Raw genomic sequence first — 72,089 nt, forward strand, 5'->3', positions numbered from 1 at the left:
TACCCATCCAACCGTGATTCAGTTAAATTCTCAGTCAATTTCAACCATCTGATTAAGGTCAAGAATGAGTTTAGATTTTAGACAGACAGAATAAATACCAATCTGACGGTCAACGTTTCGGTCGATATTGAAAATTGTGGCCCACCAAGTAGTACGGGGTCAAGTCCCGGTAAACCTTCCTTCTGGAATTCCCGGTTTAACGTTAAAACCACTGCCAGCAAAGCAGTCTAGCACCCTAGCTTTTTTTTTTTTGGTAAATTCTGGCACTCTAGCAGAGCATAGAAGTAGTGGAGAACTCTGTAATAAGGCAACCATTCTCTAGTTTCTGCTTCAGTTCTCCAGTTGTTTAAAGCGATCTTCGATCGAAGTCTCTCACCTTCGTGTTCTTCTGCTTTCTCTCCTTCCTTGATCAGTAGCAGATCATAATTGATCGAAAATGCATTCGATGCACTTGCTCCTCGAAGAGCCTATTAGGATGGGTTCCATCCTTGAGCCATCCAAGACTGTAAGTGCTAAACTACTCTATTGTTTGTTTAGTTTTCTTCGTTTTTCTGCAACATCGATTTCCTATGAGTTTGTTTGTAGGAAGATTACTACTTTGCTCATGTTTGTTTGTTTTTTGGGTGGTATTTCGAGCTCTGGTTTGTTTCTGCTGGAGGTGGAACAAGAGTTGTTGCTTGATTAGGGTTTCGAGTTTTGCATGAAATTGATTTGGTACTTGTGGTTATGGATTCTGCAGACTTTCTTTCCTGCAATGACAAAAATTGTCGGCACACTGGGCCCGAAATCGAGATCCGTCGAGGTTATTTCTGGCTGTCTCAAGGCAGGGATGTCTGGTATGATTTGTTCAATATTTGGAATTGTGACTGTTATTTAGATAACTTCCAGTGCATGACTGTATTCTTCGTTTCCGTTCTTTGCATGGAAAAGAAAAGAGTAGCAAGTTTCTTTTGCTCCTCCATTAAAATGGCTGTTGGAGATTTTCGTCTAATTGAATTGCAAGCTTAGAGTTTGTGTTGTCTTGTTGAGAATTTGGTGAGTGTAATGCTTTGTATTTGTCTCGTTTGCAGTGGCACGTTTTGATTTTTCCTGGGGCGACTGTGATTATCATCAAGAGACTCTAGAATATTTGAAGGCGGCTGTCAAAAGCACTAAGAAGCTCTGCGCTGTAAGCTTCTTCTTCCAACGTTTAGTCTTCTGATTGTCAGCTTCCAGTTTACAGTTTATGTGAATACATCAAATACTTTTGGTTTGCGGAGTCTTAATTTTGTTGATTCGGGTTTACTACTTTGATTTCTTATTATGTATTCAGTAGTTCTACTAAAACAGGAAAAATATTTATCTCCATAAAGAAAAACTTATAATGGATCCCTCCACCCCTATTTCAGGTTATGCTGGACACTGTGGGACCAGAACTGCAGGTTGTAAATAACAGTGAACATTCCATTTCGCTTCAGGAAAATGGTTATGTTGTTCTAACACCAGATCAGAATAAGGAAGCCACTTCAGAGTTATTGCCAATCAATTTTTCTGGATTGTCAAAAGTAAGCATTGATATTCATGAACATGCTATTTTTACTTTTGTTGTTTTTGGGCTTTGAATGTATTTTATCAATATTTGAGGGTTCACGCAGTACAAATTTCATAAAGAATCAAGGATGGAAAAATATTAGGTCCATCACCAAATTCTCTCAGTTGTCCATTCTTTCATACTTTTCTTCTTCTTGTGATTATGTTATTTTTTCTTTAATATATATATATATATATATATATATATGATTCATCATGTGCTTTTTATTGAACATTTTAAAAGTCAAAGCCTACCTGTATGAGTATGATGCTTTAACGAATAATCTGCAATTTCTGGATTTGTTTTTTCAATTCCTGAACTTTGTATGATTTATTTTTGTTAATGTTGGTCTCTTGCCGAGAGTTTGCATTTCATAAGTATATTTTTGTTGGACCTTTGGAATGGAGTTGGGGTTTTTTTTTTTTTTAAATAACTCTCTCTAGGTGGTTCGCTATCATTGAACAGATGTGAGGCTTCTAATGGTGCTTCTTTCATCTGAAAAACCTCTTCAGATGGATCAAAATCATGAGAGATACAGAGCTTAAAAGATGCTTCTTTTTGGATTTCATTTTGCTATTCTATTTCTTAACCACTATAATATCTTTCATAACGTCAGTAGGAAAGAATAAATGGGCCTGGGAAGTGCATTTGGTCTTTGGAGCTTCTCAAGGGTTTTGATCTCAGCATCCGGATCAAGAAAGTAGTCATCTCAGCCATGATCTTCCATTTGTGGTCTAAGAGGAGCATGAGGGATTTTTCCCAAACTGTTATTGATTGCATGGACTCAAGTGAACTGTTGGGCTAATGGGGCATACATACAAACTTCACTTTTCCTTGTGTTAGATGGGTTTCATAGATCCCCTTCCCCAAGGGTTTGGCAAACATTTATGTCGATAGCTTGTTGATGAGTGGGGTGGCAGGCAATTGGTGCCTTGCTCCGAGTCACATGGGTGAAGTCTTTTATTTTCTGTGGCTGGTTACATGGCCCTTGAGTTTTTGATATTTTGAGGGGGCAGGGGCAGCAGGACACCTGCAGAGGAGCCTCCAGGAAGATCTGGGTTTCTTGGATTCCAAGGTGGTTATTGATGCAATATGGGATCCTGCTCTCCCCCTCTCATGGATTGCATGGTATGTTATTGGTGCAATCATGGATCTTAGGGCCCAGTTCGAGGAGACTTCTTTTGTTTTTTTTATGTATGCAAGGCCAGTTTTTGCGCCGACTGGCTCTCCCAAAGTCAGTTGAATCCTGCGGTATAGAGAACCTCTCTTTGGACCTTCGCCTTTTAGGTCAGAAGGCTGCCAGAGGGTGTAGGTACCTGTATGCATGAAGGAAGTTTTGGGGGGTATAGATTTTTGCCCCGTCTCTTGTTACAATAAAAATCAGCCTTCCCTCTCCAAAAGCAAAATCAAAAGCAAAAAAGTGTTCTCTTGTTAATCATAAAAACATTCTGCTGCAATGAGTTGCTGGATCTTTACATTCCTCTCTTTTGTGTAGTAGAACCCTAGTTTTCTAGAATTATTGATTCTTTATGTTTTCTGCTTTTCCTACCCTTCTGGACTATTACTTTCTTCCTTTTTCTTGTAAATCAAATGCTTCATGTAGAATATAATACAGCCATATTGTAGAATTCCTTCTCAATTTGCAGTCAAGCAAGTGATGCACTATTCAATATGCAGTGAAGTAGTTGATGCACTTTTCAAGTTGCAGTGAAGCAAGTGACGTGTTTTTTATTTTTTTGTAGCTTGGTAGCTTTTTAAATATGCTCCATTCAGTGTTTTTTTGATAGTTCTAGCTTGGTGTTATTGTAATCATGCTCTACTTATTATGATCTTCTGCATAAACTGAAGCAAATGTGTGGTTTTCAGGCAGTGAAGGAAGGAGATACCATTTTTATTGGCCAATACCTGTTCACTGGAAGTGAAACTACTTCTGTTTGGCTGGAGGTAAGGCAATGGTTGTAGAGAGTTGGATCAAATTTTTGAGTTTGTTAGTGAATGTATGACAGTACAATGAACTAGGTCATTTTAAGATGATTTCATTGGAGGAAAAAATGAAAAAGAAATTCAGTTATTTAGTGTTGTCAAATCAAAGCATGTGCATGGTTTGATGTATGCTAATATATTCCCCACGTCCTCCAAATAATTTGGATAATTGCTACTCGATTGACAGCCTGTCTGTCAATTGAACTTCAGGTGTAAAAGCAATATGGCCAGCTGAGTGATGGTTTAAGTAGGACTCATCTTTTACTTGGTTGGGCATTGTAATTATTTTGCAAGTTCCTTATGTATTTCTTTTCAACTACAGGTATCTGAGATTAAAGGGGACGATGTTGTCTGTATGATTAAAAATTCTGCTACTCTTGCTGGTTCCTTGTTCACTTTGCATGTTTCTCAAATCCGTATTGATCTACCTACCCTGACTGATCAGGATAAAGAAGTGAGTTTGTTTGCAACAGTTATTTTCTGTCTATGGTGCCTGGAGAATGCCTTTTTAACTTTTTTTTTTTTTTTTGACGGGTGGACATGGTCAGAAGTATCCATTAAATTTGGAATGTCAATTCCACATTCAACTGTTATTCTGTTACAGTGGGTCCCTAATCTTGTTACTTTTCAAGGGAGAAGGGTAAAAAAAATGGTTGAAATTTACATAACATAGTTTGGAATATGGACCTTTTTCCTATTGTAAAATTTTCACTATTTTTGATGAATGTCCTTCCAACTGCAAATCATGATATTGCAATAATTCTTTCAGGTTATAAGTACATGGGGTGTTCGTAACAGTATAGATTTTCTCTCCTTGTCATCTACTCGGCATGCAGAAGATGTTCGCCATGTAAGTACAGTTCTTGATAGTTATACTTAGTGCTCTATCACATTATCAGCAGTATTTTGAGCCTTATTTGAAAATTCTCCAAACTATTTTTTTAATAATTTGTGATCAATTTGCCTGTTTATGGTTGTGTTTCTTAATTTTATATAATTTAGTTTTATCTTTAGGGATTTTAATGCAGCCAAATTGCCACTAAGATCCTATTCTTTCAAACTTCTTATTATTACCTGTAACCGGCCTTGTATAATGTTATAATGCAGGCCCGTGAGTTCCTTTCCAAATTGGGTGATCTTAATCAGACCCATATCTTTGCAAAGATTGAAAACATAGAGGTAAGCTGCATACAAGATCAGTCGGCATGAAAAATTGTTGGTCAAGTTGATCTAGTTGTCAATTGTGTCTTAAAAGAATGAAAAAGTAGATCTGATTTTCAGTTGTGAATCCAGCTTGGTACCAGTACCGTTCAAGAATGTTAACTTGCAAGTTGCAATTTTCTTTTCTTGCAATTACTTGCAGGGCCTAACCCATTTTGATGAGATTCTACAAGAAGCAGATGGAATTATTCTTTCTCATGGGAATCTGGGCATTGATCTTCCTCCCGAGAAGGTCAGGTTTCTGAACTTGGACAGAGGAGCAATTTAAAATGTTTTGGATGACAACTTCAGTGGTTTTTTAGCACTCTTAGACACAGGTTTCTGCTTCATTTGCACCAAGTGAACAAATAAGCAAAATTGTAGAATGCCATTTATTTTATTTTATTTTATTTTGGGAAAAATGGCATTTGGGGTACCCAACGTTCAGTTAAACCTCACATAAGACACCCAACGCTTGTGAAATTATATTTGAGGTACCTATTTTTATATTTCCAACTATACCCCCAATCACCATCACCACCACTGCTGCAGCTGGCCACAACCACAACCATAACCACCACCCCCTCTGTTCCTCCCCAACCCCCCATCTGTCCCTCCCTCCCTCCCACCCTGGATCTACAATGATGACGAGTTGGCTATTGCCATCGTTGTAGATCTGTTGGGGACAACGAGAATTTCACCTTGTCGGAACCATCGGATCCTTGAATCACTGGCCTCATTCTTGTTCGTTTTGCCCTTCCTCATATGGGTCATTTGGTTGGAATGATTGGAATGTCTCCAGGCTAGTGGTATACAGTTTTTTACTCTTCCCTTTTGAAGGACATAACCAGCTGTCAGGAAATGGATGTACAGTGACCCAAATCACGGACACATTAGGGCAGTTCTGTAGTATTACCAGTTACCACCTGAAATGTGTCCACGACTAACCCGTCTCAGTCTTTGTTGAATACCAACACTGTTCCTACTTCATTTCACAGCACTAGAGATCTACTACTACTACTATCACCACAACATGGCTAACTCTTCTTTGATTTCTCTTGGTCCTTGCTTACTTGTCTTGTTTCATGGCTCCAAGGTTTAGATTGAACAGCAACCATGGCAAGGCCAACAGCAGCAGCGGCAGCAAAAAATGCCGGTTCAGAGAACAGAGTGAGTGTAGGATCGAGAACCTCAATTCTCTCAAACATACTTGAAGGATGGAGTCCAAGGCAAGTCTCTTTGAATACTGTGACTAGAACAATGAGCAATTAAGTGTGCCGGTGTCGCCGCTACGCGCTATTTTATCTGGCCTAGAGTCTGCCTCTTGCCTTCCTACTCAACATCTTCTGTGGCTTCAAGCCTTCAACAGGTAGATGTTGTTTGAGGTGTTTCGGAGTGGACAAGGAGATGGAAAGGAGGAAGCTATAAAGTGAAGATGACGATAGGGATATGCTTCTGACATAACCACCATTGGCCCTCCATCCCGATCTCCGTCCCTCTCCTGCCCTTACTTCCCAACCTTGTGGCCCTGGCCCCGGCCCCGGCTTCCCTCCCCTCCCCTCCCTTGCTTTCCTGGGCGACATGTCTCCCACATTCCAGGGGAACCTGCAACTGCCCCTCATCGCTCTCCAGCTCTCACTTTCCCCTCTCTACCTCCTTCCTCCCCTGCTCTCTCTCCCCCATTCACTTCCATCACTGGATAAGGCGGGTACATTTTTTTCGGTAGAAAGAAAAGGGTAAAATTGGGATCATAAAAAAATAAAGAACCTCAAACGTTATATTGGCTAAACATTAGGTACCATATCCTATTTATGAATGTGAGGTACCTCCAGTGATACAGTTCCAAACGTTGGGTACCCTAGGTTGAGTTTCACCAAATGTTGGGTACCTTAAGTGTCATTTACCCTTTTATTTCTAGTACTAATATTTTGTCTGGCTAGGGCCAAATCCATTTTTATCATGATGCCTTAAAGTTGGATCCTTCTCACCTAGACGGCACAATCATTCCTTTCCTGCCATACCAGTAAATGCACAAATACATTCACAGCTGTCTCTGGGCCATCTTAAAATGGCATATTTTTCAAGGGTAAATATGCACATTCCACATCAGACAACTTAAAATAGGATTCTTTCTGGGGACACTATATAATACACATATTATATCCTTGTTAAATTTCTGTAGTGAAAAAACATCGTTGCTCTCAGTTGAAGGAGAAATATTTTGGAGGATACTTGTACATGTGATATTGGTTGGTGGCAAGATTTATGCCTGATGGTGCTTTGGTGGACCTACATTAATTCATGAGAATGTCAACTGAATCCTTATTCCAACTTGTAGCATTGGCGGTGCAGTGTCTTAAAGGCATCTTATTCAGTGCATGAGGTTCCCGTCACTGTGGGGTCTGGGGAGGGTCATAGTGTACACAGTGTCTTAAAAGTTCTTATATTTTTGGTGACTTCAAGCCTGTCTATTGGTTTTTAATGTTCTTCATGGTTAAACTGTAAGGAGTTGTCTTAGAGGAATTCATTGCTTAGCCTGCTGATGAGCTTACAGAACTATGCCACTTACCATAACTGAACTAGCTTCTTAGTTGGCCTTAGAAATGAACTTGTTCCTGATGGAGTTTATGCTGGTGATATCTGAAACAAGGTCGACTGAAATTTATTCGTTAATCCGTGGTTCTATGTTGCTACCAATGATTATTCTTGTGCTGTCCTGTTCTGATAAATTTCCATTACATATTCTCACTCCATTGAACCTCATCTATGTGGTGCTAGTGAGCTTCTATACTCAGTAATACTCGTGCAAATCTAACTATACCATGCTGTTTATTGTCCTGAATTATCAGGTGTTTTTATTTCAAAAGGCTGCTGTTTACAAGTGCAACATGGCTGGAAAGCCTGCAGTGGTTACTCGTGTCGTGGACAGTATGACTGACAACCTGAGACCTACTCGTGCAGAGGCAACTGATGTTGCCAATGCTGTGTTAGACGGTATGTTGCCTTGACAAGTGCTGGAGATACTACTTCTCCATCCAAGCTGGTTGAGGTCCTCAATATCTTTGTGTTCTATCTCTTCATGTCTTATGAGTTTCTGTAGGACATTGTTTGACCAGTTCTATATGGCATTCTGCAATGTGGGGCCTAATTTATTTCCCTTCATTTTTTGATGGGTGCAGGGAGTGATTCAATTCTTTTAGGTGCTGAGACACTAAGAGGATTGTACCCTATTGAGACCATTTCCACTGTTGGTAAAATTTGTGCCGAGGTGAGCCCTCTTCCTCATCTGTGCATATTATTTAATTAGAATTACATGGTTCATGTTTTGCAGAGTCAGTCCAATTTGACATTAATTTCATGCTGGTACTTATTTTGTCACTTTCCGACCTGACATTGTTATGGGTCTTACATTTTCTTTTTCTGCTTGATGACATCAAAATCATATCGAATGCAACAGTTCCTATTGGTATCTTTTCAGCATCCATATAAAGCACTAAAGCAGCAAAGAGCTACAAGAATATATACATTCATCAAGTTTTTTTTTTTTGGATGAATAAATAATTTCATTGCCAAAGAGGAGAAGAAAATACAAGGGGGGGTTAAGAATACAAACCCAAAAGGAAACAAGCCTCAAAAAGGGTAAGGGGGAGCTAAACTAAGCCGATAAGCTACAATCCAAGACAAGACCGAAGGGAGACAAAACCACTAGGGGGAGGGGTGGGGGAGAGTGGTGGAGGGAAGGCCCTAGACAACAACAATGAGCTTGTTCCTTGGGGAGTTTCTGACCGGATGGGGGCAAATAGAGGACAGTTTGGAGCTAACATCAAAGTAGATGGCCTTCCAAATCTTATCGAAAGATCGATATTTGGAAGTCCATCTATGGAGATTCCTTTCCATCCAGATATGGTTGATGGTAGTACAAATGCAACCTTTCCTGCAGTGTCACAAATGGAAGTACCAGAAAAAGTCTCATCAAGTTAATTCCATTTTTTTCTTGGTGCGGTTGTGGGATGTTGAATTGATTCTGCCTTTTGTAATATTTCTGTACATATAGCTCAAATACTATATGTTCATAGTGGATATGTGGTGCTTCCAGTGCCGAGGCCTTCACCTAACATGAGATTCATTATACATCTCATTATGGAGCTAATTATCATATGAGCTCTATAAGGTGGTATTTATGTATAGGGGTGGTTACTCGTATCTCTTTGGGATTTCATATATCTATATCTATATATATATATATATATATAGCTATGTGTTGGTATTTATGTTAGGGGTGGTTACTAGTATCTCTTTGGGATTTCATATATATATATATGGCGAAAGGAATGCTGGCCACCCTCGCCCTCTATGCCGAGACAAAACTGGGTATTTTCATGCCCAGTTGTGTCAGGGCATGGGGAATGCTAGACGGGCAGCATTTTTTCTCCCATTATATATATATATATATATATATTTATATTTTTCCATCCCATATTTACACACATACACACACACACACACACACACATATATATATATATATATACAATATCTCATACGATCCTTGACCATTTGCTTAAAATGCTATATCTGCAGGCGGAGAAGGTTTTCAATCAAGATTTGTATTTTAAAAAGACTGTCAAATATGTTGGAGAACCGATGACCCATTTGGAATCAATTGCTTCCTCTGCGGTATTTTCTTTTGGGGCTTCTACTTTTAATCATCTGATATTATCAATATATAGGATCGATAGTTAGATCACTGCATCAGTCTTAAGTTTGTTTTTGGTCCAAATTGCATACGATATTTATTATTAGTAATCTTTTTCTTTTCAGAATTGTGTACAATTTTCATTCTCTATCTTGTGCTTTTATCTAGGTTCGTGCAGCAATTAAGGTGAAGGCTTCTGTAATTATTTGCTTCACTTCATCTGGAAGGGCTGCAAGGTAATTTCCCCCCCCCTTCTTTTTTTTTCTTTTTTTTTTCCCCCTCATAGCATGGCTTGTTGAAAACATGCACCCTTCTTCTTTGTGCTTCTCCGTGTGACTGGCTATGTTTGTATTTTGTTGACTGAATATATATTTCTGAATACGCATATTCTGTCCTTATTATTATGAGAAATCTTATTAAATTTTCCTGTGAATACAGATTAATTGCAAAGTATAGGCCAACAATGCCTGTTCTGTCAGTTGTTATTCCTCGACTCAAAACAGATCAACTCAAGTGGAGCTTCACTGGTGCTTTTCAGGTTTTCCACTGTTCTGCTTAATTTTTGGTTTCCCATAAGATTTAGCTTCTTTTCACTTTCTTGGATGCAAATTCCAATTTCTTACTTGTCACCGGGATTCTGGAATTTTCATTTGCTCCGGGCACAGAATGTCATCTCTCCTGTTTTTTTCCCCCTAATCTTACCCATTAGTGTAAGGGCATCCTGGTGCTTATATTTTCTAGCCACATTTATAATTTCTTGGACCTTTTCATATTGGTTTTCTTTTGTTACACAATTCTGTAAAATTCTCCAATCGTTGGTAGATTTGATGGTTTTCTAGAACTTTCAAAGAAGGAAATAAATGCTGCATATTGACCTAGACTGTTTTGCTCATGGACCCGGTTGAATTGTTTACTGTCCATATAATTAGATTATGGTAATTGGATCCCTTTTTCTGTGTTTGCTGGAAGGATTCTTTGTTCTTCTCACTTCTCGTTTCTAGTAATTTACTCTTATCCAATCTACATAGTCAACATATCCTTGTTATGGAATTTCAAAATGTGATTCTTTTGAAACAGATTCGTAATTGAAAATTCAAATTCTATAAACCAGAGAATTTGTGAAGTGGACTCATATTTCCCGTTTCCCCGACTATCTGGATTTACTGGATGGATGGGAGTCCAAATCATCTACATAGAAGGAGCAGCATGCCCTCGTTGGCTGGCCAACCATGCCACTGGAATCTTCATCTGTTCTCTCTCTTTCCGCCTGTGATTCTTTTGAGTGTTTATAACTAATTGTGACTACTTTTATCGATAAATATAATTAATGTCCAAAAATATTTCTATTTATTTATTTCAATCTTACATTGTAAGTAGAATTTAAACTAAAAGAGTATTTATTTTGATGGTGAATGGACAGAGGTCTTTTCCCCATGCTTGCAGATCCTCGACATCTGGTAAATCTTCCATTTTTATTTTGTATTGTTACATTTCATTTTATTGTGTCCAGTTGATGATTGAGATCTGGTTTTCATGAATTTGATTGTTCAGGCAGAATCAACCGGTGGCACAAATGAGTCGGTCCTTAAGGTTGCTCTTGATTATGGCAAGGCATCTGGTATAGTAAAGCCACATGATCGTGCTGTTGTTTTCCAAAAAGTTGGAGATTCATCTGTGGTGAAGATTATCGAGCTTGAAGATTAAAACCTGTTTCAATCTCCCTTCGTTCGAGTCTTTCACCTTAATATTTTCGTATCTCCTTTTTGTATGAGGGTGGTGGACCTCAAATTGTTGTGGTTTAATAACTCTGTAGGGTTTAGAAAAAAAAAAAGGAGAGATTTTAGGTGAATGTGTATTCCGAGAGTGTACACTGAGGCTGGAAGTTGTTATAGAACCATAAATTCAAGTTGTTGCGGTGATCCATGTTCAGTCAAAATGTACTCTGATATCACTTTGATTGAATGGATCCAAGTCTTCTAATGTGGATTTCCAGTCATTATATTTATAGATTGTAGCTTTAATGTGCTTTCTTCCACCAACCCACCAACCAACCCCCCCCCCCTCCTAATACTATTATAGTTTGTCGCTACGAGTCTATGGTTGATTTGTAGTGGTGTGCCATGTTGACAGTCCACACTTATTATAATTAGTCGTAATTCTGTCAATTTTTTTGCATAGATTCTTGCATTTGTTCTTTGCTTGGAAGTTCCATGTAGCAGATCCATCCTGTAATGGTTAAAAAAATATATTTCTTAATCTATTTTCTTAAATAGAGGGCTGATCTAACACATGCACTCTTTACCTGCTTATGCATTCATAGCATGAGACTACCACTCAAGCTGCGTTATATATTCACTGTCAATATATCGCAGGATTTATCATGAGGGCATCTCCATTTTGATTTTGTGGTTGTGGGTTTGATTTGGGAAATAGCCTCTTTGTGAAGCAGAGTAAGGTTGTGTACATTACGACTCTCTTAGACCTCGCGGTGGTGAGAGTCTTGTTCATTGGATGCGCATTTTTTCTTATATCATTATCTTGAGGGTAAAGGAAACTTGTCAGAGTTGTCAGATTGGCATAGGAAACACCTACACTGAGCTGGGTGTGAAAGGATTGTGCTGCCTCACCCTACTGTATGCTGAAGATGCTCTGTTGCCCTTCCATTGGCTTATGCATTTGGCGTGTTATATGCCATACTGGTAGGGTTCTTGCGCCTTAATGTTAAATAGACCACACTAGGTCTATTTGTTGTATATCTACATTTAAAGAAGAGTTGTTTGTCCAGAGTGCCAGCCTAATCTCTTTCCTCTCCCACCAAGAAGGTTTGTATATATATATATATATATATATGAGAGAGAGAGAGAGAGAGAGAGAGAGAGAGAGATGGGATTGCTGATGTAGGCTATGCTGTCGTACCGAGTTCTCCTTCTCAAATATATAACATGTTTTATCTATCTCCTAATTAACGAATTTATAAATGGGTGAAAATAAACTCCACTGTTGTGTGGTACCTTTTCCAAACTGTCTGAACTTCTGAATCCCTTGACTATGGGTAGGAAAAACTCACTCATCTTTTGGGGGAAGTTTTCTTGCACCACGCAGTGAAGGAACCGTGCTGCCATCAGTGGGTATACTTCTCGGCCTCCCTATTTAGGAAGTTGAACATACCTCCTAGTGTAGCGTGATATCCTTCCAATGTCATTCGACGGCCTTGGTCATATGACTCATATCTCATGGTCCAATCTTTATTGTTACTTGGGGGTGGCAAATCGGATATTGCTGAGTTGATTTTTGGACTTCTTGACTGGATTTTTTCTCATTGTTTTTCCTTCTTTAGAAAAATAAACAAATAAAGCTGAAGAGAATCATTAGATCCATTTTTGAATTCTGGAGAGATGGGAAGGGAAGTATCCAATTAATTGAGGCAAAAGTGAAACGTTACAGATGAATTGGCACAGCAGACTTAAAAGGCCCTGGAGAAATAGCTGGAAAAATCCATTGGGATGGTTGTTGGAATGGGACAGAGACGAAAGAAGCTGCAGGAGAAGCACCAATAACAGACTTCTCACATTCAATTTATGTTCTGGTGTTTGTTTTCGGCTTTTCAATTTTCAATGTATTAAGGTAGCTATATCAGTCGACACCCTGGGTGTAGCTCCGTCCAAAGAATGGCTTCAACTTTCAAAGTATTGGTATTGTATCTGATGAGGCTAAAAATGTCACTTTCCTCAGCGCGGCTGAAGCAAGTACGCAAACCTGAACAGGACTGAGCTGCTACTTCGGCCTTCATTCCGTGTCCACCTCGGCCACAATCAGGCCGAGCAAACACCTCGGCCACATCAAGCCGTGCTGCCCCCTAGGCCGCCATCAGACCGTGCTCAACCACGGTCTCCATCAGGCCGTGCTGCCACCTCGGCCCTTCATCTTGCCGTCCTCTACCTAAGACTCAGTCAGCCATGCTCCACCTCGGCCTCCGTCCCCCGCATTCACCTCGGCATCAATCAGGCCTCGCTCACCTCAGCCTCCATCAGGCCGCGCTATAACCTCGGTCTCAATCAAGCCGCGCTCAACCTCGGCCTTCATCAGGCCGCGCTACTCCTAGGCCTCAAGCAGACTGTGCAGCATCCTCGGACTCCATTAGGCAGTGCTACCACCTCGGCCCGACGTCAACAACAAGGTTTCCAAAAACGTGTTTTCGTCCACCCCTATATTCAAGGAACGTAATTCCTATTCCGGAGGACAAGACTCTATCCACCACACGTCATCATAGACGTCACACGGTTGGCCTTTCCGAGTTAAGAGGGGAATATTCCAGGAATATTCCAAGAATTAGAAAACCACTCCCCTTGAGGACTCCACGCCAAAACAGGACTCTTCACAATCATCTCCCACTCACCCTCCATCAGCAGCCTATAAATACCAAGGTAAGACTCCATCATAGGGGATCGATTACTCACTTCTCTTATTGGAAAAGCTCCCTTGAGCATCTGTTGTGAAAGATTAAACTTAGGCATCGGAGAGTCCCAGGTCGGGTCAGCCCGGCTCTCCCCTGTCATCTCTTCTGTGCTCGTCGGCCAAAACACCATGACTACAGGGAAGATTGTCCAGTCAGTTTTTTTTTTTCATCACCATCTGATGAGGCAAAATATGTCACAATCCTCAGCACGGCTGAAGTATGTACGCAAACCTGAAAAGGACTTAGTCGCTATTTCGGCCTCCGTCAGGCCGTGCTAACACCTCGGCCTCCTTCAGGCCGTGCTATCACCTCGGCCTCCATCTGGCCACGCTCCCAGTCGATATATAAAGCTGCGCTACACCTCGGTTTCCATCAGGCCATGATACTACCTCGGCCTCAACCATGCCGTGCTGTTACCCCGGCATTTATCAGGCCGCATTAGACCTCGGCTTCCATCGGGTCATGCTCCTACCTCGGCAAATATCATCCGCGCTATCACGTCGGCCTCCATCAGGCCGTGCGACTGCCTCGGCATCTATCATGACGTGATATGTCCTCGGTCTCAATTAGGCCGTGCTACTACCTCGGCATCAATCATGCCGTGCTATTACCTCGGCACCAATAAGGCCGTGCTTGACCTCGGCCTCCATCAGGCCGTGCTATTGCCTCGGCATCTATCATGAAAAGCTACTTCCTCGGCTTCCATCAGGTCGTGCTACTTCCGCGGCCTCAATCATGCCGTGCTACTAGCTCGACACACATCAGGCCGTTCTGTTACCTTGACCTCCATCAGGCCGTGCTACTGCCTCGCCATCTATCATGCCGTGCTACTACCTCGGCCTCCCATAATGCCGTGCTCCACCTCCAGTGACCTGGTAAAGCTCAGCTAGGTATCAAACGTAAAGCTCAGCTAGGTTTAAAAAGTGGAGCTCAGCTCTATATCAAAAGTGAAGCTCAGCTAGGCATAAAACTGCGGTCTCGCAGCACAGCCCTCGCACGAGCAATCCGTGCCGTGCTCTAATTCCTTGGCGAACCACCAATCCTCTTCAGGGAATTCAACTGTGGGGCCCGACCCGTACTCTTCGGGTTGATGACCTGCAAAATCATCTAAAAGAGGTGCACACGTGGGATGAGCTCACTAGCTCGATAAGTGAAAAGAAGGACCACACAGCAGTCCATACAAAAAATCACAACCATATGCACTATATGCTATGCAATTCATTTTAATTCACATCCACCTAAACAACATTACTAAGTCATTGGTTTAGTGCTACTACAACCACAGTGCGCGTATACTCCGGGTACGATCCGCGAACTCCATCCCACGATACGCCCATAGGGCTGTCGGAGTAGGCCCACCGTGAGTACTCGGAAAGGTAAAACATGCCAACCACCGGCTCTCAACATAAAGTAAATGACAGAAATAAAGGTGTTGACTCCAGTAATTTAAAAGCAGTATGATTGGCATTCTTGAATATACCAATGGGGTTGCGCAGAGTTTGCCTTCACTTATTAGGTCCGCTGCAGCTACTTTCCTGAGGGCCAAGTCACCAACTATGAATCCCCGTGGTTTGACCCTTCGGTTGTTATACTACCGGACTTTCTGCTTGTAGGTTTCATTTCGTACAAGTGCTTCTTCCTAAACTTTGTCTATGAAGTCGATGTTTGCTTGGAGCCCGGCTTCGTTCTGTGATGCTTCAAACACTGCTGATCGGAACGAGGCTTGGTTTACCTCCACAGTGGTTAATGCTTTAGTCCCATATGCCAATTGAAAAGTCTCTCCTGTGGTGGTCGGAGCTAAGGTGCGATACGCCCAAAGTACAGTGAGTAGCTGATCTGCCCAGTTCTTCTTCTCCCTGCCCAGCCTCTTCTTTATTCCATCTGGAAGTATGTGGTTGGTTTTTTCTTCCTGACAGTTTGATTGCGGGTGTGCTACAGCAGTGTTTCGGAAATCAATATTAAAGTTACTGTAAAAGAGATTGAATTTCTGATTGTCGAATTGTCGACCATTATCCGTGACTAACACCTTTGGGACACCATAGCAGAATATAACGTTGTCCCACACGATCTTATCTACTGCCTGCTCAGAGATTCTGGCTAGGGGACGTGCCTCCACCCATTTTGTCACACCCCGATCACACTAAACAGGGCCAATGACCAGGTTAACTTCGGTTAACCCAAACTTGCCAGGATCATCTGATACTGTATTCCACCACAGCACACACATAACTAATAAAAGCTAGCAGATCAGCGGAAGACTAGGTTTACCTGTGAATATTCCCATAATACTTGATACCCAAATTGTGATACAATAGTTATACACATGTGGGCTCGAAGGTATGATATTTACACAATAAAAGTACAATTCACATATCAAGTACATAAAGGAAACCATCAAAATAATCAGAGAACACAGATCGGCTCGGTTTCAAAGGATAGAGAGCAACTCGGCATCAAGGTTTGAGCCCAGCTGGGCATTACATGGTAGAGCTCAGCTCGGCCTCAAAAGTGGAGCCTTGGTGAAGGGGGTCGACATCCAGCTGACTGTGGATACCTTGGCCAGCATCTTGGGCATATCGACAGCTGGGCATTACATGGTAGAGCTCAGCTCGGCCTCCATCAGGAGCAAACCTCTGGGACCATTTATGAGATTGGAGACGCCGGACTTCATCTATGAGACCATCTGCGGCAGCAGTTCCCGTCCGGAGTCCGAGACATCCTTCTACCCCGAGGTTCACTTATTTGCCCGTCTGGTCTAGTTCAACCTACTCCCTAGAGGAGGTCATCGGAACCAGGTGGGTTTCATGGCGGCCTTCATCGCTTTCTGCATCTACACGGCCGCAGAGGGAGGTGTCGAGCACTTATGCCTCCCGTACATCATTCTCAAGACGATGGAGCACCACACTTCCCACCCTGAGAATGGGGGATTCCCCTATGGCAGGATCCTCACTAGGATCTTCGAGTTCTTCGGGGTGGACCTGAGCAGCAAGGAGGGGAAGACTCCGGCTGATAGGTTCGACAGGAGTAACCTCCTGAGGATGGGTCTCCATACCCTCATGGATACACCTCCGAGAGCAGGAGCTCAGAGAGGTAGGGGTAGGAGGGCTGCCCCTATGGAGGATGTCCTCATGGAGGAGGAGTCCAGCGAGGAGGATGAGGACTACATTCCTCAGGACAAGGAGGATGATCTTGTGGGTGATGACATCCCTGTGGAGGTGTCTCAGGAGTCGAGAGGCCCCGATCCTAGTTCCTCCAGAGTTGTAGCCTCACCGCATAGAGCCCCACCACCTGGGAGTGGTGCATACGACTTCGAGGGCATGATGTCCACCATACGGGCCTTGCAAGATGGCCAAGTTCAGCTACTGAGAAGGTTGTACGAGAGTGCCTCCAGGGAGGAACGCATCCTGGTGAGGCAGGCCACCTTAGAGAACTCCTTTTTCCGGCTGGGCCAGGACTTGAGCACCACGGCTAACGCCATGTCCGCAGATTTTGGCCAACTACGCAGGGCAGTACGGCTAGTGAACGCGAGGTTTGACTACTACGACCACCACCTCAACGTCAACTCTAGGCCTCCGGGGAACGTGGTGATCATTGATGATGACGACGATGGCCAGTGAGGGCTTAGCTTACCCACACCAGCTGTGTATCTATTTTCCCTTTTTGTGGACCTTGTTGTATATTTCATTTCTTCTTATTCCTTGTATTTGCACTGTAACTGAATTCATTTGTGGAATAATATATTTTGATAGCTATTTTTGTGGTGAAATCATATGTTGAACACCTGTGTAGTTTAGTTGTGGTGTATTTTGCTACTGTTGATCATTGTTATATCATATTATCTGTTGTTTATCAGGTGTTTGTGTGTAAATTTTTGGAAATCCCATTTTACGCCGTTATGCTGCCAAAATTTCGTCAAACTAGTACTCTGTAGGTTATAACATCAACTTATTTACCTTTTATCTACTCTCACGCATGCCATGAATGCAACATCTAATGCAATCCTTTTTAATACTTCATTCTTTGACTTTTACTCTTTAAAGCTTTTACATTAACCCAACCCCATTTCCCTATTATAGAATCTACGGGATTCTAATGGTATGCTGTGAGTGGAGCAGAGCATCATGCGCTCTGATACCACCGTTGTCACACCCCGTTCACACTGAACCGGGCCAGTGATCGGGTTAACTCCGGTTAACCCAAACCTGCCAGGATCATCTGATACTGTATTCCACCATAGCACACACACAATTAATAAAAGTTCATCAGATCAGCGGCAGACTATGTTTACCTGTGAATATTCCCATAATACTTGATACCCAAATTGTGATACAATAGTTATATACATGTTGGCCCAAATGTATGATATTTACAAAATAAAAGTACAATTCACATATCAAGTACATAAAGGAAACCATCAAGATAATAAGAGTACATAGATCGGCTCGGTATCAAAGAGTAAAGCTCAGCTCGGCATCAATCTTTGTGACCAGCTTGGAATGACCTAGTAGAGATCAGCTCGGCCTCAAGGTTTGAGACAGCACGGCATCAGAACTGCGGTCCCGCAGCACAACTCTCGCATGAGCAGTTAGTGTCGTGCTCTAATTCCTCAGGGGCCCACCAGTCCTCCTCGGAGAACTCGACTGTGGGACCCGCCCTGTGCTCTTTAGATGTATGACCTGCAAAATCATCTAAAAAGGGGGTGCACACGTGGGATGAGCTCACTAGCTTAGTAAGTGGTAAGATGGACCACACAGCAGTCCACACATCAAAACACATCATATGCACTACATGCCATGCTATACATTTTAAATCACATCCACCTAAGCAACATTACTAAGTCTTTGGTTTTAGTGCTACTACAACCACAGTGCGCGTATACTCCGGGTACGAGCGGCGAACTCCATCCCGCAATACGCCCATAGGGCTGTCAGAGAAAGCCCACCGTGAGTACTCGGAAAAGTAAAAACATGCCGACCACCGGCTCTTAACAGAAATGTAAATAACTGAAATTAAAGGTGTTGACTCCAGCAATTTAAAAGCAGTACGATTGGCCCTCTTGAATGTACCACCGGGGTTGCCGACTGTCCTATTGACCCGCCAGGCGTTATGTCTAACTACCACAGTGACCCGACAACCGCGACGACTGCTTCCCCCCAAATGGTAACCCAACAACTCAACCCCTGATTGGAAGGGTCGTAGCACGGGAAGGTGAAATCCTAATCCACATGCTCCTATATGACAATAGTACGATTGCATAGTGCCTCCGCGTCCCATACCACGGGCCACCAATGCACTCGTTTCCAAGCCGACTACGGCATCTAGTCTATCAATGCATCATGCACAATGATATCAACATTCAATCACATAAGCATCTCATCACTTGGCATTTGGAAAGTAAACATAGCACATATGCATAACAATGTGAGGATGACTAATCTACATAGCATATTCATGATGGCATGACTAGACTAGATACAAGTAAATGAATGCCAAACAATGCCTTGAAACAAGGCCAAACGTCCTCTCCCCACTTACCTGTAGTGTTCAAGGATTCCCGTTCGGTACGGGTGAGATCCGGTGTGAGAAGCGTAGGATATGGTGAACCTAACATAAGTGATCGGGGTTAGTACTTCACCATTTTGGAATCAAAATTAACTAGATCCGATGACAAAATCATGTTTAGAACGTTGAAAGAAGGTCGCACGTCCGATTTGGGTCCAATCGGACGTAAGAATCACATTCGGGGCCACACAGGTGGGTCAGACAGGTGGGGTGTCTGGCCCACCGGTTTGGACCAGCGGGTAGGCTGGCCGCCGGTTGGCCCATCGGTCTGGATCGCCGATTGGGCTAGGGGGGTCTGCTAAGATCGACAGGCAGGGTGGCCCGCCGGTTGTGCCCGAAGGCCCTGCCCTCTCAAGTGGGTGCTCACAGGCGGGCCAGATGGCCCACCGGTTCTACCCACCGGTCTTGGCGGGAAAACTGTTGTTTCTTCCCAACTTCCTCCATTCTTTGGGGTTTCACATGGGGCTTTCCCAACTCATTCTTCACACTTTCAATGTCTTATAGGAGGGTTCTAACCTAGATCTAGGTTAGATTCAAGTGATGGGCAACCGTCTTACCTTCTTTGCTCAAGAACACCTTCAAACCCTCAAAATCACTTCAAACCCACAATGCTTCTCCACCCTTGTCAATACCTCTTCAAATCCTTCAAGATCAACACATAAATCATCTATTAAACCTTAGATTCATCATTTCAAAGGGGATTTACAAGATCTCAAGAAACCCTACTCGAATCAAGGGTTTAAGCTTGGGTATGGTGAATGTTTAAAGAACCCAACTTTGCTTACCTCTAACTGTAGATCTAGTATTGAAGATCACTCTTTCGGCGCCGGAATGGGAAGATAAAGCTTCGGTGCCACTGAAATCCTTCTCTTCTCCCTCTTCCTTCTCTTCTCTTCCTCTTTCCTTTCCTTTCTCTCTCTTCTTCACTATCCTCACCAACTTACGAGTGTCATAAATGAAAAAGAAAAGAAAATCATAAATGCTATATATATATATATACTTCTTAAATAACTAAATAGTTCACATGGATGGGTCACTCAGGTGGGTGGGTGCGCCCACCTGTCCGCCCACCTGAGGGCCAAAACTAGGGATTTTGACAGAGTTCGGGCCTCGGCGCGAACCCCGCCCCCGGCATACGATATAATATATGTATACACCTTAATATATGGCTACAATACTTGCTTTATCCGTACATGGACTTATGATAAGTGCATGTATACGGCTTGGGTACTCCCGTCTCTTCTGGCACTGGCTCAGACTTGTCGAGCCAGTCGGTGTTTAAGGTCACCCTTGCCATCATAGTCCATAAAGAGCCCGCTCTAACTCTCTCCGGTTCGGGTCCTACATAGTTAAACCGGGTCAACTGAGTAATCAGACCGGGTTTAAGAAGTAGGGTATTACAGATACGATGGTACGTACTAGATCCGGTAGCAATGCCCGAGGTACCTCGCGTGGTCCTCGTCCGGTCGGTCGACCACCGAATCCCAGGAGGTCCCGCTCTTTGGGGCAAACCTCACCTCCACCACCTCTAGAGACCCTTGGTCAGGGTGGGGCACATGGGGACCCACCTATGACTACACTCCCGGACCCTCCACCGGTTATTACTCCGGGAGATGTTGCTACCATAATTCAGCAGTCACAATAGGCTTTTTAGCAACAAATGCTTCAGCGACAGCAAGCATTTATGACTGTTATTCAGCAACAATTGGACCTTTCTCAATCAGGTCAACCTCCCCGGATACTTACTCCATAGGACCCGGCCTGTGGGGTCTGGTACGGGGCCACAAGTGGGAGGTACACCTCCAAATCCACCATTTGGCATTCCTCCATATGAGGTACCCCCTCCATACCATTACTACCTGACTTATGCTCCCAATTACCTGCCGACGAATAATACGTCAAAGGTAGTGGAGTCATTCAAGAGGAACTTATCACTTGTATTCTCTAAGGTGGGGAGTGATCCTCTGGAACCAGACCAGTGGATCCAAGAATTGGAGAAAATATTTGAGGTGATTGAGTGCACGGATGCACAAAAACTCATTTGTGTGGGGTTACAACTCAAGAAGGAGGCCAACTCTTGGTGGAAAGCTTCTAAGCCCATATTGTTGGCTGCCCATCCAGAACCCACCTGGGAACAGTTCAAGGAGTTGTTCTTGGACAATCATTACCCACGCAGCTTCAGAGACTGCAAGGAGACTGAGTTTATGGCTCTAACTCAAGGAGGTAAGACTATCCTTAAGTACCAACAGCAATTTGAGAGCTTGTTCCATTTTGCCCCAAGGCATATGCGGACAGCTGAAGAGAAGGCTGCGAGATTTTTAAAGGGCCTAAAAGCATCCATTGGGTCTGTACTTGAGGTCTTGGATTTGACTGACTATGGCCAGATTGTGCAGAAGGCCAAGTCCATGGAGGATAAGCAAAAGGGAGAATAATCCCTCACCCCTGTACTGTGGAAGAGAACAAATCCATTTCTGGATATGGGTAACTCCTCCAAGGCATACCGCGGGTCGTCCAGTTCTGGGCCTATGTATAGGCAGCCCTATAGACCATCTGGCTACCCTCCTAGACCAGCTGATGGTTCGGGCTCCACATCCTTTCGCACGAACACTAGTGTGGCACCTACAGTTCCAAGGCCACCCCAACCTCCAGCTGCAATGGGTCAAGTGCAGAGGGGCCCCGCCTCAGTTCTGACATGTCAGATTCGTGGTTTTAACTGCCATTCATATGGGCACTATGCAAAAGACTGTCGGGTCAGACTAGCCTTGCCCTCCAGTCAGCCCTCGGCATACCGACCTCCCTTAACTCGGGGAAGTCAACCGCAGGGAAGGATGTATGCTCTATCCGCTGAGGAAGCTGAGGCCAGTACAGAAGTAGTAGCAGGTACATTTTAAATTAAGAATTTCCTTATGTTAAATATTGATGACCTGCTGAAATTATATGCATTGTTACACTAGGTGTCCTACCTATATCAGGCATACCAGCCTATGTTTTATTCGATTCAGGAGCTACTCATTCATTCGCATCTAAGAGATTTACTGAGAAACTAGGGATGCCACCCAGGATCCTAGATCGCAGAATGATTGTTAGTATGCCTACTGGGAAAGTTACTCAGTTAAAGGAGGTGTATGGGCCGTGCCTAGTGGAAATTAGTGGAAAGAACTTTGATGCACAACTCATTAAGTTCAATATGTAGAATTTTGATGTTATATTGGGTATGGATTGGTTGTCGGCTCATCGAGCTAATGTGATGTCTGCTGAAAAGCTGATTAGGGTGACAGATGACAAAGAGAAAGAATTGGTATATCGAGCAAATAAATTGAAACGGGCGAGAAAGGTCCTTGTCTCCGCCCTTCAAGCGGTAAAATTGTTGGAGAGTGGATGTCAGGGCTACTTAGCATCGATACTTGATGTTGATGTGAAGATTTCACCTCTAGAAGAGGTAAAGGTGGTTAAAGAGTTTCCCAACGTCTTTCCAGATGATCTGATGCATTTACCGCCTGATAGAGAGTTGGAGTTTGTCATAGATTTGACTCCTGGAGCAGCTCCAGTATCTAAGGCTCCATACAGGATGGCACTAACTGAATTAAAGGAGTTGCAGATGCAGTTGCAGGAACTATTGGAAAAGGGGTTTATTCGCCCAAGTGTTTTCACCTTGGGGTGCCCCAGTATTGTTTGTCAAGAAGAAAGATGGCAGCTTGCGTATGTGCATCGATTACCGGGAATTAAATAAGCTTAAGAACCGGTATCCCTTGCCGTGCATTGACGATTTATTTGACCAGTTGCAGGGTGCCAAAGTATTTTCCAAGATAGACCTTCGATCAGGCTATTATCAGTTCAAGATAAAGAGCAGTGACAGCATTTAGGACTCGGTATGGTCACTATGAGTTCCTAGTGTTATCTTTTGGGTTAACCAATGCACCGGCAGCATTCATAGATTTAATGAATCGTGTATTTCACGATGTACTCGATAATTGGGTAATTATATTTATTGATGACATCTTGATCAACTCCAAGATAGAAGAGGAGCACACCCAACATTTGAGAATGGTGTTACAGAGGTTGAGAGAACAACGATTGTTTGCCAAATACAGCAAATGTGAATTTTGGATTGAGCAAATTGGATTCCTGGGGCACGTAGTGTCTAAGGCCGGAATCGAGGTAGATCCTGATAAGGTGCAAGTAGTAGTAGAATGAGAAAGCCCCAAGAATGTCACTGAAATTAGAAGCTTCTTGGGTTTGGCTAGATATTACCGGCGCTTCATTGAGAATTTCGCCTGAATCTCAGCACCAATGACTAAATTAACCAAAAAGGGTGTGAAATTCGACTGGGTAGAGGAATGTGAAGAGTTTCCAGGAATTGAAGAAGAGGTTGGTGTTGGCCCCTGTGTTGACCATCCCTGAAGGCACAGGTGGAATGACAGTCTACACTGACGCTTCCAAAGTTGGTTTAGGTTGTGTTCTTATGCAACGCAGTAAGGTAATAGCGTATGCATCCCGACAACTAAAGGAGTATGAGAAGAACTACCCCACTCATGACTTAGAACTAGCCGCAGTTATTTTTGCCCTTAAGATTTGGCGACATTATTTGTATGGGGAGAAGTGTGAGATATACAGTGATCACAAAAGCCTTAAGTACTTCTTCACCCAGAAGGATTTGAACATGAGACAGAGGAGATGGCTTGAGCTCATGAAGGATTATGACTATGACATTCAGTATCATCTCGGCAAAGCTAATATAGTAGCAGATGCGTTGAGTCGGAAGGCACAGACTGTGTCACTCTCATGCTTAGCAGTCAGCCCACCACTTGTGCAGGAGGCGACACTAATGGATGAAGCTCTCTTATATGAAGGAGCAACCATAGAATTGGAACGTCAACCAGAAAACCTTAAATGGTTGACTGTATCCATGACGGCTCTACAGGTGCATCCGGCTATGAGGCAAGAGATAATAATGAAACAACCGTTGGATCCTGAATTGCAGCAGATCAGAGTTAAGGTTCAAGATCAAACAATGAACGACCCAGATTTTGTTTTAGCCGGTGATGGGGCATTGATGTTTCGAGGTAGATTGTGTGTACCCGATGATTTAGATATACAAGACAAGATAGTGCGAGAGGCACATAGCTCCGAGTACTCACTCCACCTGGGAAGTACAAAGATGTACAAAGACCTCAAACAAAATTACTGGTGGCCAAGCATGAAAGTCACAATAGCTCTGTATGTGGCGACTTGTCTCACATGCCAAAAAGTAAAAGCTGCGAGGCATCGACCATATGGTACTCTTCAGCCACTCCCAGTACCAGAATGGAAGTGGGAAAGGATTACAATGGACTTCGTCACCGAACTACCATGTACACCTAAGGGGATGGACGTGATATGGGTGATCATTGATCAGCTTACTAAGACTGCTCATTTCATTCCCATCAAGACTAAGTTCTCTATGGCCAAACTAGCATAACTTTACATGGACAACATAGTGCACTTACATGGAGTGCCAGTGAGCATTGTATCAGATAGGGACCCGAGGTTCACTTCCAGATTTTGGAAAAGCTTCCAGCATGCCTTGGGATCACAATTGAATTTGAGTACTGCTTTCCACCCACAGACTGATGGTCAGTCGGAGCGAACCATACAGATATTAGAGGACATGCTCAGGGCATGTACAATGGAAATGTGTGGTAGTTGGGAAGAATATATACCCCTTATGGAGTTTGCCTATAACAACAGTTACCAAGCTACAATTGGGATGGCTCCGTATGAGGCGTTATACGGCAGGAAGTGCAGAACTCCTTTGTATTGGGATGAGGTAGGTGAACATCAAATGTTAGGACCTGAGATGATACAGATGACTTGTGACAAAGTCGACGTTATTCAAGAACGAATTAAAGCAGCTTAGTCCTGTCAAAAGAGCTATGCGGACACCCGCAGAAAAGATATTGAATTTCAGCCAGGAGAAAAGGTATTTCTCAAGATCTCTCCTACTAAAGGGTTGCAAAAGTTTCACAGAAAGAGGAAGTTGAGCCCAAAATACATTGGACCATTTGAGATCTTAGCCCGGGTTTGTTCAGTAGCCTACATGCTTGCTCTGCCACCTTCACTTGGGGATGTTCATAATGTATTCCATGTATCCATGCTGAAGCGATACGTTCATGATCCCTCTCATGTATTACCCGTGGAGCCAGAATACCTTGAAGCTGATATGACCTATATAGAGCAGCCAGCTGAAATTTTGGACCGAAAGGTGAAGACCCTTCGCAACCGCTCCATTTCCTATGTAAAGGTGTGATGGGCTAATCATTCACTTAAAGAAGCATCTTGGGAGAAAGAGGATGAAATACAAGCCAAGTACCCTCAACTTTTTGATCAACCAGGAACGCAATTTCGATGACGAAATTTTTCAGAAGGGGGGGTAAATGTAATACCCTATTTCTTAAACCCGGTCTGATTACACGGTTGACCCGATTTAACCATGCAGGACCCAAACCGGAGAGAATTAGAGCGGGTTCCTTATGGACTATAATGGCAAGGGTGACCTTAAACACCGGCTGGCCCGACAAGTCCGAGCCAGTGCCAGAAGAGATGAGAATACCCAAGCCGCGTACATGCACCTATCATAAGGCCATGTATGGATAAAGCAGGTATGTAGCTGTATATTAAGGTGCATATGTATATTACATCGTATGCCAAGAGTGAGATTCGCGCCGAGGGCCGAATTTTGTCAAAATCCCAAGTTTTGGCCCTCAGGTGGGCGGACAGGTGAGTGCATCCACCCACCTGAGTGACCCACCCATGTGAATACTTAGTTATTTTAAGAAATATATATAGCATTTATTTTCTTTTTCTTCCTCATTTATGACACTCGAACGTTGGTGAGAGGAGTAAAGAGGAGAGAGAAAAAGAAAGGAAAGAAGAGGAGAAGAGAAGGAAGAGGAAGAAGAGATGGATGTCAACGGCGTCGAGGCTTGATCTTCCCATTCCGACACCGGAAGAGTGATCTTCAACACTAGATCTACATTTAGAGGTGAGCAAAGTTTGGGTTCCTTAAACCTTCACCATACCAAAGTAAAACCCTTGATTTGGGTAGGGTTTCTTGAGATCTTGTAAATCCCCCTTGAAATGATGAATCTAAGGTTTAATAGATGATTCATATGTTGATCTTGAAGGATTTGAAGAAGTATTTACAAGGTTGGAGAAGCATTGTGGATTTGAAGTGATTTTTGGGGTTTGAAGGTGTTCTTGAGCAAAGAAGGTAAGATGGTTTCCCATTCCTTAAATCTAACCTAGATTTAGGTTAGAGCCATCCTATAAGACCTTGAATGTGTGAAGAATGGGTTTGAAAAAGCCCCATTTGAATCCCCAAAGATTGGGGGAAGTTGGGAAGAAACAGTAGGTTTCCCGCTAAGACCGGTGGGCCAGACCGGTGGGCCATCTGGCCCGCCTATGGGCACCCGCCTGAGAGGGCAGGGCCCTTGGGCACAACCGACGGGCCAGACCGGTGGGCCAACCAGTGGGCCACCCTGCCCGTCGGTCCAGACCGGTGGGTCTGACTGGTGGGTCAGACAGGTGGGTTGTCCAACCCACCCGAGAGGCTCCGAATGTGATTTTTACGTCCGATTGGACCCAAATCGAACGTGTGACCTTCTGTTACGATTCTAAACATGATCGTGTCCTTGGATCGTGTTAATATTGATTCTAAAATGGTGAAATACTAATCCCGCTCACTCATGTTAGGTTCACCAAATCCTACGCTTCTCACACTGGATCTCACCCGTACCGAGCGGGAATCCTTGTACACTATAGGTAAGTGGGGAGAGGATGTTTGGCCTTGTTTTAAGGCATTGTTTGGCATTCATTTAATTTTATCTAGTCTAGTCATGCCATCATGAAAATGCTATGTAGATTAGTCATCCTCACATGGTTATGCATGGGTGTTGTGTTTATTTTCTAATTGCCAAGTGATAATATGCTTCTGTGATGAATGTTGACATCATTGTGCATGATGCATTAATAGACTAGATGCCATAGTCGGCTTGGAAATGAGTGCATTGGTGGCCCGTGGTATGGGACACGGTGGCACTATGCATCATACTATTGTCATATAGGAGCATGCGGTTTAGGATTATCACCTTTCCGTCCTACGACCCTTCCCAACAGGGGTTAAGGTGTTGGGTTACCATTTGGGGGAAAGCAGTGGTCGCGGTTGTCAGGTCACTGTGGCGGTTAGACATTACGCCCGGCTGGTCATTAGGACAGTCGGTAACCCCGATGGTATATTCAAGAGGGCCAAACGTACTACTTTTAAATTGTTGGAGTTAGCACCTTTAATTTCTGTCATTTATTTTATGTTGAGAGCCGGTGGTCGGTATGTTTTTATTTTTTCGAGTACTCACGGTGGGCCTTCTCCGACAGCCCTATGGGAGTATCGCGGGATGGAGTTCGCGGCTCGTACCCGGAGTATACACGCACTGTGGCAGTAGTAGCACTAAACCAAAGACTTAGTAATGTTGCTTAGGTGGATGTGATTTAAAATGTATTGCATAGCATGTAGTGCATATGATTGTGATTTGTTGTGTGGACTGCTGTGTGGTCCATCTTTTCACTTACTAAGCTAGTGAGCTCATCCCACGTGTGCACCTCTTTTATATGATTTTACAGGTCATCCATCTGAAGAGCACGGGGCGGGTCCCACAGTCGAGTTCCCTGAAGAGGACTGGTGGGCCTCTGAGGAGTTAGAGCACAGCACTGATTGCTCGTGCGAGAGTTGTGCTACGGGACCGCAGTTCTGATGCCGAGCTGAGCTCCACTTTTGATGCCGAGCCGAGCTCTACCTTGTGAAGCCGAGCTGGGCTCAACCTTTGATACCGAGCTGAGCTCTAGTTTCTGATACCGAGCCGAGCACTATACTCTGATTTTGATGATTTCTTTTATGTACTTGATATGTGAATTGTACTTTCTTTATGTAAATATCATGCTTTCGGGCCCACATGTATATAACTATTATATCACAATTCGGGTATCAAGTATTATGGGAATATTCACAGGTAAACCAAGTCTTCCGCTGATCTGATAAGCTTTTATTAGTTGTGTGTATGCTGTGGTGGAATACAGTATCAGATGATCCTGGCAGGTTTGGGTTAACCGGTGTTAACCCGGTCACTGGCTCGGTTCGGTGTGAACGGGGTGTGACACATAATGTATCGTCTACCCGAGATGCCTCCTAGGTGACAGACTTTCGAAGTCCGAGGGTCACTAAGGTCCGAGCCGAGGTTAGCTTCATCCCCCGATGGTCTGTCAAGGAGGATGCACTCTGTTCATCGGGCGGGTAGCCCGGGAGTTGGTCTAGAAGGGCAGCCTTCTCAGAGATGCTGTCGAAGCTCAATGCCAGGGGGTGATAGCTATGACAACTAGCGCCTGCATCTTTATGGTGGGGGTAAGCTTCGGCCCTTAGCCTCTTACTTAATATAATTGCATTGTTCTGACCATCAGTGTCTTGCGTAGGCTCAGAACCAAGTGGGTCAACTGGCGATCCAGACCGAGGCCCTGGCCCAAGACCTCGAGGCTTCCAAACGTGAGAAGTTCACCCTTGAGAATGAGAGTTCCGTTCTCCTCTAGAAGGTGGAGTACCTGGAGGTCGATCTTCTTCGCACTCACCAAGAATGCAATCGGAAGCTCATGGAGCTGAAGGTGTAGATGGCAGCGAGGGTCCAGGAGTTCGTGGTTCAAGGGGCCAATAGGTATAAGGCCTCTAAGGACTTTCAAGAGGAAGTTAAGTGTGCCGTTGCTTCAGGGTTCATGATGGGTGCCACCGAGGTCCAAGACTGTGTCGTCAAACATTACCCAGAGGTCTCTTTTGAGGATAGCTAGCTCATTTTTTAGGAGGAGGGTGTCAAGGCTGCCCCAACTGCTACTGAGGTGGCCGACGACAAGGGCGGTAGCGAGGAAGAAGAGGTTCATGTGCAATGCAAGGTGCCTCTAACTCTGGGCCACAATGGTTCCGATAGAGAGACTCTCCACCATGCTGACTTCCGTGTTCCTTTTGGCCTTCGGGCTCAGCTTCGTATTTTTAGACTTGTGTTTTTGTTTATGGCCTTTGGGCCTTTTCTAATGCAGTTTCAGCCTTCGGGCTTTTTTTTTTTTTTGATATAATTTCAACCTTCGGGCTTTCTTATGTAACTCCAGTATTCGGGCTCTTTGATGAATGGATGCCTTTCTCCTCCAGGTGCTTTTACTCACCTTGTATTATTATTATTTTTTATTCGGGTCCGCTAAAGGGTCTTTAGCCACTAGGTGGATGTGTGAAGGCTGGGAAATCTTAGGCCAGCACTTTTTCCTAAGTGTAATATGTGCTTCGGCCTGTCCTAGGTATGAGGCATGGCCCTATTGCGCCGGCCAGTCTCATGGCAGGAGCCTGGGAGGGAGCCCTTAAGTAGGATTTCACCATGTTGTGTTTCCTTTAGCTCCAGCCGAGGGAGCTTTCCTTATATGCGGAGATGGGAGGGCACTGTTGGTGACCTGTTCGGCCTTAACCGAGCTCTCAGCCGAGGTAATGACCTTCGGTCAAGTCTGCTCAGCCCACACTGGAGGTATGCACCTTCGGTTGGGTCCCTCGGCCTTTACCTGAACCCCCAACCATGGATTGGACCTTCGGTTAGGTCCGCTGGGCCTTGGCCTGAGCTCACAACCGAGGTATATTTCTTACTGAGACTTGTCCAAAATCAATTGTCATAAACCAACTTATATATTATTAGTAATAAAAATCCTCCGAAGCTCTCGGGGGTGGAAAGCTATAAACTGAAACTGCTTAAAGAAGTAACAAATTAAAAAAAAAAACTAAGTAAATGTGTACACTACGACTACTGATAAAATTTCCTCAGGTTCTTCGAGTTCCATGATCGGGGTACCCTTTCTCCCCCCATAGTCTCCAGGTGATATGACCCTGGTCGTATTATCTTGGTGACTCTGTAAGGTCCTTCCCAATTTGGAGCTAACTTTCTTTGATGCTTCGGGTCTGATATCTCCGCCCTTCTGAGGACGAGGTCACCCTTTCTGAACTCGTTTCTTTGGAATTTAGAATTGTAATGCCTCACAACCTTTCGCTGGTAGGTGGTGATCCTTTCTTGCGAGGCTTCTCGTACTTCATTCAGGAGGTCTAAATTAGCTTGAAGCCCTTTATCGTTTTCTTTTTCCTCGTAGTACTGAACTCGATGGGTCATGGCTCCTACCTCCACTAAGAGCACAGCTTCGGTGTCGTAAGTTAAATTGAAGGGTGTTTCTCCGGTGGCAGACCTTTCAGTCATGCGGTAAGCCCAAAGGATGCTTTGTAGCTCTTCTGCCCATAACCCCTTGGCATCATCCAGCCTTTTCTTTATTCCTTGAAGCAGGGTACAATTGATTACCTCCAATTCGTTGGTCGATGGGTAAACGATGAATGTTTTCCTGTGGTCGATGCCAAGGGCTTCACAAAATGAGTCAAAAATTGGGTTAACGAACTAAGTTCCATTGTCCGTTACCACCACCCGGGGGATCCCGAATTGATAGACCACCGCCCTCTCGAAGAAGTTCTTTGTATTCCTTTCAGATATTGTAGCCAGTACTTCGGCTTCTGCCCACTTCGTGAAGTAGTCTACCGCCACCACAACAAACTTTCTTTGCCTCGTGGCTAGGGGGAATGGGCCCAGGATGTCCATACCCCAAATGGCAAATAGTATCGGGCTTAACAGGGAGGAAAGCTTAGTAGCATGCTGCCTAGGGATGGGGGTGAACATTTGACACTTAACGCACTTTCTGACGAACTCCTCTGCATCTTTCCTCATGGTCAGCCAGAATAGGCCCTGCCTCAGTACTTTGTGGGCCAAGGCCCAGGCTCCCTGATGTTGGCCACATATCCCTTCGTGTACTTCTCGGAGTCATATTCGGCGTTGACAAGGTTCAGGCACTTAAGGTATGGTGTGGTGAACCCTATCTTGTACAGCATCTCGTCCTTCAATAGGAACCATGTTGACTGCATTCGTACCTTCCTCACCTCATCCCTGTCTTCGGGGAGCACTCCTTCCTTCAAGTACTTGATTATGGCATCCATCCAACTAGGGTCGTTCTCACCAATAGGTAACACCTCTTAGGCATTTTTAGTGCTTGGTTGTGGTAATACTTCAAAATACACCGATCGTCTGAGGTCCGTGAAGTTAGAGGTGGCCAACTGCGACAATGCACCTGCACTGGCATTCTTCGCCCGCGGCACCTACCTTACCTTGAACTCCTTGAAGGCTACCACTTTCTCTCACACCGCCTTCAAGTATTCGGCCATCCTTTGTTCCTTGGCTTCATAGTTTCCATTCACTTGTCACACCATGAGCTGCGAGTCACTGTGCACCACCACCTCTTGTACCATCAAAGCCCATGCTAGATTAATTCTGACTATCAGTGCTTCATACTTAGCTTCATTGTTAGAGGCACTGAAGTTGAACCGTAGGACATACTCAATCTTGAATCCTTCGGGGCTGACTAGTATGATCCCTGCACCGCTTCCCGTTTGGTTGGATGCACCATCCATATACAATGTCCAAGTCTTTCCTGCCCGAGCCTCGATAACCTCCTGGGGTTCATTTGGATGTCAAATTCTCCCAACTCTATCGCCCAGTTTACCAGGCGACCAGACGTATTCGGCCTCTGCAGTATATTCTTTAGGGGATTGGTCTGTGAGCACGCATACTGTGTGTGATTGAAATGAGGGCCTCAGGTTTCTTATCGCTATCACCAGTGTGTATGCCACCTTCTCCATCTTTATGTATCGTGTTTCTGCGTCCAAAAGGGTTCAGCTAATGTAATATATTAGCCGTTGTTGTCTTCCTTCTTCCTTTTTTAGTACCGCGCTTACCGCCACTGCCGATACAGCTAGGTATAACTGCAAGGAATCCCCAGTGTTTGCTTCGTCAGTAGCTGGGGCGTCACTAAGTACTCCTTTAACTATTCGAAGGACTTCTTGTATTCCTCCATCCATTCGAACTTTTTAGATCCCTTCAAGGCTTTGAAGAAAGGAAGACACTTGTCAGCTAACCAAGACATGAACCGTCCTAGGCCGACGACTCTGCCTGTCAACTCCTGGAATTGCTTCACATTCTGTGGTGACCTCATAACTCGAATTGCCTGTATTTTCATCGGGTTGACTTTGATCCCCCTCTGTGAGATGATGAAGCCAAGGAACTTTCTCGATGCTACTCCGAATGTGCACTTCGTTGGGTTCAGCTTCATGTCGTATTCCCTCAGTACTTGGAATGCCTTTTCTAAGTCTTGGATATGGTGTTCTGCCTTCAGGCTTTTCACAAGCATGTCATCCACGTACACCTCTATGGTCTTGCCGATCATCCCCTTGAAGATCTTATTCACTAACCTTTGGTAAGTGGCCCCTTTTTTCAGCCCGAAAGGCATTACTTCATAGCAGTACAGCCCCCCTCGGTTACGAAGGATGTCTTCGGGACATCAGCCTCGCACATCTTAATCTAATTGTACCCTGAGTACGTATCCATGAAGCTCAGTGCCTCATGTCCTGAAGTGGCATCGATGAGAAGGTCTATCTTCGACAGGGGGTAGCTGTCCTTTGGGTAGGCATTGTTTAAATCCGTGAAGTCGATGCAGATCCTCCACTTTTCGTTGACTTCGGGACCATAACCACGTTGGATATCCATTTGGGATATTAGATTTCACGGATGAACTTTGCCTTTAGCAACTTCTCTATCTCCTCATCTATCTTTTGCTACCTCTCGGGGGCGAAGGTCCTCTTCTTCTGCTGTACCGGCTTCTTAGTCAGGTCGACACTCAGACGATGCTCTATTACCTCTCGAGCTATTCCAGGTATGTTCGAGGCTAACCAGGAGAAGACATCAGAGTTGTCTCAGAGGAATGAGATGAGCTTTTCTCGTTGTTGCCTTGGCATTAAGGCCCCAACTTGGAATTGGCGAGTGTTATCCCCTTCTTCGACGTCAACTTGTATCAGCTCTTCCGTCGGTTCCCCCCTCTGATAACTGGTATCATCACAAAGATCTTCTATCGGGAGTGCCTTGCCTACCTTTTCTTTTTCTCATAAGGTGGTGGCGTAGCACTTTTGGGATGCCTCCTGATCACCTCGACACTCGTCGACTCTGTTTGAGGTGTGGTGTGGAGACAACGGCCTTTAGCAGGTTTAAGCCGACTCTCCCCAGTATGGCATTGTACGCCGAGGTGATGTCCACTACCAGGAAGTTGATCATGACTGTTACTTGGCAATCTCCAGTGTCGGCCCTTACTGGCAACTTGACCGACCCCTCTACTTTAATCGGGGCACCCGAGAACCCCTTTAATGGGTGTTCGACCTTCTTTAACTTTTCTTTGTCTAGGCTCATCTTCTGGAAAAGCTTCGAGGAACAAGATATCAGCTGAGCTGCCGTTTTCCACTAAGATCCTTTTTACTCTACAATCAGCTAGGTTCATGGTGACTACCAAGGCAACGTCATGAGGCACTGCACCCATTCCAGATCATCATCCGAGAAGGAGATAACCGTCCCTGTCTTTGCCTTCTTGTTTGATCATTCGGCCACGTGTACGCTTCTCGCATAGGCCTTCGCTTTCCTGGTCGAGATGGAACTTTCTCCAGTAGCCAAGCCTCCACTGATAGTTGTTATAACCCTGGTTTAGATTTTATAATCATCCTGGGGGTGGTGGTCAGCTTCCTCGGGTGTTCAGTCCCTTTGTCATTCCTGGTTGCCTCTACGGGTTGGCCCCCTTCTTTCACAGCAGCTTCTGTCGTCCCTTTGGCGGTTGTCCCTACGGTCATTGCCGTCTTGGGCATCTTCCTTCTCACGGTCTACAAATTGGCCCAGATATCCTCTTCGGATCATTCCTTCTATTTTCCACTTCAGGTGCTAACAATCTTCGGTGTTGTGGCCGTGGTCTCTGTGGAAGTAGCAATATTTGTCCATGTTACGCCTCTCGGGATGTCGTCCCATCTTCCCTAGCCACTTTATGGCCCTGGCATCCTGGGTGTCTTTTATCTACATTAGCACGTTCGTCCGTCTCCGGTTTAGGGGGGCATACCTTTCAAATTTCTTCGACGGACTGGGTGCTCGATCACATTCGGACTTTTGTCTTTTGCCTTTCGGAGGCTTATCATCACCTCTTGAGGTCCTTTTCCTCCCCGCCTTCCCTTTAGCTTCTTCGTCAACTTGGAGGGTTTCTTCCATCTAAATGTACTTATCACACTGAGCCCTTAACTCAGTTAGATTCCTCGGTGTATGCTTCACCAAAGACCTTTTTAGTCTTTATCCTTGACGTCTCCCAATAGGGTCGTGAACTCTTCTTTTGGTCCAGACCTCTGATCGTGATCTTCTCCTGCTGGAAGCGCTTCATGTAGTTTCACAGTGACTCTCATTCATGCTATTTGACATTGGTCAGGTTCAATGTGGTCTTCTGAAGGGGTTGGCTACTGGAGAATCCCTTCACGAAGAAGTAACTCAAATCACTGAAGCTGTGAATTGATTTCGTCGACAGGTGGTTATACCATAGCCTTACCACTCTTTTGAACATCAAAGGCAAGCCGCGACACATGATGTTTTTTAAGACTCGGTGGAGCAGCATCGTGACCTTGAAGCCTTCCAAATGGTCGACGGGGTCCCCAGACCCATCGTAGGTGTTGTATTTGGGTAGACAAAAATCGACCGGGAGCAGATCCCTCATGACCTCATCAGTTAGAGTCGTGTCATTAGTGAGGTTTGGGTCGCGAGTTCCTGTATGGTTTTCTACTACCTTCCGGATCTCGCCCTTCAGGTCTAGGATCATCTACTTCAACTCTGAGTCTTCATGTCCCTGACCATCTCCTTGGCACAGATCCTCATACCTAGCCCCTGTGGCGCTCCACGTCCTTTCTTTGGGTGTGGGGCTTTCCCTTGTTGCTTGATTTCGAGGATTCCAGCTGGACCTTATCGACCCTGAGCTACTTCGGTCCTCGTCTTAAACTCGTTCTGATTGGACATGGGAGCCTCGCACTGCCCCATCGATCTTCTGAGAGGCGGCCTTGGAGACCTCCTTCATTATCTCTGCCATTCGGCCATACTTCTCCTGAAGGGCATCGAATTGCTCCCTAGTCACATAATCCTGTGCCCTATGAGGGGGTGGAGGATTACTGTCTCTACACACCAAATGTCCGATTGAGCACTGGTCCCTCACAGACCCTTCTCGATCATTGTTTCCCCATTCTTCACCGATGTCCACCGAGGGAGGAGAGATTCTGAAGGTTCCCCCTCATTCATATTCATACTCGGTGCTGCTCTTGTGTTTCTTATGATTGTAGGTTTTCCCCACCATTACTCTGTCGTTCCCACAGATAGTGCCAATCTGTTACTGCCAAAAATCTGTATGAGGCTAAGCGTTGATCCTGCATAAGCACAGAAGGCAGAGGCCCAGAGGTGTCTCTGGGATTAGTCCTCTGACGCCCAAGTTAGAGACCGATAGAACAAATTTTTTCACAGGAGTAATGGTGTGAGCGAATCTACTTACCTCTTCTATCTTTTAGGGTTCCCTTTTATAGGATTACCCCTTTTCCGAGTCCTACTGGGATACGTCTTCCTTCCTTCATGGGGAATATTCTCTATCCGCGTATCCCCTCCTCCTCACTTAGTTAGAGTCCTCGCGACCTCTATCAGTTGAGGGGGACTCTAATCTCCCTCTCCTCCTGGTCTCCGGGGTTACATCATAGTGAATACCCCTCGGTTGGGCACTAAGTGTCCTTCCCTTGGATGACACGTGTTCTTGCTTCACTAAGTGACTAATTTGAGCGTATCAGTATACACCCCAGTTTGCTGTAACTGTTAGAACCTCCACTCTGATTCTCTCTAAAGAGACTTCCCTTTCGTCCCCTTTTGTCCTTCCAACAATTGCTTGAATCATCTCATCATTACTTTCCACTCTGATTTCTTATGAAATTTCATTTAATTCTAGGGATAGTTCAGATTTGAGGAGAAAAGTTGCAGGGAGAACTTAGGGTGACATGGGAGGGCAGGGAAGCAGGTTTTTTTACTGAGGGGGGGGAGGACTCGAATGGAGGGGAGAGGGATTGAACACAGGAAATGAGGTGAGATGTGCGTGATAGGGGATGGCAGAGGAGGTTGCAGGTGGAGATGGGCCTTCTGCAGAGGAAGAAGAAGGAAGAGGAGGAAAGAAGTAGGAGAAGGTATGGGTCCCACATATGTTATAAACAATAAAAGATTTAGAAGGCAGAAAAGGCAGAAAGAGAAGATAAATTGAATTGGGGGTATTTTAGGAATTTCGTATTTTTTTCTTAACCCATGTGAATAATAAGGCCCGTTTGTTTAGAGGGGTTTTGCTTGGGGTGGGATTGAAGGGTGGGATAGTTGTACAAACTATTCCACCCCAATGCGTTATTAGATCGCTTGGATAACTGGGGTAGGAATTTGGACAGACAAGGTAACTTTTCCTGTTGCCCACATGACCTACCATTTCTCCCACCTCGTTCCCTTGCAAGGTCAGTCCGATTTGGTAGGAATGGGAAGGGGAGTGCAACAATAATTAGGGGATTCTTGTCTCTATCCATCTCTCTCCTACTTCTTCTTCCTGTGAAAGACGATGAAACCAGTATGTACCAGTGACTCATTTGCTTCCTCCTCTTCCTCACCTTCAAACCTAGATTCAACGCACCTCCTTCGGCCACCACCTGTTTCGATGAAAATTTTGAGTGCCATCCGATTCCAGTCCCAGAAAAAGAACAAAACGATTTCTGCAACCAAAAACACCTCCATCCAATGATTTTGCCCCCAAATCTCTCTATTGCTTACCTGAACCTGAAGATAATCAAATCCAAAACTGTCCTCCCCAAATCTCTCTCTATTGCTTAACCTGAACATGAAGACAATCAAACCCCAAACTGTCCTAGGGTATGACATGGGGAGTCCCAGCTGACAGTTCGAGTTGCAAAATCGATTGTCTTCCACATGCCGAGCCGATCTCTAACCTCCTCCTTCTCTCTTCCTCACTGAAGAACACTTGAAGATGTCGATTGCAGAATCGATTGTCTTCCACATGCCAAGCCAATCTCTGACCTCCGCCTTCTCTCTACCTCATTGAAGAACACTTGAAGCTGTCGATAGCAGAATCATATGTCTTCTACATGCTGGGCCGATCCTTGACCTTTGCCTTCTCTACCTCACTGAGAATACTTGAAGTTGTCGATTGCAGAATTGATTAATTGATTGTCTTGCACATGTCAAGACAATCCCAACGGTTTCTCTCTCCCCTTTCCTCTCACTCGACTCCCCTCTCCGTCACTCCAAAATTCCCGAACCCTCCCACCCAATCAAACGAGATGGGTGGGATGCTACATTACTATCTACCTTCACTTTAGTACTTTACAATCCCTATCTCTCATCGCGTTACATTGTGGGTCCCATATGTCAGGTTATCCCGTCTTAACTCCCTTCTAAACAAACCGGGCCTAACTGAGAATTAAGTAAATCCTTTTAAAATGATAACTAATCAATGTAAAACAAATTTCTAACCCACCGACCATCATATCGATAAGGATCTTGCCATCTTGGTATCTGAGGCCCACCGAATTGATAATCCAAGTCCTGTCCTTCAACACCCCTACCACATCTACAGCTTCACTGCTATTTTAAGGTTAAGGATAAAAAATTAAGCTAGGTGGCCCGGCCCGCTCATTGTTCTAAAACTCTAGGTCTGTCAGTATAAGTCGGATTAAAATGGTATCGACTTTGACTTATCCGTAATCTTGATCTTTTCAAATCTCAATACACATGTATGATCAAAGGGTTAAACCATATCCGATACAATCCGATCTGGCCAATCTGGATCGGTATAGCCATGACGGATCCCGGGTTTTAGGACCTTGGGCCCACTTATTGAACGGTTTCCGTTTTCACATTTGATTGATTCACCACGTGTATAGTAATGGTAGAGAGAGGTTACATTTTATATAATATATATAATTTTTTTTTATCAGATCCGGAAGAAATCTTGAAATGTCCGATAGAAAAGTCAAATTATACCCGACAGATGTCTAACAGCTTCTTTAAGAAACTGCGTGCTACAGGGCAGCCCTCTTGTACTGCCAGCCTTTACAGTTTTGTTTCTGAAAATATTTATTAAAATAAATGGAAGAAAGAAAGGTTAGCATGTAAGGCTCATACAACCTTATTGGTCTTTTACCGAAAAAAAAAACCTTATTGGTGGAGTAAGTTTGGTCCAACCAAATTGATTCGAATCAAAATCGTTATGAGTGTATTAGATCCTGTTTCGAGTCCTGTAAATCATACTAAAACTGATAGGGAAAAAAAAAGAACGAAACATAAACCGATAAGAATTTGAAATCAAGCCGAATTTCATTAAAAAAACCAAAACCAACCAAAACTGGTCCAACCTATCGGTTGACAATTGGTTGCATTTTTGGTTAACTCATCATTCCCATGATTTGGATGGAATTTCAGTCAATGTTCCAGATTTTTAAATCAAACAGGACGTAATGGACTGTTTGGATATTTCATGTTAGTTGGAGTTAAACGTTAACAGGGACGCGTACCTGTAACTCCTAACCTCTTAACTTAAACCCTAGTAACCCAACCACTGACATTCAAAGGGAAGTAGTGAGAGATCAAAGTTTTGAAATCACATGCTGAGATATAACCGTTAGAATCACGCAGACCAACGTGACTTTTCATCATAAGATCCAACGGTATGTATTAACTAGCCGTTGTATTTGAAAAAAAAAAGGGCATCTACAGACATATATCCGCTATTTCCGTATCCCCTTCGATATTCTTTTCCTTTTTGATTTTCCATTTTTTTTCCTTCTTGAGCAAAACCAAGACCCAATAGATCAGAGAGAGAGAGAGAGAGAGAAGAGATTTTTAAGTAAGGTAGAGATACCTCCATTGGTTATTCAATGGAGTCGTCTTAGTAGTCCATCTCTGCTTCGGTTTAGAGTTGGGAATCCGGTGGATGATCGATTTCGAGACTGGAAGTTGGATTTGTTGGAGAAAACTCTTGGTAGAAGAGTCCTGTAGGTTTCTGGATCATTGTTCTTATCATAACATTTTTTAATTTTCTTATCTGGGCTTTGTTTGTTGAGCTTTCTTCCTGACTGTGCTTATCGCTACCTGGCTTTTGTGTATCTAGGGTTTTTATGGATGAATTGGATTTATGAACTCTAAAGGTTTTCTGAATTAGTTTCTTTTCTTCTCCTGAATTTTTTTCTTGTAGATCATCAATATGGCCGGATCAGATGAGAACAATCCAGGTTTGGCTAGGCCCGCACATTTCCAAGGTGGACTACGGATGGGGGGTGGGAAATTTGTTCCAGAGATTGGACACAACCGAAGAGCTTTAAGCAACATTAATATGAATTTAGTGGGAGCTGCTCCTTACCCGTGTAGAGCCAACAAAAAAGGCCTCTTAGAGTAATTTCTAAACCTCTAATCTGATATTTCATCAATCTTAGATATTTTCTTAGTTTTTATGTGAATTTACTAATACTGTTCTATTTCAATCAGAAAACAGACCACCTGTGATAAGATCCCCCCTATTCCACTTCATAGGCCAATTACAAGGTTGGATAATGCTGAATATAAAATTTGGTAATTCCAATCAGAATTCATGATCAACCTCTTCATGATTGGTTTCTCGATGTCTGTTTAGGAAATTTGCAGCAGACATGGCAACAAAGCAGAAGCAGCAGCAGCAGCCTTGTCTTGAGGTACTTGCTTTGTAGGGAAAACAAGAATAACAATATCCATTTTTATTATTACATATTGAATTGTTTGTTCTTGGACTATGAAATAACAGGAAGCTAGGCCAATCCCATCTCTTACAAGTGCAACATCTGAAGATTGTACTGTCCTCATTGATGTGGATGATTACAAGGGGACTCATGATTTTCCTGTTCCCATATTTGTGAAGCACACAGAAGCCATATTGGATGACATTGATCAGATGGTTTGTTAGGACCTTTATTTTGAATTAAAACTAATATTTCTTTCTTTTTAACTAATTCTGAAATGAGTTTTGTCACCAATTAAAGGAAGAAATCATGGTGTGATGATTTGCTGTAGGAGGAGGTAGAAATGGAGGATATAACACTGGACCCTGTTACAGATATTGACAGCTGTGATTCGAAGAACCCACTTGCCGTTGTTGATTACATTGAAGACATTTATGCCCACTACAGAAAATCTGAGGTGAAGAACTGCCTTGCATTATTATTGAAAGAGCACAGTTACATGCTTGCCAACTTCTAGTTTTGCAACTTCTCTTACATGTAGAGAAAGTTGAAATATGATCAATTTATTTTACTAGAAAATTTACTTGGGCATCATATCTTCAAACAAAACTTGGAGTAGACTGATCCATAATAATGTCATCATTTCCACCATCCAGTTATTCATTCAATTATCTGATCTTATTCTTATCATAAACTGCATTATTCCGGTCCTTGGTAAAAATGGAAATCTTAATTGCAAGTGCTTGTGCTCATGGATGGTTATTAGACTATAGTAGCCTGGTCAGTGAGAGAGCATACAAATTGGCATTGGATGGTCAAATTTTGGAGAATTATGCCAAGCATTACCAAAATACTCCAGCAGGTTTACTTTGAGATACTAATGTATCTCATTCTGTTGGCAGAGTTCCAGCTGTGTCTCTCTGACTTATATGGAGCAACAGTTTGACATCAACCAGAAGATGAGGGCTATCCTCATTGATTGGCTAATAGAGGTATTGTATTAATTAACTGTCATATTCCTTGAAACATGTTGGCTATCTTGCAAGTGTAGCTTCTATTCTCATTAATTCTAGTTTGTTGAAGCCCCAGCCTTGTTGTTGGCTGCTGAATCAGGCTTCTTAATAACCCAAGATTATTTATTTATTCAATCAAATCAACAGGTACATTACAAGTTCGAGCTCATGGATGAGACGTTATTCCTCACAGTCAATCTTATAGACAGATTCTTAGCACAGCAAACAATCGTGAGGAAGAAGCTGCAGTTGGTTGGAGTCACAGCCATGCTCTTAGCATGCAAGTATGAAGAGGTTTCTGTTCCTGTTGTGGAGGATCTAATCTTAATATCTGACAAGGCCTACACAAGAAAAGAAATTCTTGAAATGGTACTCTTTTTTCCCCCTTTCGATCATGATCAACTGGATGATTTTTATTTTCTGAACCAATGCTTCTTTCCATGGTCGCAGGAGAGATTGATGCTGAACACATTACAGTTTAATATGTCTGTTCCAACCCCATATGTGTTCATGAAGAGATTCCTGAAAGTGGCTCAATCTGACAAGAAGGTTTGTAGTAATGGTCTTCCAATGTGTAATCAACTATATATTGTTTAGAAGTTGATCTCTAGGCAAAAATCTTTATAATGAAATTGTCCTAATATGACTTTGGGGCCAGCTCGAGCTTCTCTCCTTCTTCATGATTGAGCTTTGCCTGGTGGAGTATGAAATGCTCAGGTTCCCTCCATCTTTGTTAGCTGCTGCTGCAATCTACACTTCTCAATGTACTCTTAACAGGACTAGGCAATGGACCAAGACCAGCGAGTGGCATGCAAACTATACAGAATTTCAGCTCCTGTGAGTGGTACCCTCTTTTGTTTTTCTTAAACAAACTTCAAGATTTCATGATATCAAGAGATGCCTCATTTATAAAGCTATGTTGCTTCTGTCATGTAGGGAGTGTTCAAAGTCGATGGTTGCTCTCCATCAGAAAGCTGGAACGGGGAAGCTTACCGGGGTGTACAGGAAGTACAGTACATTGAAGTTTGGTTATTCAGCAAAATCTGAACCAGCTATTTTTCTTTTAGGCATCAAACTCTAACCGGGTTGGAGAATTATAAGCCTCTGGTGAATTAGATGCTCTTTGGTTGGGTAAAGAATTTCAAGGGATCACTAACTATGTGAACTTGAGGGATTGGTGTTGGTGTCATAGTGCAATGGAAGTTGCGATTATGGGTTCTTTTGTTGCTGATTCTATATCATTGCTTATTTCGTTATAAGTAATTCTCTTTTTGTATCTATGATGGAAATTCATTTGTCTCAAATTGTCTCAACAAACATTCTTAACACACTATTGTTACCATGATGATGGCTCCAATGGTTAAGAATGTTTGTTACTTGAACATGATGAAGCAAACTCGTCATAACATCTAGTGCTTGAGAATAGCAAACTCGTCATGACATCTAGTGCTTGAGAATTCAAATTGACTTTCCATGAGCTAAAACAAACATTCTATTGGCTAAGAATGTTTGTTACTTGAACAAGATGAAGCAAACGTATTTGGACTTTATGGGCATCGGTTTTTTCATTTTTAAGAATGTTTTGTTACTTGGAATGAAAATGAAAATAGATGGGCCTAGGCATTTTAATGATAAAAGATGATTATGAATGTAAAAAGGCCAGCACTTGAAATTCTTCTCTAGCTAGTGGAAGTTAAAATTGAAACTGCATTATTGTAGGAAAAGACTCCACCAGCTGGTCCAATGCAGTTCAGAAGTTTTACCGGAAGTTTGTTCTCCTACAATTGAAACATAGAGGGGTTTATATCATTCCTTGATAACTAGAACAACAATAGCATTTTTCACTTTGATGGGTGAGAACAGGATTCCCCTCTCATGCTCTTGTTCAAATAAACGAGCTTGATCTTCAGCATTGTTAAGGTTTTTTTCAATGGGGATCTGTTACAGGTCCACAACTGTATGGTCGTCCACCTCCGTGCAATGGTTGGATTGGATCATAAACCTAGAAATAGATTTACTATGGAAGCCAAATGGGAGACCCACCCTGACCCCTCCCCCCTTGCATTGTTTCTTTCAAGCTTTCTCATAAAATTTTCTAACTCAGTAATCAGCTAGGCATTGGAGTCTTGTTACATTAAAAAACTGTAGTGTTGAGATTGCCCAAGTCACCTTTGCTCTTGAAGAAATCCAACAAAATCCAAAACATTTAAATCTCCAAGAGACAGATTCTCTGCATTGGACAGTTTTATGCGCCACCTGAAGGTTCTCTCTCAAGAGGAAAAATAATCAGGTGGGAAGATCTGGAATTGCAACACTACCTTTTCCCATACTACGATGGCCTAGAAACACCATTATAATCACATTTTAGGAATCCAAAGCTCCAAATATGTTCTTTCACAATTTAGGTTTTCTTAATGACTTATTCATATCATCCATTATGTTTTTGGTAATCCTAATTTCCTTCGATGTATAACTCCAAAGGTTTCTGCCATTCCTTTTTCATTTTTTGGTAACTATGCCATCCCTTTTCGCTGATGAAATTCTGATGGAATGCCAAATGCACTCTACTTTTCCTGGATTGGTTGGAATGCCAACCAATTTTTATCAATCCTATTGGCACATTGTTGGGCTATCCAATAGTTTTTTACACTAGAGACCTGCTCAAACAATTTAATTGCACAACCATAATCCCCATCCCTAAGTAGAAGTATATAGATGAAATGATTCATTTTCGGTTCATAAGCCTATGCACTATGATCTACAACATCATAGAATCAGAGTGCCTTTATTCCCTCATGAGCACTATCTGATAACATTTATGTTGCGCTTTAGATATTACACCAAATGCATTCTACTAAGAGAAAATCTAGAATTATGATACTTATTAGATTTTAGTAAGGCCTATGATAAAACTGAGTGGACTTTCTTGGAATGCTTCAGCCACTGGAGTGGATATTAGTTGGATGGATGATGGAACGTGTTGCTACGGTATTATATCATGTTAACGTTAATGGTGCTATAATACGTCAGGTATGTCCTAAGCATCAGCTTTTGCAAGGGTGTCCACTTAGTCCATACCTAGTTATCCTTTGTCAAGAGACTTTGTCATGCCACCTATTGCAAATAAACTGTTACAGTGCATCCATGGTATTAAAACTTGTAGGGCAGCCCTCTGTGTCTCTCATCTGTATCAATGGAATCTGTATTGACTCTGTATCAATGGAATCTCATCATTCATAACATAACATATGAACAGTAAGAACTAGAATTCTTATCGATACTGTAACTCATAGGGAAGAAAATGGATTTATGGATGGAATAAAAAATGCAGTATATACAGAAAAAGGTATTCTGTTATTGGGGAACAATCAACATACTTGATTGCATTTTTTTTTTCCTTCTTTCCTTAAGTCGAAAAAGCTTGAAAGTGATGGTATTCATGATTTTGTTATCTGACTATTGCTTAGTTTCTGGGTAGGAAATTAACTTTCAGAAATCCAGTATCATGTTTAACACCCCCATAATATTAGTCTGGATATTTCTCTTGGGAAGTATATTGGTATTCCCACTGAATTTGGATGCACTAAAAGGACTCTTTTTAATAGCATTGTAGAACCAATTATCCGGGTGGAAGGATTCTCTCCTTCTGCTCGCAAGGAAACCCTTATTAAGGTCGTTGCTACTAGTATTCCCTTTAAGCTAGTTCTATGTTTTTAATGCCTTTTAAAACTATTTATGATTTAAAAAAGCTTATTCATCATTTTTTCTGGAAGGATAGTAAAGGATAAAGGGGTTTCCAGTTTACTGGTGAAAGTATAACTTTTTATGCTTGAGTAATAATGTTGGGGTTTTTGTCTTTCCATGATCTGGGATGTTTTAATCTTGTGTTACTGATAAGACAAGGTTGGCATATCCTACCTAATAAAGGTAGGGATGTTCTTTGTCAAGGGCTTCTTAAAATTTGCAATGTTGCTTTGACCCATTTATATGCAGATTCTCAGTTGGCTACTTTGCCTGTAGCATTTTACAAGCTCTCCTACATGACTTAATTGGTCTCTAGCCTTATCCACCAATATTTTTTATTTGCTAGGGATTTAGCTCTGCACCCACTCTGACCTCTTTGTAAGGAGTATGAAGAGTCCGTAATTCACGCATTGGTTCATTGTCCTTTTGTCCTTGCCTGTTGGTGAGCTTCACCTCTTCCCCTCTCAAAGGTTGCTTAGGAATGATTATTTTTTCCCTCCTTTATATTTCCTTTTCTGACTTTCCAATAGCATAGACTTTCTTATTTTTCTTCTTGTTCTTTTCTTTTAGAGGCTATATTGCCACCGGTACTGTTATCAACTAAATTTGAGTCATTGACTAAAATTTGCAACTGTTTTTGAGATGTACAACTTTTGAGGATTTGGTCGATTGCCTTTTTTTTTTTGTCAACGGGGTTGGTAGCCGAGTGGAAGGAAACCCTTACCACATCACTGCTCAAGTCAACTGGTTGTGGGTTCTAGTCAGCACACCCTACTATTGCTCACTGGTCCTACGAAAATGCTACTTGTTGTATGGTGGCTCAGCCTGAGAGCTATGATCAACACCATGGAGCAAAAAAAAATCCTATTCAATCTTTTTTACTAGGTGGTATTGTAAGTGATGTGTGGAACACTCTACCGAGTCATATCCTCTTCAATATATGATAATGTGTGGGCAGTGTGGCTGAGGGAGATGACACACATTTTTCTCTATGTATTTGTAGAGGGGGTGGTCAAAGCCTGCTCCCACGGGCCGCCGCGCTGTCACGTCCTTGCTCAAAGACACATGTGTGGCCTCTTTCGCGGGGCTATCCGCCTCAAGTATATTTTAAGAACTAAAATAAACATTTGGAGTCGCCACCAAGGGTTAGGGCCTAGGACCCGGGATGTGGGCCCGAACCGTTGGGACGGACCCAAGATTGACTCGGTCTAGTCCAGAGATTAGGGTAAGTGCCATGTTATGAAGTTGGGAAGGTGTTAGGTACCCAATTCACCCAGTTGAACTGGTCTCCCTATTAGATGCTGGTTTTCGAATATTCCCCTTTCTTATGTCCTAAGTCCTAACCCACATGCATGACTAAATATTAATTTACAAAATTATACACGCCATTTGAATGAAGAATCTACACATGACTATTCTATTAGAAAATATACCTAACTTTGACCCCTGTTCCAAGTCAAGAGGTGACGAACCCCGACTGACTCTCTGGCGGCTCTGGTGTGGATCCCTAGATCAGACAGGATTGACCTCAATTGCTTGCTCCTCTCCTTCGGGGAATCTAGGCCTTTAGTAGCTCTCCAAGCTTTAGTGTGCTTCTCAAGGGTGGGGGTGGAGGAATTCCTTCACCCTCCTTATTTTCTCTCTTTTCTCTCTTTTCTCTCCCTCTTGGCCATGCCTTCGTGTGTTTAATGTGGGAGAGGAAGACACTATTTATAGGTGTCAACCCCCCCTCTTATGGATCTCCAAAACAAATCCATGGGTCTGCCATCAAGCTCCCACAAGTCCACAAATTTTAATTTCCAAAAAATAATTTTTTTCTCCTTTTAAATGCACAAAAAATACCTTATTTTTGATGGACCCGTCGCAAAACTTTCCCAAAAAGGCCATTTTTATTTAATAAAATATTTTTTATATTTTTTGTATTTCTTTTTTTTCCTTTTTGGGCAAGGCTACTGTGGGCCTCTGATGGACCCATCAGGGTCCGTATTGAACTATATGGGCCCGTGTGGGTTCCCTACTGGTCCGGCCAAAAAAATGGGTCCCGAGAAAAATCGAGCACAAATCAAGTTCATCGATCCCTATTCTGACTTCCGGGAGATTCGGTGGTTCGATTTTCGCGTGTGATATATCATCGGAATCGTATTTCTAAGAACTATCCAATAGTCTGGCTTCCGAGCTCTTTATTTGCTCAAAATTTATCAAGAATAGCAAAGAAGGAACTTTTTTTTGGATAATTAAATAAACTAATAACTAAAGGAGAGAGAATATACAAGGAGGAAAGAAGGGGGGAGTGACTTCAACGAAAAGGAGAAGCCGGCCACAGGGGCAAAGAACTACAACAAAGAGCAAGGCAAAAGCCAACACTCAAGAAAAAAGGATCAAGGGATACAAAAAAGAGGGGGGGAATCAAGAAGTGGAGATGGTGCCGTTAGGGAGGTTCTAGGAGGCAATAATGTGTCTATTCTTAAGGGAATTGGAGACAGGTCTAAGATGAAAGGAGCGGATTTTGGAGGAAACATCAAAGAAGATGGTAGTCCAAATTTTGTCCACGGAGCGGGATTGGGATGACCATCTACGAATATTTCGCTCCATCCAAAGGTGGTTAATGGTGCCAGAGAAGGCAAGCTTGCCGATGGTATCACAAATGGTGGTGCCTCCAAATGTCATATCAACCCAGTTGGATTCTCTATCCAAAGGAAGGATGGGTCTATAGGAAGGCCAGCATCTGCAGGGGACTTTCTTCTATACAGAGTGAGAGAAGAGGCAGGAAAAGAAGAGGTGGGGGGAGTCCCTAGGGGCATGGGAGCAGAGGCAGCAGGAGGGGTTGACATGGATGTGGCGGTAGATGAGAAAAGATTGGGTGGGGAGGCAGTTAGAGAGACATCTTCAAACTGTGAAGTTGTGGCAAGGAATATGGCCTTTAAACCAAACGAGATTATGCCAGGGAATAGTAGGGCCAGAGGATCTGAAAAAGGACTAAGCAGAGCAGAAGAAAATATCCCAGTGGAAGAAGGAAGCCAAGTACATTTGTGTTTCTCTTCCCTTGTGACCAGGGGATGGGGGGAAAGGTATGACTAGAGGTCAACAAGGGGGTGGAAAGGGGGGAGACCATCCAGAAGGGGAGAGAATAGCGAAAATTGGGGAAAAGGAGGGGAGCCCGAGGAATAGATAATTCTGGCCATGATCAGAGTGGAGAGAATACCAGAGGGGTGCCACAGATCATGCCAGAGGGAGGTCGAATGGCCATTACCAATAGAGAAGGAGATGATGGTGAGAGCAAGAGGACAGAGATTGAGGATTTTCCTCCAATCCAGGAGGCATTCACAGGGATGGGGGCAGACCAAAGGGAATTATTTTTAAGCAGGGAGGATTAAACTCAATCAACCCAGATGCTTCTCTACTTAGAGACAATTTTCCAATGAGCTTGAGGATACTCATAGAGTTGACTTCTTTGATTTTCTTAATACCAAGACCTCCTTCAGATTTGGGGAGGCAAACCTTATCCCAGGTATAAGGTGAAGAAATCTGGAGGAATCAGACCCCTTCTAGAGGAAAGAATAGAGGAGCTTTTCAATGGATTTAATGGAAGAGGAAGGGAGACCATAGATATTAGACCAATAGAGATACATGGACTGGATGACAGATCTAATAAGGGTGAGGTACCTAGCATAGGACAGGAGCTTAGCTATTCAAAGCTGGACCCTCTTCCTCCAAAGGTTAAGCAAAGGGGAACAATGGTGAGCCGAGAGCCTAAAGAAGATGAGGGGGAGGCCCAGGTACGTGATGGGAGGGAACCTCGGGAGAACCCAGTGATCTAGAGGAGGAGATCATATGTAGCATCAGAGACACCCACAAGGAAGAGATTTGACTTAAGCAGGTTGATACAGAGACCCGAAAGAAATTCAAAGTTGTAGAGGGAGTCCATGATGGAGGATATGAAAAGTGGGTCAGCCTTGGAGAAGATCATGATATCATCAACAAAAGCAAGATGGGTGAGGTGAAGGGATTTGCACTTAGGGATGGGAGGAGATCAGGTGCAAGTCAGTGATAGATTGAATGGAGCGGGAGAGAACTTCAAGAGAGGGAGAAGAGGATGGGTGAGAAGGGGAAACGTTGGCGAATGCCATGAGAAGAGTGGAAATAACTAGCAGGGCTACCATTGATAAGGACAGAGAATCTAGGGGAGGATATACAACAATGGATCCAATGTAGAAAGGAAGGGGGGAATGACATGTGAAGTAAGACTTTAGTAATAAAATCCCAACTACTACTTTCAAAGGCCTTATGGATATCAATCTTAAGGAGAGCAGCAGAGGAGTGGGATTTACGATCAAAACCCCTCATAATCTCATGGCAGAGAATGATGTTGTCTGCAATGCTCTTACAAGTAATAAACACAAACTAATTTGGACTAACAAGGGAATCGATCACTTTTTGAATCCTGTTTGCAAGAATTTTGGCAATGAATTTGTAGAGAAGATTATAGAGAGAGATGGGCCTAAAATCAAAACTTAGCACCATCCTTCTTCGGGATAAGGCAGAGAAAGGTGTGGTTGATTCCCCCAATCTGATTGGGGCGAAGGAAGAAGCTTCGAATAGCAAGGATAAGATCTTTGCGGATGATATGCCAACAAGAGGAGAAAAAGCCCATACTGAAGCCATCTGAACCTAGAGCACTGTTGGCTTTATGGGAGAGAATGGCGGAAAGGATTTCGTCCTCGAAGGGAATGGCATGAAGACTAGGAAGAAGCTCAACAGGGACAAATTTATTGAGGAGGTTATAGGGAATAGGGGGAGGAGTAGGGGTGGTGAACGGGGAGAAAATACTAGTAAAATGGGAGACAACTTCAGATTTAATGTTGGAGGGGTTGTAGAGCTCAGTACCAGAGGAAGACAGGAGCAAGGGGATAGAGTTGGAATTGTGCCTAGCTTTGAGGGACCAGTGAAAGAAGGCAGAATTAGAGTCTCCAAGATCAAGCCATTTAATCCTGGCTTTCTGGCAGAGAAAGCTTTCTACCTGAACCAAGAGATGGGAGAGATCGGAGGAAGTTAGACTTCTTCAACGGCAAGCACAGGATTGAGGAGATCAGATTGAATTCTGAGCTGGATCGAGTGAAGCTTATCACGGTAATAGGAGACACGCAAGGAGATATTGCCAAAAGTGGAGGAGTTCCAAACCTTCAGAACACCTTTAACAATTTTGAGCTTTCTGGCAAAGGAAATGAGTGGCGAGGAGGAGAGGGGGGTAGGGATATTCCAAATATCTTGGACAAGAGGGAGGAATTCTGGGTGGGAGGACCACATGTCAAAGAACTTGAAAGGATTGGGGCCAAAGGAGAAGGGGAGGACAAAGATGGAGATGGGACTGTGGTCAGAGATCCCCGGGAGATCAGCTAGGATTCATTAACAAGGGCCCCGTCAAGTTTACAAGCAACACGGAGGTTTCTCGACCATCTATTGTGCCAAGAAAATTTGGTACTTGACCATCTGAGATCATTAAGGCTAAGCTCCTCCTGGCAGTTATTGAAGGAGTCAACAGCCTGGGTGTCTATAGGGTCGCCCTCGTGCTTCTCATGACTGAAGCGGACAACATTGAAATCTCCTGTAATCCCCCAGGAGTTGGACCCCATGAAGGGGGCAAAGGAGTGAAGGTCAATCCAGAGTGGGAGATTGAGGGAGGCCAAATTGTGCCCATAAAAAATAAAGAGGAAGCATATGAGAGAGCCCGAAGGATGAGAAATAGAGAGATGCATAAACTGAGCAGAGGAGGAGAAGATAGATATATGAAGAGAAGATGGGTCCTAAAGGATCCAAATATGACCATTAGAGCTGTGAAGATAGTTGGAGGCAAAGGACCAGGAGGGAGCAATGGAAGAAGTTATACGACTAGCTTTGTCCTCTAGAACCCAAGTTTGCAGGAGACAGCAAATATTGGAATTGATGGAGCGAAAATGGGAATGAACGTCAGCTTATTTGGCCAAGGAATTAAGACCTCGGACATTCCAAATGGTCCAAGGGATCATTGAGAGAAGGGGGGTTGATGGGGCAGCACAGGCTCCAAGGAGCGGGGAGGGGCTTTAGAGGAAGTCCGACGGTTATATCCAATGATAGTGGAAGAAGATGGTTGGGAGTGGGGGAGGTTTTTGGTTCTAGTGGAGGATCTTATAGTACAGGTAGGTTTCTTTTTGGGTTTGGGAGAAATAGGAAGAGAGGGGAGAGGGTGGGTGTGGTAGTCAAGGGGAGTTTTTTTGACAATCCTTGTTTATGCCGTTCCCGCACCATCGGGGAGTAATTAGAACTAATTTGTCAATATATAACATGCTAGAATCGAGTGTCGTAAGATTGGGTCCGAAAACGGCTCGGGGCCAAATTAAGGTTTCAAGCTTATTAGGGTTTTAAGCTGATTTGGGCCACTTCTGGGTTTCAGATTGGATTAGGGTTTAGGGTTGATTCTTGAGTTACTGCCATTACCTGGATCACCACCAAAGGCCTAGATTCTCATCCGGTATGAAGCACTAACCTCGATCATTCCCTATATGTCATTACTGCCTGGGTGGGTGACAAAATTGGGTGTTTATAGAATGCCCCTCTTTGGCCAAGGCCTGTGCCAAGGCCAAATGACAAAGAAAATATCTTCCTAAATTTTGTACCATGATCATGTACTTCCACCATTGTGCTCAATAATGGTGGAGGTGCAAATGCGCAAACGGGCGATTAATCTATCAGTAAACTTTGCAAATCGGCCAAAGCATCGATTAAGCAAAAAATTAATATGACCCTATCTAGGAATTTTTAATTGAGGGGTTGAAAACTTACCTGTGTCACTGCATGGCAATCCCTGCTTAGTTCCTGCCAATGTGTTAGTATGTAATAATTCAGCATGCAAATGGTCCTTAGGGGTCATCCCGCGGTACTAAGCTGGAGACCAAGATCAAACAATCAGCTGTCCATTGGTGTCCTGATGTAAATAAGCCAGAGACCAAGAGTCAGACAAAAGGCTGCCCATTGGTGTCCTACTATAAATAAGCCGAAGACCAAGGGTCAGACAAGATTTCGAGTTATGGTTGCCAATAGCTAAACAAATTTTATGATTTTTGTTGGTGTCCCACCGTAAACAAGCTAGAGACCAATGGTCAAACAAAGGGATGCCTATTGGTGTCATGTTGTAAATAAGCTGGAGGCCAAGGGTCAGATAAGATTACTGTTTCAAAAATCTGAACAATTTTTTTTATGATTTCCGTTCATTCACTGTAAATAATTTGAAGGCCAAGGATCAAACAAAGGGATGGCCATCGGTGTCCTGCTATAAATAAGCCAGAGACCAAGGGTCAAACAAGATTATGGCTGCCAACAACAAAACAATTTTGTGATTTTCGTTGGTGTCCCACTTTAATAAGCTGGAGATGAAGGATCAAACAAAGGGCTACTCGTTAGTGTCCTACTGTAAATAAGTCAGAGACTAAGGGTCGGACAAGATTGTGGTTTATCCCATGCATTATGATTGTCAATGAATTTTGTGATTTTCCCATAGGGTTCTAGATGTTTGGTACCCAAGTGAGGGCACCATTTTTTTACTGACTCATTGGGGATTTTTTTTCTTCTTTATTTTTAGGCTTTTCTGCTTCATTTTATTGATGAAACATTGTAAGATGATGTTTATCTAATTACAATGCACTTTTATTGCCAAGCTATCTTTGTGGACATTGCACAACTCTTTGCCTTTTGATTCCATATGGTCGTGTGCGAACTAAGATTAGAGTGAACCAAATTAACATAATCTTTATCCAATAAAAATTTCAATATAGATCATGGGGTCGAGCCCTCTTACATTTTCCAAACCCTAACAAGAATATCAACAATGTGCATTGTCAACTCCTGTGGCGGGTAGAAATTCTTGACCTTCTCAGGTTCTCCTTTGGGAAGCTGATACTATTGCATAATGTACGAGGGGAGATAAAATTAAGTGTGGGCCATACCCATCAATCTGTAGTTGCAACCAGGGTTCTTCATAAAAATTGACCTATGGCCACTAGCGTTGATTCCAATTTATGGTTTCCCGGATCTTTCCCTGTAAGTACTTTTCCCAGTGAATGATGTCTTCAAACCCCAAAATTTCTCTTTTTTCTTGGTAGTGCATCACTCTTAGCTGATCACTTCTCAAGGGCTTCAATAGCTACAAGCGCTCCATCAACCAAAGTTGGAATATAGCTGGACATCCCATATAATAATTTGACCTGAACTTGCCTTTGTAGTTCATCTCATCAAATCCATGGAAGAGTTCCACCAAGATGGTAGGGACTAAGTCACATCCTTCCTTTAACTGCTTGACAACTTTCAAAAAGACAGGACGTGCCCCTCGCCCAGGTGTGTGCAAGAGGTACCGTACTATTGTGTAGAAAAAGATAGGCATTGACCCAATGCTGGCGGTGAACTCCGTCTTGTGGTGGGGATATATTGAGTACTTGACACCTTTAGAATGCCAACCTTTCCATAACTCACAAACTGTACCATCTCTTCCTTGTTCCATCCAAAGAAGTCTTAGATCTTCTTTGTGTGGTTTGGCTTCAACGAGGGCCAATAACCTTCCTGTTAGATGGTAAAGCAAGCAAGCCCTCAACTCCTCTATAGTGGGGCACATCTCTACCAAACATATGAAGCTCTGCATCCCAGTACTGAAGTATTTGCCGCAACAATCCATGGTGTAACTTTATGCATCTGACTCTACTCAACACTTGCATATTTATAGACTATAGCAGATCTGGATCTTTACTATCTATCTTCAAGGTCCACTTCCACAATGTCTCATCCAGAGAGCCCATGCTAATGTTTCCTACAATTGTCCCAATGAGTCAAAAGCAACTTTAGTAATGCTTACACATCCAAGACTCAACAAGACTTTCATCACTTCATTTATTGCACTGAGACTGTCTAATCAAGGGTGAAATGAGCTAGCCTTGATAATTGATGCCGGGTGGCAATTCTTGACAAGGTTGAAATCAGGAATGGATTTGAAGGATCATAGGTGGAAGAAAGTGACCTGATGATTAATTGTCGGACGATTTTTGGGGGACTGAAGCAAAGCTTATCTTATATATACTCTGGCCATTAATTAGGGAATCCTTTGCCCCCCCCCCTTTTGTTATTGAGGTTATTGAGATCGCACTAGCATATATTGCATATATTGAGTTCCCTACGTATCCCTTATGAGGAATCAAGTCTGACTTAGTTTGGGTGCTTCACCCTAAGCATAATATTTCTTAAGTTTGTCCATATTGACAAGTCTTGGTACTTCTTCCTCGTCAAGATCTATGAGTCTTACGGCCTTCCTCTTTGACTGTGAATGGGCCGCTCCAGTTTGGCCTAAACTTCCTTCTTGGTCATGAATAGGTGCCCTTTTTTCTCGGAGAACCAATTCACCCTTCTCTACATGACGAGGCTTCACATGCTTATTGAAGGCCTTAGCCACCGTTTGTTGTTACTTCTTTAAGTTGTTTATGGCTTTCATCTGCTTTTCATCTAGAAAATCGAGCTCACCATGCCGAGTTCTTACCCATTCTCCCTCAGGTAACCGACTGTCAAGGAGTACCCTGAGTGACAACACCTGGATTTCTATATGGCTAACACCACTTCCACTCCATACACCAGGGAGAAAGGAGTTGCCCCTGTAGAGGATCTTATGAAAGTTTGATACGCTCATAAGTCATATGTCAACTTATCATCCCAATCCTTGTGGGTCTTTGCAATCTTCTGAATAATCACCTTTATGTTCTTGTTGGCTGCTTCAACTACCCCATTGGTCTATGGCTATAAGTGGTGGACCTATGCCTCCTGATACCAAATTTTGCACAAAGCTTATCATCCTTGCCCCAGAAATGTGACCCTTGACTTGATATCAGCTCTTATGGTACTCCATATAGGCAGATATACTGTCTTGGATGAATTTTTCCACTTTGGCAGTTGGAAGCATTGGATATGACTGCGCTTCTGTCCCATTTTGTGAAGTAGTCAATTGTTACCAGAATGAATTTGTACCCATTGGATGCCTTAGGATGGATCTTCCCTATGACATTGATGCCCCAAGTAGAAAATGGCCAAGGAGAGCTGAGCGATGCAGCTCTGTAGGTGGGATGTGTATAATGTTGGCAAAGATCTGGCATTTGTGGCACTTCTTGACAAAATCCACACAACTTGCCTCCATCGTATTCCAATAATATCCTCATCATATAACCTTCTTTGCTAACATCCTTGCATTCATGTGGGGTCCGTAAAGGCTTTGATGAATCTCTTCCATGATAGTCCTCACTTGTTTTTCGTCCACACAAAGTAGTAGTATCCCATCATACGATCTCTTGTATAGCAACTCCCCTTCCAGAATGAACTGGTTGGCATATTTTCTCAAGAAATTCTTTCCCCTTCCGTGGATTCCGTCGGGTACTTTCTTTCTCTGATATAATCAATTATGGGTACTGATGAGCACATTTATGTGTGAAATCTAAGTAGTAAAGCATGCCTTTTTTTTCATATTTAGAATGGAGCTACCTTGGGTTTTACTCTCTTTTTGTAGGTTTTGTATTTTAAAGGCCTTAAGCATTATCAAACATCATATCTCTCCAACAACAACTATCTAGAGTACTTGGTGAGCTATAGTGGGCAAAATTCCCTTGCTCACCAGGAGGTCTCAAGTTCGAATCTCATGACTGTCTTTTTTTTGGAGAATTTGTTTGAAGATTTCCTGCTTTTCACTCACTTAAAGCACTAAGGACATGAAGGGGATTTCCATATCAAATTAGAAGATTGTCCAAATCTTCAAAGCAAGGAAAATCATAGGAGGGGTTTCTTTGAGAAGAGAAATAAAAAGGAAAGAAAAAAATGGAGAAATAAATCTTGTCCAAATTTTCTCTCTCCTTCATATCATCACCAGAAGATTATCCAAATCAAAGCAAGAAGGAAAATCGTCCAAGGAAAAAAAAAATCGGCCAACAAGGGTAGTGCACAAGATTTAAAGAGAGGGAGAAAAATAAGAGAAAAATAAATAATAAACAAAGGAAAGAAAATAAACAAAAAAATATAGGAAATTTCTCCAAGTTTATTTCTCTCTTCTTTCTCCTCCACCTTAGCACTTTTGGCCTCAAAAAATCTCATATACCAATTGTGGGTTCACCCTTTTTGGAAAGAGAAATTTGTTACCCTACCTCCCCATTCCCTATAAATTCTCTTTTTGGAAAGAGAAATTTGTTACCCTACCCTTTTTTTTTAGCTGCTCTCTCTCTCCCTCTCTCACTCTCTTTAGTTTTAGTTCTTCTTTATTTTTGCTTTAATCACTTTTGTAATAGTTTTTTTATTTCAATTAATGCAAGCACTCTTTTATTTTTATTCAGCCTTTTATGTTTATGATCTATGCAATTGAATTGTAATTTTTAAAGTTATAGTTTTAGGCTTAGATCTAAATGACAAGATCACGAGCGGTGGAGCGTCTCTTTTTTTCAAGTTCAGTTTTTTTTTTTTTTAAGATTTGTTTTCTCTAGGCCTAGAAATTTTAGATTTGGTTCATTCCAGATCTGGTTTTTAGGGTTGGCAGTATCTCAAATCACCTAAGCTTTCAAGTTCAAGTATTGATTCAAGTAGGTAGGTTTCTTCAATAGTCTTCTCTCCCCCCTCTCATTCCCTCTTCTAACTACCCTTTCTTTCTTAATTTAGGATTTTAATTTCAGTCATTACATTATTGCTTTCCCTTTCCCCCAAGATTCATGACTAGTGTATGTGTTGGCTTTGCCCCTCATAGCTATAAAACCATCATTTTATTGTTTTTATTTTAATTGCTTCCCTTTCCCTAAAGCCAAGTAGAGTATCCCTTGTAAGAGTGACTCTCTGGTCAAGTAGGGAAGCTCATATTATGATGCATCCCTTGGGCTAAGTAGAGAAACCTACTTGTGAACCTCTCTTTAGTTTTATCCCCTTTCTTTTACTTTATTTTTATTTCAGCATTTTTCTCTTCATTTCTTTTTAATTGTGTGGGTTATTTATTTTTAGTTATTTATTTATTTAATTTTAATTACGTGTCTTGCGTATTTAAATTCTTAGATGACGAATGGTTAGGACATTATTTTAGATGCATATGATTAGGACAGTAGTTAGAATTAGATCATAACCATTAATCGATTCACTTTCACATTATTAAAATAAGCCAAAAATAAAGTGGTTGTTCTCCCTGTGATCGACCCGTAGCAACACTGATCCATACGCTTGCGGTTACATTTTAAATCCTAACAAGTTTTTGGCGCCTTTGCTAGGGAGATAGTTCCATGTTATTTTTTGCTTTCTTTTGGTAAATCAAAGTGTTTTGTTTTTGTTTTTCTTTTATTGAATTCTTGAGAAGAACAACTTACAATAGTGGTTGTATCGGTGGAGGTCGCCAAGTCTCACAGTATGATAAAGACAGGTTTTGCCCTGTAGCAGTGTCTCAGGAATTGACCTAAGCAACCTCAGATCCCTGCCGGTAAGCTCTCAAAAAGTAAAAAAAAAAAAAAACTGTTTTTCTTTCCATTCTTTTGTGCTTGTCTTACTCTAGTTGTGGGTAGTTTTCTGTTGCATGAGTGTGTGGACCTGTGATTCTACCAATCGTTTAGTAAGAATACCTATTTTAAGAATGGAAAAACAACCTAAGCCTACTTTAAGGGATAGATTCTACCTAGCCAGGGCAGCCCAACCTTCTTGCATTAGATTACCAGCTGCCACGGGGAACAACTGTGAGCTTAAAACTTAATTCATCACTATTGTTACCCCACTTCCATGGACTATCCTCCGAAGATGCTTATTTGTTCCTAAGAGTATTTGAGGAGGTTTGTGTCCTCATTAAGATACAATAGCTCAGTGATGATGTTATTAAACTTAGATACATTAGCTTTTCGCTCAAGGATGGAGCAAAAAGATGACTATATGGGCTGCCAACTAATTCCATTACCACATGGGATCAGTTTACGGTAGCGTTCTTGAGAAAAAATTTTTCCTTGCATAAAACAAACAAACTTAAGAGTGAGATCATGCAATTTCGATAAAAACCTCAAGAGTCATTTTCCAAACTCATAGAAAGGTTCCAAGACCTTCTCCAAGAGTGTCCCTACAAGCTTAATAGCTTATGTGGATGAAAATGAAGCTTGAAACTTTTTGGTTGACCTAGGTGAAAAGACAAAAGAATGGGAGTCTACTCAGGAAAGTGAGAGAACTATAAGAGGTAAAAGGTACTATGTCGATGGGATAGTAGCCAAGGAGGCCCATTTAGATAGCCTCATTAAGAGAATAGAAGCCCTTGTCCCTAAAGCACATGCCCTAGTCCACCAAGTCCAAAATCAGTCTCTATGTGTAATTGGTGTCACTCCAATGGACATATAATGGAAGAATGCCCCAATAATTCTGGGGTCAATGAAAGTGTTCATGTTCTTTACCCAAACAACCCGTTTAGCAACACTTACAATCCAGGGTGGAGAAATCACCCTAATTTTTCATGTAGCCAAGGAATTCAAGGAGGCCCATCGAACTTTCACAACCAAGGGTAGCCTAGTCCCCAGAGGCCCAATTTTGCACTACTACCTAATTCTTTTCCTCGGCCTAATCTAAGTCCTCAGTCAAATTTTGCTAGGACCCCTCTCCAAGCACCTTATCAACAACCCCTGGGGTTTACATGCACTGAAGAGACGGCAAGAATTAGTGAGCTAGAGAAAAGTATGGCCCTTCTCATGACAAGCCACAATAATGTGGAGAGGCCAACTCACCTAACTTGTCACAATCATGCATGAGAAGGAGAAAGAAAAATAACCTAGTCAGCCAGAGCCAAATTCTAGACATCAGGTGCTGACTCCACAAGGGCTACCTGCTCCTCAATTCAATGTTGTACAGAGCCAACAACACCAAGGGCCCTCCAACCAGTGTAATGCGGTATATGCCCTATGGAATGGTCGAGAGTATCTATGGAATGGTACCACTCCTTCTCCACCATCCGACCTTTCTATTGACCCTCCGACTATTGAGGCTACTACTATGCCTCCCATTCCAAGTTAGCCAGATGGACCTGAAGAAATTAAGGATGATTTGGTGGAAGCCACAAAAAATGATTCTATTAATAAGAGAACTTCTGACAGTGTTTATGTTCCCCATGTCCCCTGTCCTAACTGTTTAATCAATAAGACGAAGACAGCTTCAATGGAAAAAACTTTAGAAGTCTTTAAGAAGGTAAAGGTAAACATCCCTCTTTTAGATGTCATAACTCAAATCCTAGCCTATGCCAAAGTCCTTAAACACTTATGCACTCACAAGCGCACCACAAGTGTACCCAAAAAGGTGTTCTTGGTAGCTAATATCAGTTCAATGATCACACAACCTATAGCAGAAAAGTATAAGGATCCCGGGTATCCCACCATTGCTTGTGTCATTGGCAACACTCGTATTGATCATGCCCTACTTGACCTCAGTGCAAGTGTGAACCTTCTACCTTATCATATTTATCAACAAGTTGGATTAGGAGATTTGAAAGCCACAAGGACCACTCTCCAGTTGGCCAACCATTCTGTCAAGATTCCAAAAGGGATGGTCAAAGATGTCCTACTTAAGGTAGGAGAATTTATTTTTCCAGTTGATTTTATTGTTTTGGACACCAAACTCTTCACCACTAGGGATAAGATCTCTATCATTCTTGAAAGACCATTCCTGGACCAGCAATGCATTAATCAATTGTTAGAATGATCTACTAAGGATATCTTTTGACAACCACACTATGGAGTTCAACATGTATAGGTTGGGTAAGCAACCCACAATTTCTTTTAATGATATTGATGAAGTGGTCAATATGCTTGAGGATTTTTCTGATGATATTGTTAAAACTTTTGACATTGACTTTGATTCAGAATTCCAAGAGTGTATGGAAGAATTAGAGGATGATACTGAAAATTTTTTCTCCGAGGTTTAGAGCCTTCAGACACCCATGGAGCCCATTGGTCCTCTATCAAATTCTCTTCCTAAACCCTTAATTGTTGAGCCCCTTAAGCTTTATTTGAAAGAGTTGCCCTCTAACTTAAGGTATACCTTCTTAGGAGAAGATCAAACTCTACCAATTATTATCGCCTCAGATTTAACTTCAAGTCAAGAGGAAGAGTTAATCAAAGTTTTAAAAGAAAACAAGGAAGCCTTAGGTTAAACCATAGCAGACATTAAAGGAATTAGCCACTCAATCGTTGAACATCATATTCACCTCATGAAGGATTCAAAACCTTCTAGGGAACCACAAAGAAGGGTTAATCCTATGATGAAAGAAGCTATAAAGAAAGAGATCCTAAAGTGCTTGGATCATGGTATCATTTACCTTATTTCTGATAGCGAGTGAGTAAGTCCAGTACACGTGGTGCCAAAGAAGTCAGGGGTCACAATAGTCTAAAATGCTAAAAATGAGTTGATCCTTACCCGTGTCCAAATAGGGTGGCGTGTGTGCATTAACTATAGGAAGTTAAATGTGGCAACTTGGAAAGACCAATTTTCTTTGCCTTTTATTGATCAAATGTTAGAGCAGTTAGCCGGACATGAGTATTATTGTTTCCTTGATGGTTATTCCGATTATAATCAGATTCCCATTGCCTTAGATGACCAACACAAGACCACCTTTATATGCACCTATGTAACCTTCGCTTATCGACGTATGCCTTTTGGGCTTTGTAATGCCCCTGCCACGTTCCAAAGATGCATGATGAGCATTTTATCTGATATGGTGGAGAGCTTTTTTGAAGTGTTTATGGATAATTTTTTTATTTATGGCTCCTCATTTTCTAATTGTTTGAATCATCTTTCTTTAGTACTCAAATGATGCAAAGAGACTAATTTAGTCCTCAATTGGGAGAAATGTCATTTCATGGTTACACAGGACATAGTGTTGGGTCATATCATTTTCTAAAAAGGGATCAAGGTTGATAGAGCTAAGGTGGACTTAATTTTCAATTTACCACCTCCCAAGTCGGTTAAGGACGTTCGTTCCTTCTTGGGTCATGCAGGGTTCTATCGTCAGTTCATCAAAAACTTCAGTCACATGGCTAGACCTCTCACCAATCTTTTGGCTAAAGAGCAACCCTTCAAATTTTCTATTGAATGCCTCTTATGCTTAGAGCAATTAAAGAAGGTGTTGACTACAACCCCTATTATTCAAGCTCCCTTATGGACTGAGCCCTTTGAATTAATGTGTGATGCATCTGATTTTGCTATAGGGGCAGTCTTAGGGTAGAGAGTTGATAAGCTTCCTCGTGTTATCTATTATGCCAGTAGAACTCTCAATGATGCACAGCTGAACTACACCATAACTGAAAAAGAATTTTTAGCTATTGTATTTGCATTAGAAAAGTTTCGTGTATATCTGATAGGTTCTCATGTAATTATTTACACTGACCATACAACTATCAGGTGCCTTATTCAGAAAAATGATGCCAAAGCTCGTCTCATCAGATGGGTTTTGCTTTTGCAGGAATTTGACTTAGAAATTAGGGATAAGAAATGTAGTGAAAATTTAGTTGCAGACCATTTGTCCTGGTTACCCAATTCTTTGACTATGAATTCTCCAGTTAATGAGCATTTTCCTGATGTGCAACTCTTTGTAGAATTTAGTGAACCTTGGTTTGTAGATATTGTAAATTTTTTTAAGACACTAGATCATTGGTCTTCCCAAGAGAAGTATCGTTTTTACTCATAGGTTAAGTATTTCTTTTGGAATGATCCTTACCTTTTTAAGTCATGCCCTGACCAAATTATCCGGAGATGTATCCCTGATCATGAGCATCATTCTATTCTTTCCTTTTGCCATGATCAGGCTTGTGGCGGCCGTTTTGAGCTTACTAAGACTACGACTAAGGCATTGCAATGTGGATTTTATTGGCCCAGTCTCTTCAAGGATGCTTTTGCTTATTATAAGGCTTGTCCTTGTTAGTCTTTAGGAAAAATCAGTAGAAGAAACATGATGTCTCTCAACCCAATCCTTGTGGTTGAGGTTTTTGATGTTTTGAAAATAAATTTTATGGGCCCCTTTCCTAAGGCATATGGATATGAATATATTTTGTTGGCTGTGGACTATGTGTCCAAATGGATTGAGGCTCGTGCTTGTAAGATCAATGACTATAAGGTGGTTATTAAATTCTTAAGGGAAAACATTTTTTCCCAATTTGGTACCCCTAGAGCTATCATTAGTGATAGGGGCAAGCACTTCTGTAATAAGCCTTTTGAGGCCTTAGTGAAGAAGTATAGGATTACTCACAAGTTGGCTACCCCATACTACCTCCAAACTAGTGGGTAGGTAGAAGTGTCCAATAGATAGATCAAGCAGATTCTAGAGAAGACAGTTAACCCAAATCGAAAGGATTGGTCTAACCATCTATTGGATGCTTTGTGGGTGTATAGGACTACTTGTAAGACCATACTTGGTCAATCCCCATACCGTTTGGTATACGGGAAATCCTTACACCTTCCTGTTGAGTTAGAGCATCGTGCCTTTTGGACGATTAAGAAATTCAATTTTGATTTTTCTACCGTAGAAGCTCATAGAGGTCTCCAACTATCTGAGTTAGAGGAATTACGAAATGATGCCTGTGATAGTGCAAAAATTTTCAAGGAAAAGACTAAAGCTTTTCATAATAGGCACCTTGTTAGGAAATCTTTTATGCCTAGGGATGAAGTTTTGCTGTACAATTCTAGATTATATATATTTTCAAGAAAACTTCATTCTCAATGGGAAGGTCATTACCTTGTGCAAACTATATTCCCCCATAGTGCCATAGAGGTCATGAATCCATCCACCTAGGAAATTTTTAAAGTCAATGGGCACCTTTTAAAGCCATTCCTTAAACTACCTTCAATACATGATGTAGAGGTCATGATTCTCCATGAGCCTCTTTATTATGATATTTGATCCCATTTGGTAATTTTCTCTCCTTTGTCCTTCTTGTTCTTTTGTTGTATCATTTCTTTCTTTTTCTGTATTAAGGACATTGCACAATTTAAGTATGGGGAGGGTTTGACTGTTTATAACTTGATGTTATGTTTTAGAATTTTCCTGTGCTTTATACACACCCTACAAAAAAAAAAAATTAAGATCTAGTACCCATCTTGGTATTATAACCCCTATTGAGAGGATGGAAAGTGAGTATATGTCTTGAAGTGGGACCTCCCTTAAATGATTTAGAAATACTTGTCTTAAGGTGTAGGACCATTTGTTAGTTGGTGTCTTTGTTCTTAGGTTAGGATTTGAGACCATTTTTTAGCATGGTATAAAGATATATGATATGGATATGCAAAAAAAGTGAAAATTGGTCAAAAAGTAGAAAGTAACTATAGAATTTCTAGGAGCTAGACAGAACACTGCATCTCATGAAGTGGGATGTTTTGATCAAACCTCTTAGGAAGGAACACTTCCGAAAAGAACTTAGCATCACTATCTTTGTTGGCATAATTATAAAGTGAAGCTACTTAGTAACTTGGGTTTCTGATGTTTGCTCCACCATGTTATTTAGGCTAAATGTAGTGGAGTAGAATGAGTTCTCTACTAAACAACGAAAAAAAAAAAAAAAGATACCATTATGCCTTGTTGTTCATGATTGGTCAATGCTCCAAAACCCTAGTTCATGGTCCCTACCTTACAATGTGGTTTGTCTTAGGATAGGTCATGCTTTAGAAGATACAAGGGTCGTCCCTATTTGAAATGTGTGTTTGTTCCTAAATCTAGCTGGAGTATTAAAGTTCAAGTGTGGGGGTTCCTCGGTTGATGTGTTCTAATTGAAGGAGGGTATGTGTTTTGTAGTTATTGGAAGCTTTAAATTGTAATTTTTCAAGTTAATTTGAATTTTGGGTGTATATTCACTGCAAACACCTACGAGACACAACTCATCCATTAGAGGTGACCTAGGGGTCTAAAGGCTTGTTGCACATGCTAAGTACAACCGTGATTCCTACGAAAGTGAGTTAGGTTTTTTGTTATTTACATTTTATTTTTTTTTTCTTTTTGTTTTGCTCGAGGACTAGCAAAGTCTAAGTGTGGGGGAATTCTGATGAGCACATTTATGTATGAAATCTAAGTAATAAAGTATACATTTTTACATATTTAGAATTGAGCTACCTTCGGTTTTACTCTCTTTATGCAGATTTTATATTTTAAAGGCCTTAAGCATTGTCGAGTGTCATATCTCTCCAACAACAACTACCTAGTGTAGTTGGTGAGCGTGTGCAAAATTTCCTTGCTCAGCAGGAGGTCTTAAGTTTGAATCTCATGGTTATCTTTTTTCTGGAGAATTTTATTGAAGCTTTCCTATTTTTTACTCACTTAAAGCACTAAGGACATAGAGGGGATTTCCATATCAAATTAGAAGATTGTCCAAATCTTCAAAGCAAGGAAAATCATGGAAGGGGTTTCTTACGCAAGAAGAGACAAAAAAAAGGAAAGAAAAAAAAAGGAGAAATAAATCTTATCCAAATCTTCTCTCTCCTCTATGTCATCACTAGAAGATTGTCCAACTCACACAAAGCAAGAAGGAAAATCGTCCAAGGAAAAACAAAATCAGCCAACAGCGGTTGTGAGCAAGATTTGAAGAGAGGGAGAAAAAGAAGAGAAAAATAAATAAAAAAGGAAAGAAAATAAGCAAAAAAATTATAGAAAATTTCTCCAAGTTTATTTCTCTCTTCTCTCTCCTCCACCATAGCACTTTTTGTCTCAAAATATCTCACTTACCAATTGTGGGTTTTTCCCTTTTAGGAAAGAGAAATTTGTTACCCAACCTCCCCATTCCCTATAAATACAACTCATGTAAGAGAAGGGGGGACACTTCATTCTTCTTCTAGTTTTTTTTTTAGTTACTCTCTCTCTCTCCCTCTCTCACTCTCTTTAGTTTTAGGTCTTCTTTATTTTTGCTTTAATCACTTTTGTAATAGCTTTTTATTTCAATTAATGCAAGCACTCTTTTATTTTTATTCTGCCTTTTATGCTTATGATTTATGCAATTGAGTTGTAATTTTTAAAGTTATAGTTCTAGGCTTAGATCTAGGTGACAAGATCATGAGCCGTGGAACCTCTCTTTTTTTAAAGTTCAGTTTTTTTTTCAAGATTTGTTTTCTCTAGGCCTAAAAATTTCAGATTTGGTTCATTCCAGATCTGGTTTTTAGGGTTGGCAGTATCTCAAATCACCCAAGCTTTCAAGTTCAAGCATTGATTCAAGTAGGTAGGCTTCTTCAATAGTCTTCTTTTCCCCCTCTCATTCCCTCTTATGACTACCCTTTCTTTCTTCATTTAGGATTTTAATTTCAGTCATTACATTATTGTTTTCTCTTTCCCCCAAAGTTCATGGCTAGTATATATGTTGGCTTTGCCCCTCTTAGCCATAGAACCATCATTTTATAGTTTTTATTTCAATTACCTCCCTTTTCTTAAAGCCAAGTAGAGTGACCCTTGTAAGAGTGACTCTATGGTCAAGTAGGTAAGCTCATATTATGATGCATCCCTCGGGCTAAGTAGAGAAACCTACTTGTGAACCTCTCTTTAGCTTTATCTCCTTTCTTTTACTTTATTTTTATTTTGGCATTTTTTTTCCTTTATTGCTTTTTAATTGTGTGGATTGTTTATTTTCAGTTATTTAATTATTTAATTTTAATTGAGTGGCTTACGTTTTTAAATTCTTAGATGACGAATGGTTAGGACGTTATTTTAGATACATATGTTTAGGATAGTAGTTAGAATTAGATCACAACCATTAAACAGTTCACTTTCGCATTATTAAAAGAAGTCAAAAATAAAGTGGCTGCTTTCCTTGTGTTCGACACGTAGCTACACTGATCCGTAGGCTTGCGATTACATTTTAAATCCTAACAGGTACAAACCATGACCTTCCATCTACCGTAAGGGAATTCACAGTGTCCTGGTATATGGGCTTATCTCTTCCTTCTACCTTAAATGGTTGGACCCTTACCATAGGATTGTACTCCACTATGGATGCCAATGTGGAGAGGGCATCCACAAACCGGTTATTTTCTCTTTGAAAATACTTCAATCTTTTCAAAATTCTTGACCACTTATTCCAAGTGCTCCTGGTATGGCTTTAGCTTTTCATCTCTGGTTTTCTAATTTCCTTGAGTTTGACAAATAACATTGGTCGAGTCACCATATACCTTGATCTTCTTCACCCCAATGGTTAACGCTATTTCTAATCCCAATGCACTTGCTTTATACTCAGCAATGTTGTTGGTGCAGGGGAGTCAAGATGGAAGAATGAGGGTAAGTATAGTCCATTAGGAGTCACCAGGAGTATCCCTGCGCCACATCCTTTTTTAGTAGATGCCCCACAAAAGTACAACTCCCATTCATTGATGGTTTCTTCTTCATCCATGACTATTTTTTCATCCGGGAAAGCATCATCTAACATTCTTTCATTTCTGTGGGGTGAGCAGCCAAGTGATCTGCTACCGCCTGCCTCTTGATGGGCTTTTGAGTGATTTTTGATGTCAAGCTCAAGCAATAGCAATAACCACTAAGCTATTGTGATACGCTACTTTCTAAACCCGATTTATTTACCTGGTTTGTTCGGTTTGGTCGTGTAGGATATGAACCTGAACGAGTTGAGACGGGTACCCTATGGAAATGATGGCAAGGGTGACTCTAAACTTGGGTTAGCCAGGCGAATCTGAACTAGTGCCTAGTGAAGTCTACGTGCTCAAGCCATGCACTTGCACGTATCACAAGGCCATGTATGGACAATAAAGGTACGTAGCCGTATTTTATGACGAGTACATATTAAAAATCATATATTAGGAGTGAAATACGTGTCGGGAGTTGAGTCCCATCGAAATCCCAATTATTTAGCTAAGTTTTGGCTGATGGGTGGGCGGTCATTGGCAAGTCGGACCCACCAATGTGACCTACCAATCTGGTCATTAGATATTTTGACCCAAGTATAACTAACATTATGACTTTCCTTTTTTCTCATTTAATGCTTTAGAAGGTGGGTGAGAAGAGTAAAGAAGAGAGAGAGAAGAAGGAAGGAAAAGGAAGAAAAAAAAAAAGAAATGCTCATGGTGCGACGCCAAGATTAGATCTTTCCATTTCGAAGTCAAAAAAGTGATCCTTGTCTTGAGATCTACGATTTGAGGTGAGTGAAGGCTATATTTCCTAAACCCTCAAGAAACCCTAAGTGAAACTCTTTGATTCGGGTAGAAATCCTTTAGATCTTGTTAATCTCACTTGAGAAAATGAATCAAAGGTTTAATGGAAGACCTACATATTGATTTTGAAGATTTAGATGAAGAAATCGTAATATTTGAAGAGCATTTGATGATTTCTTGAGTTGAAGAAGAGATTTGGAGTTTTGAAGGTGTTTTTGAGCAACGAGGTATGATCCGCACTTAAAACTTTGAATCGACCCTAGATCTAGGTTGGAAACACAATATGAGACCTTATATGTGTGGAAATTACGGTTGAATCGACCCCTTGTGGTTTTCCCAAGATAGGATGAAGAATGGAAGTGGACAGCAATATCCCGATTCTGATTGGTGGGTGCCCTGGGAAGTGATTGGACCCACAAAACCTAAGCCCGCCTATCCTGGTTGGGTTTCTAGCCCGACTAGTGGGCTACCTGGCCCGCCGATCCTGGCAGAGCCCTTAACCCAACCGACGGGCATGATCGGTAGGCCAGGTGCCCACTGGTTGACCTACCAATGGGGCCTATCGAGCTCCGATAGGGCCCAAATTTATCGGGCAACCTCCTAGAGATATACTAAACTTGACTTTTTTATGATAGATTTTGCTAGAACCTTACATCATCGCATGTCGGATCTCTCTCGTACCAAGGGCGAACATTGTACATATCTAGGTAAGTGAGGAGAGGATGTTGACTTTATTTTTGGAGTCTTTTTACATCATTCCATTATTGTTGTAGACTAGCCATGTCATCACTTTATTATGGTGTGTAGACTAACCATTCATGAATGCCATTTGCATGCATTGTCTAGTACATTATGAAATTCGTTTATAATTTGTTATGCTATAACTTTAATTATTAAATCCTTATTTCTTGCTATGAATTATGAGATGAATGATTTCAATTACTGAACATAATGTATTGCTAGATTAGATGCCGTAGTAGGCTTGAAAATGAATGCATTGGTGGCCCGTGGAATGAGATGCGATGGCACTATGCAGTCATACTATCTCATATAGAAGTATACGATTACGAATAACATTTTCCTGTGCTACGATCCTTCCAAGCAGGGGTTTAGGTGTTGGGTATATCACTGGGGGGAAGCCCGAAGTTGTGTACTAATGGTGGCGGTCAGAAGTACACCCAGCTGATCACTAGGACAATCGACAACTTTAGTGATATAATAAGAGGACCAATCATATTGCATTTACTTTAATGTCATTTACTTTACTTTTACGGGTACCCAAGGCTGGCCTTCTCTGACAACCCTATGGGCGTATCGCGGGATAGGGTTTGTGACCCATACCTGGGGCATACACGCACTGTGGTTGTGAGTAGCACATAACCTATGACTTAGCAATGTTGCTTAGGTGATTTAGGATAACCAAAATGGACATTTTATGTATATAAGTTCATTCGTATTGCGAATGCTTGCTTGGTCTGTCTTTTCACTTACTGGGCTAGTGAGCTCATCCCACGTGCACACCATTTTTAGGTGATCTTACAAGTTTTTTGGCTGAGGAGCTAGATCTGGGACCCATTGTAGAATTTTCAATTGAGGACTGGTGGGTCCCTGAAGATCTTGGGCATGGTGCTGAGTGCCCGTGCGAGAGTTGTGTTGCAAGACAACAATACTGATACCTGACCTGAGATTGTTTTTTATTCTTTGTTATGTTACCCTTTTTGTGCTCTGGATATTTAAATTGTTTTTCTTGTGTATATATCAAGCCTACGGGCCCACATGTAAATATACTAAGTAACACAATTTGGGTATCAAGAGTATTAGGGTATTTACAGGTATATACATTCAAGACTTTCGCTGAAATACAATTTTACTTTCTTTAGTTGTGTGTATGTTGTGTTGTGATCACTGCGTCAAATGATCCTGGCAGGTTTTGGGTTCGCAGGAGTTAATTCGGCCACTGATCCGGTTTTATGAGAACGGGGTGTGACAACGATGGTATCAAAGCACGATGCTCTACCCACTCATAGCATGTAAGATAGATCCCTATAGAATTTATACTAGGACCTGGGGTTGGGTAAATATAAAAGCTTTAAAGAATTAAAACCTGTAATAAGATAAAATTTTTAAAATTCATGTATTCCATTGTATGCATAAGAGTATAACCTAATTAGAATAACAAAGGGGCAATTGACCAATTCCATAAACCATTGATTGCAAATTCTAATAAAATTTTGGTAGCATAACGGCGCTATAATTAGAATACCAAAAAGATTACAAAGTTTACCACCTGATAGACCATAATTATAACATAATAAACAAAATGTTGTGACTGACATAGTCACCATCAACCCATAAAAGGATAATTAAAACAAACTAAACTATCCAAAAGATAACAAACATCATCCTAAACACATCACCAAGTCCAAACCATAGGAAAGTATCAAAATGTACCAACCCACCATAAACACATAATCACCACATAGATAAATAAAGAAAAGCAGAGGATAAGTTAGAAAAGAAAGGAAAGGTCAGAATAGGTAAGTCCGCTACTCCATCAATCATCATAGTCAACAGTGAATGTCTCCCCACCTTTAGGCCTCGAGTCGATGTGGAGGTGTCGATCATAATAGTCAAATCTATCATTAATCAATGTAACCTCCTTTTTTAGGTGGAAAAAAATCAGTTGCAATCTCTTTGGAGACTTTATCCAAGTCCTCAGTTAGGGCTTGGAAGTCAACCTCTAGCTTCCCAAACTTGTTCTATAGTACCAATTCCTGTGCTGAACTCTCCTCCACCCTCTCTAGGATCTCTGCTTGCCTGTCCTGCAGTGCCCTTTCCCTTGTGGCACTCTCATCCAAACGTCTTAAAATCTAACCTTGCCCATCTTTTAGGGCCCTCATGCTATCCATTGTTTGAATTTTAAAAATAACCGCAAGCGTATGGATCAGTGTAGCTAACTGGTCGAACATAAGAAGAGCAGCCACTTAATTTTTGGCTTTCTTTAGTAATGCAAAAGTATAATGATTGATTATGATGATCTACTTCTAACTACTGTCCTAACACAAATGCATCTAAAAGCGTCATAACCAACACATCTAGGGAAATTGAAAAGAATTGAAATTAAAAATTGAACAACCTAACCTTCACATCTAACCCTAACCATTCGTCATCTAGGAATTTAAATACTCAAACCACGCAATTAAAAAGCAAATAGTTGAAAGTAAAAGTGTTGAAATAAAAAGGGAAAAAACCTAGAGAGAGGCACACAAGTAGGTATTTCTACTTAGCCTAAGGGATGCATCATAAATAATATGAGCTTCCCTACTTGATCAGAGAGTACTCTTACAATGGCTTTTCTACTTGGCTTTAGGGGAAGGGATGCAATATAAATAATCAAAATAAAAGGATGGTTCCATGGCTAGAGAGGGGCAAAGCCAACACATAATCTAGCCATGAACCTTGGGGGAAAGGGAGAGCAATAATGTAAAATTGAAATTTTAAAACCTAATTTAAGAACGAAAGGGTAGTAAGAAGTGGGAATGAGAGGGGGCTGAGAAGACTTATGAAGGAGCCTACTTACTTGAACTTGAAAACTTGATTGAGATTTGAAATACTACCAGTACTAAAAACCAGATCTGGAATAAACCAAATCTGAAATTACTAGTACTAGAGAAGACAAATTTGAACAAAAAAAATTGAACTTGAAAGACATGCTCCACAGCTTGTTCTTGTCACCTAGAACTAAGCCTAGAACTAGAAATCAAAATTATTACACCTTTTGAGTAACTTGAATAACATGAACTATAAAAATAAAAAATAAAAAAAAAATATTACATTCATGAAATAAAAACCAACTACAAAAGTGTTTAAAGTAAGAAAAACTAAGAGGAACTAGAACTAGAACTAGAAGGAGAGCATAAATAAAAATTAGAGAAAAAGAGAGCAAGAGAGGGACAACCCTTGAGGGTTTGGTCGACTCCCTTTTATAGGGAATAGGGGAGAGAAGATAGAAAACGGAGAAAACGTGTGAGAGAGAGCCCCATGCTTTTGGTTTTTAAGAAGTAGGATATTTTTAGATTCCCTTTTGATGAGGTGGAGGAGAGAGAAGAGAGACAAGGAGAGAAATCATATAGGAGAGGGGAGATCCAATGAATTTTCTTTCTTTTTTCCTATTTTTTTCTCTCATTTTTTTATTTTTTATATATTTTCTCTCTCCTCCTTCACGTATGGCAGCCTCTCTTGCTTTGAACGATTTTCTTCCTTGCTTGAATTGATTAGGGCAATCTTCTAATTGAGTTAAAAATTCCATCCATGCCCTTATCTTTTTCTTTCCTATTTTTCTCTTCAACTTGTGCACAATCCTCTTGGCCAACCTCTTTGCTTTAAGTGATGAGTAGGAGAGAGAAAATCTTTCAAAAAAAAATCCAAAAAATGGTAGCAAAGAGGTTTGAAGTTGAGACCTCCTAATAGAGAAGGGATTTTGCACACCACAACTCACCAACTACATTAGGTAGCTGTTGTTACAAAAACGTGTCTTCAATCACTTAAGGGTGTGGTCCATCGATCCTTATTGGTATTTGGAATATTCCTTGTACCCCTAGGGCAACTGTAGACGGGGTGGTTTTACATCTCTGTTCAGTTCTGATCCATTATTCTTTTTCTGGCCCGAAAAGAATAATCACTTGTACAGTTAATCAAATGAATGTGTACTTTTAATTGAACACATCCACCTTGCTTAAAATGTCGTCCTCTTCGCAATCATAAAAAGAAACAGGCCCTCTTTACATGTAAAATTGGAGATATAGCATCCGATAGTCCTTAACGCCTTGAAAATATAAAATCTGCAAAAAAAGAGTAAAACCCAAGGTAGCTCCATTCTAGATATGTAAAATGCATGTTTTACTATCCTAGATTTCACACATAAATGT

The 72,089-nt window shown here is 41.9% G+C and overlaps 2 protein-coding genes across 4 annotated transcripts; both read left to right on the plus strand.

Annotated features, from left to right (window-relative positions):
• Positions 1–221: 221 nt before the first annotated feature.
• LOC122077996 (pyruvate kinase 1, cytosolic-like) lies at positions 222–11,429 on the plus strand. The gene is made up of 17 exons (XM_042643876.1): positions 222–505; positions 740–836; positions 1,071–1,168; positions 1,389–1,544; positions 3,437–3,514; positions 3,876–4,007; positions 4,323–4,403; positions 4,661–4,732; positions 4,917–5,006; positions 7,603–7,747; positions 7,933–8,021; positions 9,335–9,430; positions 9,618–9,685; positions 9,888–9,997; positions 10,527–10,530; positions 10,870–10,906; positions 11,001–11,429. The coding sequence occupies exons 1-17, from the start codon at positions 437–439 to the stop codon at positions 11,151–11,153; spliced, it is 1,575 nt and encodes a 524-aa protein (XP_042499810.1). The 5' UTR covers positions 222–436; the 3' UTR covers positions 11,154–11,429.
• A 27,852-nt stretch (positions 11,430–39,281) lies between these two features.
• On the plus strand, positions 39,282–42,534 carry LOC122078790 (G2/mitotic-specific cyclin-2-like). Of its 3 annotated transcripts, XM_042644922.1 has the most exons (11): positions 39,285–39,526; positions 39,727–39,923; positions 40,017–40,073; positions 40,162–40,219; positions 40,309–40,458; positions 40,575–40,700; positions 41,146–41,235; positions 41,404–41,625; positions 41,707–41,805; positions 41,915–42,093; positions 42,193–42,534. In XM_042644922.1, the coding sequence occupies exons 2-11, from the start codon at positions 39,736–39,738 to the stop codon at positions 42,335–42,337; spliced, it is 1,314 nt and encodes a 437-aa protein (XP_042500856.1). In that variant the 5' UTR covers positions 39,285–39,526; positions 39,727–39,735; the 3' UTR covers positions 42,338–42,534. The 3 variants fall into 3 exon arrangements, with proteins under 3 accessions (XP_042500855.1, XP_042500857.1, XP_042500856.1); XM_042644921.1 differs by having other exon boundaries at positions 39,282–39,526; positions 41,404–41,805; XM_042644923.1 differs by lacking the exon at positions 42,193–42,534 and having other exon boundaries at positions 39,283–39,526; positions 41,915–42,097.
• Positions 42,535–72,089: the final 29,555 nt, after the last annotated feature.

Source organism: Macadamia integrifolia, chromosome 5 (genome assembly GCF_013358625.1).
Source record: "Macadamia integrifolia cultivar HAES 741 chromosome 5, SCU_Mint_v3, whole genome shotgun sequence".
Classification (NCBI taxonomy): domain Eukaryota; kingdom Viridiplantae; phylum Streptophyta; class Magnoliopsida; order Proteales; family Proteaceae; genus Macadamia; species Macadamia integrifolia.

Coding starts and splice junctions, on each gene's coding strand:
- LOC122077996 (XM_042643876.1), top strand. CDS start 437: ATGCATTCGATGCACTTGCTCCTCGAAGAGCCTATTAGGATGGGTTCC. Junction 1,169..1,388: donor GCACTAAGAAGCTCTGCGCT/GTAAGCTTCTTC, acceptor CCCCTATTTCAG/GTTATGCTGGACACTGTGGG. Junction 7,748..7,932: donor TGCCAATGCTGTGTTAGACG/GTATGTTGCCTT, acceptor TGATGGGTGCAG/GGAGTGATTCAATTCTTTTA.
- LOC122078790 (XM_042644921.1), top strand. CDS start 39,736: ATGGCCGGATCAGATGAGAACAATCCAGGTTTGGCTAGGCCCGCACAT. Junction 40,074..40,161: donor CTTCATAGGCCAATTACAAG/GTTGGATAATGC, acceptor ATGTCTGTTTAG/GAAATTTGCAGCAGACATGG. Junction 41,236..41,403: donor TCATTGATTGGCTAATAGAG/GTATTGTATTAA, acceptor TCAAATCAACAG/GTACATTACAAGTTCGAGCT.